The 72,089-nt window shown below is 42.0% G+C and overlaps 2 protein-coding genes across 2 annotated transcripts; both read left to right on the forward strand.

Annotated features, from left to right (window-relative positions):
- Positions 1–3,222: 3,222 nt before the first annotated feature.
- LOC148513575 (uncharacterized) lies at positions 3,223–22,443 on the forward strand. Its single transcript, XM_088481703.1, has 3 exons — positions 3,223–3,303; positions 17,786–18,488; positions 22,298–22,443. Exons 1-3 carry the CDS (start codon positions 3,223–3,225, stop codon positions 22,441–22,443), a joined length of 930 nt encoding a protein of 309 aa, XP_088337829.1.
- An 8,557-nt stretch (positions 22,444–31,000) lies between these two features.
- On the forward strand, positions 31,001–58,020 carry LOC148513576 (lamina-associated polypeptide 2-like). The gene is made up of 2 exons (XM_088481704.1): positions 31,001–32,311; positions 57,907–58,020. Exons 1-2 carry the CDS (start codon positions 31,001–31,003, stop codon positions 58,018–58,020), a joined length of 1,425 nt encoding a protein of 474 aa, XP_088337830.1.
- The last annotated feature ends 14,069 nt before the right edge of the window (positions 58,021–72,089 follow it).

Genomic DNA, 72,089 nt, shown 5'->3' on the forward strand with positions numbered 1-72,089 from the left:
AGATGATATATGATAAAAAATTATTCATCATCCCTAGAAGTCAACACTGTGTATAAAGGATGAGTAATTTCATAAACCAAGAAGCTTAACATTTGTTTGCACGATTATAAATGGGTTTTGCATCTCACAATGACCTTCAATTCATTTACTGTATACAGAAAAAAAAATACTTGACGTACCTATCAGATTCAATATTTCAACTTAATAGAATTACAGTGACCTACATGTTTTTTTTAAGGGAAATGGATCTGCTAAACTGACTTTGCTGTGTATCGCTTAAGGGATTTAATTAAATCTGGAAAATGTGGTATTAACTGTATTCAATTCTTATAGGACAGGTACTTTAAAAGATAACCAAGTTAGATATTGCAGGTAAAAGCCAATGAACACTTCTGTAAGTAATCACATTCTTTACATTGAATATATTTGTTATTTATGGGGCAGTCATGACACTAGTATGTACGTGTAGGTCATCTCTTGTTGAGTATAGTGAATACATTTTTGGTCAAAAAGTTCAGTGACTGATGTACAGCATCTGCCAGCACATGTCTTCTAAATGCTTTGTAAGAAACTTCTACCCCATCCGTCATGGCATACACACCTGTGAGGCCATCATACTGTGCCACAGAACCTCTGAATAATTATACTGATGCCTGACTTTACTGTAGAGTAAGCATTTCAATCTTTGTTCCTGTCAACACTACTGCTTGCGCCGAGCATCATTTTGCATCTTTTCTGGGTGACTGTGAAGCACCAGAAGACTGCACTGATTCATTTGATATGTGACACTTGTATATCTGTGTGCGACTGAGTCTGAATCGGAAGCACAACAGAAATTGGCATTGAAAAAATTGACAGCCAGAGCACTTCATATACAGATTCAGACTCAGTTGCCTCCTCCTTAATGAGGGCTGTGTTGAAGGCTAATAGGGCAAAATTATATACTTGAGAGTACTCACTCAGTCCCCAGTGCAAAATGTACATTTTATTAGGAGTCTGTCATGCACTGGGCTCTCAGGTCCCGTTACTTGCCCCTCCTCTGTCTCTCTTGGCTGTCCCTGAGGTGTGCTTTACTCAGCCTGTTACCATGCTGGAGTTCCCACCAGTACTGGTGCATGGACATTGCTATGTTGGCCTCTGTCACCAGTTCACTCTCAGCCAAATAGGTGTGGAATCCAGTCCAGACTCAGTTGACTGCATCCACTTGTGGGACAACAACCCTATAAAAAAGACTTCCTGGAGCACTAACCAATTGCCAGAACAATATTGACTCCTCAGATGCCAACCTGGTGTCTTGCGGTTTGCAGTCTTCTCAGTTGCTCCTGCCTAGACAGCGCAGCCTGCTATCCAGTTCCAGTCCAGTTATCCAGTTCTAGTCTGGTCAAATTATCTGGTTTCAGTTCTTTTTAAGTCTAGTTCAGCTATTTGGTTTCAGTCTCATCCAGTCCCAGTCCGGTTGATTAATCCGGCCCCAGTCCGGTTGAGTCATCAGGTCCCAGTCTGGTTCAGTCGTCCGGTCCCAGTCTGATTCAGTCATCCAGTTCCAGTCTGATCCAGTTATGTGGTTCCAGTCTGGCTGAATCATTCAGTTCCAGTCCTGTCCAATCATTTAGTTCCAGTCAGGTCCAGTTATCTGATTCCAGCCCTGTTGCTACCTGCCCAGTCTTCACTACTGGTTTTAGTACTAAAAAATATTTTAGACTAAATCAAGTATATATCAGGTGCACAAATTATATAAATAATAAATAACAATAAAAAACAACTAATCAAGCAGCTTTCAAGAGGAGTGTTTGGGAGCACTCCATAAATACAAAAACATGTAAAAGATAATTATAGAAAGCGCTAAAAAATAAAGTAAATCTCTTTGATAAATCTAAATCACAATTTTAATATCAATCATGAAACATAATTGATTCTTAAAAACAGCTAGTAAAACACTTCAAACGTGATACCGTAAATCAGCTAATTGCCGATTTGCATAATAAGCAATGAGGACCATTGGATTTATAGTCCAGATTTTATATAGAAATGCTAATTCCAGAAAGAATAATAAAGCCCACTCCTTAGTGGTAAATTAAAGTCCCGTGTATTATCATCCAAATAAGGGATAGCAATGTTCCGGGATAGAGGTTAAACTCATATATATATAAGTTTCTCCGTTTCTCTATGATTCTAATGGTTTCCTCAGAAGAAACCATTAGAATCTTAGATAAATGGAAAAATGCGTTAAGAACTCTAAGGTTTGTGGATTATTCACACTGGCTATATTTTGCCTTGCAAACCATCTGAGGGTGATACCAGCCATCTGATACATTCGTGAGACATAGAGGTTTGGGGAACATAGAGACCGCATCACAAGTGAAAGCCCTGATGGGGAATACCTGCTTCTTAGTGCACACATAAGGCATAGAAGTCGGGACACTGTGGAGACTCCGTTACAGGTGGAGGCTGTGAGTACATACGGAGCCGGCACACTTTGGCTGTATAGCTCCGCTTACTACAACTTGGCCAATGCTATTAACCAGCCAGCTGTTTTGATTGGTGCTAAATGGAACTCAGATTAATTCCCCAACAGTCTCTCTGGAACTGTATCACATCGAATTTTATTATATTAACATTTGAGCCGGTAAAGTGAACTATTTTTGAACCAAAATATATATGAGTTAAACCTATATCCCGGAACATTACTATCTCTTATTTGGATGATAATACTTGGGACTTTATTTTACCACTAGGAGTGGGTTTTAGTACTAGTCAGCACTACTGGTCCCAGTCTGGTAAGCATTACCGATTCTAGACCAGTCTGCATTACCAGTCCCAGTCTGGTCAGCATTACTGGTCCCTGTCTGATGAGCATTACAAGTTCCAGCATGGTCCATATTTTCAGTTCCAGCCTGTTCAGCATTACCGGCCCCAGTTTGGTCAGCATTTCCAGATCCAGCCTGGTCAGCATAACCGGACCCAACCCAGTCCACATTGCCAGTTCCAGCCTGGTTAGCATTACTGGTCCCAGCCCAGTCTGTAGTACCCAGTTCAAGCACATCCCACAATACCATACCTAGTCTGGTCTGCAACACTGGTCCCAGCCCAGTCATCTCTGCTAAGCCTTACCACCAAAGAGCTACCCTTGAGCTTCCTCCAGTGCCATCCACACCTAGTAGCTCTTCTGTGCTAGCACTATCCAGTTTCAGTTCCTTCTACTTCATCCAAAGGAACCTAATAATGCCACCTAGCTTCATGTACATAGCCTCCAGCCCAGCTCCTGGCACCCAACCCTGCCTGGGTAAAGACAAATCCTCTAGCGTAACAATAACATTCTGCCCACCAATGTAACTTGGGCCATTTGCAGGTCACTATATTTAGCTCTGCGAGGGGACGCACTGGTTCTTGTAACATCCTCTGACTCCTATTCATAAGAATGAAATAGTGCAGTGTACACTGCTGACTCAACCCCATGGGAGCATGGTTGTGCATAGTTGTGCATGGTTGTGCATAGTGCTGGTCTGAGGCATGTATAGGTGGGTGCTATGGACCATGGAGGTATTCCAACTACAGGCAATAACTGGGAAAGAGTTGTTTCATACTGAACAGGCATCTCTTGAAGAAACACTCTTCAAGAGATAAAGAGTGAAGGCAGCAGTTGAAAGAGACTGCACAGCCTGAGTGACTCCTTTAGCCTCTGAAGTATCCCTGTTGTCGTCAGCCCTGACAGGGTTAATAATTATTTTTTTAACAGAATTTCCTCTTCTGAAGAGGAATTTTCAGCAGAGTCAGATAGCCCATGCAGGGGAGTAGCCTGAAATTTGCAGGTGCCATAGTAACATTTTGTAGAGGCCCCTCCCTAATGTTTCAAGAGAGACACCTCTCTCCACAGTGGTTGTTCATTCTATACCCCATAATATTGCCATATTTCATTTGATGCATCATACAGTAGCAGTGCCTAGTACATTTTATGCTCTGTAGTAGTGACCTAGTTAATTGTATGCCCCATAGCGGTTCCCTGGTTAACATTATACCACACAGTGCCACCAGTTCATATTATACCACATTGTATTCCCCCACTGTAGTGCTGCAGGTACAAATAGAGCCTCCAGTTCACATTATGTCACATAGGGGATGGGGACCAACCAGCTCCAACCTGAAGGATATGCTTTCTAATTCAGGACATTTGATTTTGAGGAAATCTTCTTATTTAGGCACACTGAGACAGTTCTAATCTTGGAGCTCAGGACCCAATTCAGACCTGCTTGCTAGGCTAGGTTCCCACGTAGCCTACCGATCTTTTCAATCTGCGCATGCGTATAAGATGCAGTGCTCGTGCTCAAACCAGTCCATGCAATCACAAAGCAATCACCCCTTGTACATAGACGCCTTGCTAGAATGAGTGACAGGACGAGACGTTTGTGGGTGGTGATAGGGGTTCGTCGATGGAAACGGGGGTGTCATGGTGCACATGCAGGCATGTCTGTGCATCTTAACGCCATTTCAGAGGCATACATAATTAAGACGCATCGTCAGCATACATGTCACATGGCTGAATTACACACTGAAGCACTCACAGTGCTTGCAGTAGGGTTTGGCCAGCCACAAGTGCTGCATATGGGTCCGATGTTACTCGATGTTACCGATTGTTGTATACACTTCCTGGAGATGATGTGTGTTACTAAGGGAAAGTAGCCGTCTTATGACAGGCTGGTGGACATCTAAATACTAGAGATGTGTGTCGACACCCATGTTTTGGTTTTGGTTTTGGATCTGGATCTCCTCTGGTTTTGGATCTGGATTGGTTTTGCCAAAACCTCACCTCCATGTTTTGTTTTTGTGGTTTGGTTTTGGATCTGGATTCTTTCTTTAAAATTAAAAAACAGCTAAAATCACATAAAATGGACCTTTTTTGTTCCTACAATTTTAATAACCTCAATAACATTTATTTCTACTCGTTTCCAGTCAATTTTGACCACTCACAGTTCACAATATTGATTTGTTCATCTAGTTTAGGCCCAAAATTTGCACCAAGATGGCTGGCTGACTAAGCTAAGCTGCAGCAGTGGGCGGCACAAACACATGGCAGTTCAACTTCAAACATGGCACATCAGGAAACACTTTTATTATTCAAGAGAGGCCTGAGGGAGTTGGATTATGTATGTAGTTGAAGGAAGGGTAGGGACAGGAAGGGTTGATTGGTATTAAATTTAATTTTGTTTTTTGATTCAAAAGAAAAGGGAGAAGGGGAGGGGAGGAGGCATTTACAAAAAATGTGATACAGTACTTTTACATCAGTCCTTGCCACAGAAGAATTATTGAGCTTGGCTGCTGCTGCTGAGAGTTGATTTTCTAAATCCCAGAAGGGGACCAGGAAGAGTGCTTTCCAAAAAACATAAACAATTGACTTAAATAATGCTTTCCATATCTTCTATAAAGGCATTTTCCAACCTGTACAGGGACATAAAAAAACATATTTAGTTAGTGACCTTCAAACTGCCGTTGTTCCCACTGCCCACTTAACCATCTGCGATATGTGAACAAGCAGAACAGAGCAGCAAATGCAACATTTCAGATTTAAGGTTTAAGTCTTACGTTGTGTCTTTCTTGGGAATTCTTTCTTGCGTGCCATGCCTGCTTGCTGGGAGTGGATTTTTTTCATCACAGTAGGGGACCAGGAAGTGTGCTTTCCAAAAATAAATAAACAATTGACTTAAATAATCCTTTGCAAACCTTCTGTTCTGTAATGGAACTTCCCAACCTGTACAGGGAAATTAAAAAAAAACAGAGTTAGTTAGTGGCCTTCAAATTGCCATTGTTCCCACTGTCCACTTCTTAGATATGTAAATATGCTAGAATATAGAAATCCAAAAATTTGATGGACCACACATGGCTGATTGGATTAGTGTCATAAGGAAGAGAAGTCTGCAAACTGGGTGTCATGTTATAAGTTGGCCAAATGGGGTATGTTGCTGTTAAGGGATCAGGCTGGTTATCAGTGGACACATTATTATAGTTGTTGTTATTTTTGGTTGCCATCTCCTGGCAGGTGCTTACCAACAGACAGAGGCTACCTACGTATCAGCTCAGACATAGACACTTCCTGAGGAACAGAGCTCTGTTATCTGGAGGGAAGCCAAATAGGTGGGAGCCCCTGTTCCAACATCTGAAGCTCTTATCTCTCCACATCATCTATTATAGATAAAAAAATGTAATCGGGGACATCTAGCTCCTCTTTCTGTACCCTGCTCACCCTTTTGGACAGGAAGTCCAGGATGGATGGTTTGGAAGAAGAAGGCCTAGAAACAGATGGGGATGGTCATTATCAAGACCTGGTCCCCCCAGTGGGTGTAGTCTGGGAGGTATTGGTTGGCATGCAGGCAGCAGAATAACAAAGGCCTCCATGTTGTCTGTGCTTACTATTCTGTATTTCAGTTTGCGATTCAAGTAGGAATAATTTCAGCTACAGAACACAGTAACAGAATCACTGGATGTCTTAGTGCATTCAGGCCAAATACGATCGATGAATTCACAGACAGATTCTGGACAGATGAATCCTTTGCTTGTAATAATCTTTGGTAATTCCTGGCAAAGGTGGGTGTTATAGCCAGACACTTTGAAGGCTGTAACTTTGAACTGCCTTATAGAAAACATGTGAATGAAACCTTTCAACACTGCAGAACATGATGGAGAAATTCCTTGAGGTTCAGCACCTAGAGCATCTTTTTTCATGTTCTCCGAGGCCTCTCCTGACTTTTGTTTACGTTTTTGAATAGAACAGTTTTAGAATTTAGGATGTCTACTCTATATAGGTTTGTAAATAAATATAGGCTTTAGTTTTTTAGAGCATATAACTTTATAAGCTGTTAGGATAACATTTCTGCTATGTTTAAGATAAAAAAAACAACTTTTTGTAACCCAATAGCTTAAAAAAAAAGTTTTCATTGCAATATTCATGCAGCCTCTTGACAGACAGCAGCACAGTATCCCTGTGCAGCTACGCTGATGACAGGTGTGGCTAACATGCACACAATAAAAATTGTTTATTTATTATTTTGGGCAGCAGCCCCTCGACAGACAGGAGCACAGCACCCTTGTGAACCTACGCCGATGATAATGACAGCCAGGTGTGGCTGACATGCACACAAAAAAAATTTGACTAATAAAGGACAATTTATTTAAATTTTTTTATGCTCCAGAACTTGGGCCCAGAGCACCAAATGATCACGACTGGAGTCGGGCAGCACTAGTTTACAAGTTTCATTGCTGGCTGGATACACGGACACACACAGTTAAAGTTAAAGATAAAAAAAGACAATTTATTTTTATTTTTTTTAAGCTCCAGAGCACAGGTTGATCATAACTGGAGTCGGGCAGCACTAGGTTGCATTGCCGACTTGCTAGATCTTGTGCGGCTAAGCCTAACATTCACAGACACACAGACAATTATTAGAAAAAAAGACAATTGATTTAAATTTTTTTATGCTCCAGAACCTTGGCCCAGAGCACAGATTGATCACGACTGGAGTCGGGCAGCACTGGGTTGCGTTGCCGACTTGCTAGATCTTATACGGCTAAGCCTAACACGCACAGATACACAGACAATTATTAGAAAAAAAGACAATTGATTTGAATTTTTTTGTGCTCCAGAACTTTTTATGGCCCAGAGCACGGATTGATCACGACTGGAGTCGGGCAGCACTAGGTTGCAACTTGCTTTGCTGGCTGGATCTTGTGCGGTACAGCGGTTAAGTCTAACACACACAAACACAGAAAAAAATAAATTACACTTTTATTGATTTTTTTTTTTATTAGCACGATTGGAGTCAGGCAGCACTAGGTTGCAACTTGATTGATTTTTTTTTTGACTATATATTTTGTATATATTTTTTTTGAGCCCAGAACTTGGAACCAGATGGACACAGCACCAGCCCAGATGTATCTGCAGTTCTGCACCAGCCCAGATGGATACAGCAGACAGATAAGCACCAGCCCAGAATGGATCAGCAGCACCAGCCCAGGACACAACAGACAGCATAGACAGCCCAGGTGAATCAGCAGCAGCCCAGATGGACAGCAGATAGCACAGTTACTGCACCAGCCCAGCCAGAATGGAAGAGCACCAGCCCAGGACACAGCATACAGCACCAGCACCTCTCCCAGCCCTACACTACCCACCCTCCCCGTTCAGTCTCCACAGCCAGAGTGAAATTGCATCCGTCGCGTGGTCCCTTATATACTGCATTAATCATAGAGATGAAAGCTCACAAACCACGAGATTTCAGACTCTATAGTTTTGACGCGATTTCAGATCCGGGTCAGGCAGGAAAAATCAAGCCTGCTTGGATCCCACTCTAATCTGGTAAATTCGGGTGGGCTTGGATCTCTGAAATCCGAACCTGCTCATCTCTACTAAATACACACCGTGATCGCACACCAAGACATAGTGGGTGTGCTAATGCCTTGCCGTGCGAACGCAGGATTTGCATACTTTGGCAGCATCTAGCAAGTGGGTCTAAATTGGGCCTTCAATTCCTACCCCCTTCCTCCCACCAGCTTCACAAATATGACAGTTTTGGGCTTACTAATTAACTCAGCTAATTAGTAAGCCATGTCTGTGAGCATAAAACAAGATTGCGGGAGATGAATCATACTACTGTGTGGAGCTTTACTTAGAGGGATATACAGTGATCCCTCTCCCCAATTTCTTATCAGGCAATTTCAGGTTTTTGGGAGACAACTACAGTATATGAGCTGGGTCTGGAGGTCCCTAAGCCACTGGGCCCCATAGCAATGATACCCCTTGTACAGGGGTGTATCTAGGGATCCAAGTGCCCCTGGCAAGGCAATGGACTGGTGCCCCCCTCCCCCTATAATTTCAGGAAGTGCCCCCCAGTAGTAGTCCTCCTATGCAGTGTCCCCAATAGTATTCCACCCTATGTAGTGCTCCCAGTAGTAGTCCTCCTTATGCAGTGCCCCCAGTAGCGGCCATCCCCCCCATAATGTGCCCCCAGTAGCGACCCCCACAATACAGTGCCCCCTGTAGCTACCATCCCCCACTATAACATGCCCCCAGTAGCGGACACCCACTATACAGTGCCCCCTAGTAGCCACACTCCACCACTATGCTGTGCCAGAAAAAAAAGCAACTTACCTGATCCCCGCTCCTGCCGACCACCGCCGCTGTCCACTCCTCCAGGCCTGCACTCGCTCTGCACTATGGGATGGGAGAGATGTCCTGATGTCTCTCCCATAACCCGCTGCCGGAGGGAGCCAGAAGGCGGAGCTCATGAGTGAGCTCCACCTGGCTCCCTCCATTGATGCAGCAGCCAATGAGAGTTTGTCTGACTCTCATTGGCTAGCTGCTATAACAAATAGAGAGTCACCACCGGCTGTGTGTTTGTAAACTGTGTAGGGCAGACCGCTCTCACTGCGGTCTGCCCTACACTTAGGGCCTGGAGGACTAGCAGGGTAGTCCACCCATTGGATGCTGGTGGCACTGCTGGATGGTGCCCCCCCTTTGGCCGGTGCCCCCCCTTTGGCCGGTGCCCCCCCTTTGACCGGCGCCCCTGTCTAGTGCCTTCCTGGCCAATGGGTAGATACGCCCCTGCCCTTGTACCCACTATAGCTACGCCCATGAGCCCATGTTTAGAAGGCTGTCTGTTACACTGTACCACTTATTGTGATATAGGAACATTACTAAAGTGTCTGTAACAGACTCAGGACCCCATATATGTTGAAGGCAAATACCAGCAGAATTTTTCATTTAGTATCACTGTGATACTAACAAAAAATTCACTGGTATTTACTAATACCTCTCCAGCGAGGTCCCGCTAAGTCCTCCTCATCGGCGGGGTCCTCCGCTGGGCTGCTGGTGCCGCTGTAAAGTGCATGCACGACAGTTCGTTTGCACATGTGCATGACAGGGCAACTGGGCAGTGCCTACAAGGCTTCGCTGAAGCAGAAAAGGCACTTCTGAGTCTCCACTGCTGGCAATGGGGTCCGCATCACTCTCGCCATCAAAAAGATGTCAAGAATGATGCTTGACAAATACCGGTAGTCTTAGATTACCGCTATCTGTTAAATCCAGGAACCTGGCATAATCCCTTTAGCGAGTGTTCTCCATCTTCAGTGCTGAGGAGGGGGGCTGGCCTGGCTTAGTACAAATGTTGCCGTTTGTGCATGTGACCAGCAACTATGGTGGGTATTAGATTACAAGCAAAATCAGCAATTTTCGCAGTCGTTGGTGAAGTTGGCCATCTGATCAGCTGATATTGCGGACACGACCGGACAATTTTGCGGCCAATTTCGCCAACAACGTCGAAAAACGTCCGTTTTTCGCCTAAAACTGGAGAAAACTTTTCTCCAGCCTAGGGCAGACGAAAAAATTAGCAAAATCCCTATTTTTGGGTAAAAATGTGGGGATTTCTTACAGAACACTTTGGACAGCCCCCCTAATGATACTTTAGCGGGAAAAAAATCATAAGTTGCGCACTTTGGCAAAAAACGACCGCTGAAATTTTGGTCATTTTTTTTTTCCACGAAAAATGCATTTAACCTGTTGGGGCTGGTATTTCAGAGGGCCATATGGATGCGCCAATTGTTTTAAATCACGCACGTGGCTAGTGCAGGTGTTTTTTTATAACCGCTAAAAAAATGCCTGCGCCAGCCACGTGCGATGTTTAGAACACTTGACGCATCCTTATGGCACTCCGAAATACCAGCCCCAATACGTTAAATGGATTTTTCACAAAAAAAAATAAATTTTGACTGAAATTTTAGCGGCCGTTTTTCGTCAACATACGCAACTTACGATTTTTTTTCAGCTAAAGTGTCATTAGAGGGGCTGCCCAAAGGTTTCTGAAAGAAATCCCTGCATTTTTAGCCAAAAATAGGGATTATGCATTTTTTTTCGCCTGATCTGGAATAGAGAAAACTTTTCTCCAGTTTTTTTTCTCAAATTGCGTTTTTGCCTGGTTTTTGGGGGAAAATGGCCGTTTTCATCGCTAATTGAATACGGCCCATGTCGCAAATGCATCGGTCTGCTCCCTTAGCTGTAGAAGAAGGTAAGTGAAAAAAAAATTCACTTTCGCTCTGCCTGTGAAATTGGGAGTCTTGATCACCTACCCATCAGCATTGGCTTGGTAACAAGCATCCTGACAAACAGAAGAGCTTAATAAATAAAACTGACAAGCGCTAAAACATTTTATTCAAGTACCTTACATAGAAAGTTTGTTTTAAAGATTTTATGATTTAACATTAATAAAATGTGAAATAATTGTTCTCCTATGGCAACCTAATCTTCAGCATGTGACTATATAGAGTTTATGCCAGTAGTCATGAATTAGGAAATAGGAATTATTAACATCTTTTATCAGAAAGTTTTTGCAATATAGATTTTATTTTCCCAATGCATTCATTTTTATATTTGATTCTCTCCTGTACTGTACTGTAGATTGAGCCTGGAGTATAAGACTTTTCACAAAGTTGTAAAGAAAGCAGATTAATTATCAAAGAACAGCTTACTAATTTACATATTAAGATATGATCTGTATGGAGCTGACCTCCTCTAGGCAGTGCACAAATTATGAGACATAAAACAGAATAATTCAAACTAAAGTACATACTAGTATTTGAATTTCAAAATTAGACTCTCTCTCTTAGGGTCTTATTTTTTTAAATATTTACTCTCCAGCAGAATGCCACGGTCCATACTACTACTTGGTCATTTTCACAATAGTCACACTTACTTATAAGTTATTTTATTTTAAGAACTTTTAAAACTGTATGTGTGAAGTTTACATGAGTATTGGGAATGATTGAAGAAACAGTTGTGTAAGATATCAATATTTATGTCACTTTATTATAATGGAGCATCCCAGTGGTTATCATTGCTGCCACACATGATTCTTGAGTTCGAATTCCCACCATAGCTTCATCTTTGTGTATAGTTTGTATGTTCTCCTGTGCTTGCTTGTGTCATATTTTCCTCCCATACTGCAAACACCCACGTGTGTTTGTGTGTTTGTTTTAGACTATAAGCTTTAATTGGGAAGGCTCCATATCCCCTACATTGCAGGTTCTCAAACTTGAATCTCAGGACCACAAACAGTGCATGTTTTCCAGGTCTCCTCATAGAATCACAAGTGAAATAATTAACTCCACCTGTGAATCTATTAAAATGTGTCAGTGAGTAATGAATACACCTGTGCACCTGTTCGGTGACCTGCAAAACGTGACCTGTGTGGAATCCTAAGGATCGAGTTAGAGAACCACTGCCCTACATGAACCAGTTTAAACTCTTTACCATTACCTACACAACTCTTACACTATCCTCTCCCTCTTACATCACCAACCTCCACATCTCTTCCAACCCTATCCAGTCGGCCGGTGACCTCCACCTCTCCTTCCACTGATTATAACCTCTAAGACTTCTCCCACATTGTCCTTATCTTATGGAATGCTCTCCCTCATCTTGCAGACTCTCCCCAACATCCAATGCTTCAAACACACCCTCAAAACTAACTTCTTTCTGCCAAACTATCAGTCAGTCATCTGCCTGATTTAGTACTGTACTCTCTCCTCTCTCTCTCATTCTCTCTATCTCCCCCATACCCCTATAACTCCACCTTCCTATTAGAATGTAAGCTCTTGAGCAGGGCCCTTCCACCTCTTGATTCCTTCCTCCACCTAGGCACAATTCCTCAGCCAAAAGTATACAGTGTACTGGAATCATGTTAACTTGTTACTTTGTTTACCTTTTTTTATATTTTGCTATGTACACCATTGCAGAAATTTGTGCACATTATACTGTAAATAAATCAAAATAATAATAATAATAATAATAATAATAATAATAATAATAATCAAAGATTACAATATCCATCATTATGGTATTTATTTTAGGACATATCTTTTCTATCGGAAAGTAAGAATGATTATATACTTCACAATCAATCATTCACGTAATAATACCTCAAAGATTATATGGCCCCAGCAGATCCAATAGCACCCCTAGTGCACACTGCAGTACCAGGCTCCACTCAGGTGGATGCCGGTGATCTGTTTCTCACTAGGCAGCCGGCTCCCTCCCTCAGTGGGCTGCACTCTGGTGATCTCTGCCACTTGGACACCAGATCCCCTGTACTGAGCCACGCCTCCTGCACAGGAACCACCTCTAGGTACCAGTACTGAGCCGGCCCTCTGTTCTCCTCAGTGACTGCCCTCCGGTATTCTCATCACTGAGGAAAGTGCAACAGCCTCCCCAGATGACAGGGAGCTCCACCGATCACCACACATAATGGGTCCCTGTACAGCAGGTACACCAGCGCTTGTGTAAGGGGTCTCCTCAGGTGGCAGCTGCCCTCTTTACTGCAGGCTCTGGACTCCTCTCACTGCTCACAGCAAAAGCTCCTCTTTGGGGCATACTGTAGGGCTGAAAATATATTAAACTTGCCGAGTGTAATGCAGGGGAACCCTCCCCGTGGAGCCCTGCCCACAGCCCCCTGATGACCGATCGTGATGGTCCTTATCCTAAAACCGGCCTGCCTGGAAAATGATCTACACAATGGTGAAAACTGCAACACAGTTGGTTCAGTGGTTCTAGAGATTATTGCAATCAAACAAACAAACAAACAAACAGATGTCTCATGTATAAGTCTTATACTGTAGCTGTCTTTTCTTTGTTATGGTTTTTAACTGGAAAGTGGAGAAGAAACTGATATATGCATATAGAACATTGATCCTTAAGAGCAAACAGATTCTTGCATATGTCGGAGCATCACTTGTGTCCAGGGATCAATGTTCTCTATGCAAGTATCTTTACTCTGTCCTTCTGTCAAACAGAAGAAAGGCTGAGTTAAAACTGCTGTGTGCTCACGACCTTAGGCTGACATTAGACCTAGTCGCGGAACATGATTATTCATTATGTGGCTGGTTGCAGGGAAAATTTCAGTTCTATATTAAGGTTATTGTCTTTACATATACTTGAGATGCAGAATAAGTAATGATAAGTGATCTGAGTGAGCTTGTGCTGTTAATTTAATGAAACCTTGAGATTTATGATTATAAAAACCACATTTGCCATCCATAGGCATGTTATTGAAAATGCAGTTTCTCCTTTTTAATGTAATAGACTCAGTGGCAGCCACCATTTAGTGTGCTGTGCTAATATACATTAGAATGCAGTGTAAGATTTAAGCAGCCTGTGACATCTCTGAGGCATGAGGGACCAATGTCACTGACATATCTTGCCTTACAATATCCCAAAACACTTGTAAAATAATACAGTGCATACCTACAAGGGCGCCGAGGGGGTGGGAGTGGGTACTAATTACCTGGGCTTGCTGGAGGGGCCCGGCAGGGACACGGGTCCACTGCCCCCCCTTCTTACTGCTCCCCCCTGGATTTGTGCTGGCCTGAGGGGCTCACAGTGCCCCCCTCCCCAGTGTGCAGCACCACAAAGCAGTTCTGCAAAAATTAGTTTTCTTTTCCAAAAGGGACATGGCCACGCCTCCCACTGTTTGACCATGCCCCTCTTTCCCTGGGCCTGTATCGAGTCTCTCTATGGCCCTGCATACCTATGAATGTTGGATCTTTCCACAAAATGTCTACATCTACATCCAGGGCCAGCATTAGCTCTGGGGCTGCTAGGCAGAGCTCCCTTCTTAGATGTGTAGGCTCCGCGGATCCTTACCTTAGCATGCATGAGATGGAGACCTCATCCTCTGCTCCTCAGAGTGGGAGTGTAGAGCTGAGCTGTGACACCATAGCCAAGAGCCACACTCCCAGCCCATGTCAGATATGGAGGAGCAGCTGTAAAATGTTTCTCCTATATGGCAGCAGCTGGTGTTTAATGTGAATGTGCCTTTGTGGTATAAAAAACACTGGAGGGGAGATGTTTCAAACCTTGGAAAGAGATAAAAGTGGAGAATTTGCCCAAGGTATCCAATCAGCTTCCAACTGTCATTTTATAGACCATGCTAGGTCATCTGTTCTCAAGCTGTGGGCACACTGTATCTCCTAATCACCCACTGCCTCTCCCCATCACCCATTGCCTCTCCCTAGTCACCCACAGCCTCTCCCAATTACTCACTGCCTCTACCTAGTCATCCACAGCCTTTCCCCATCACCCACTGCCTCTCCCCATCACCCATTTAGTCACACACTGCCTCTCCCTAGTCACCGTCTGCCTTCCACTGCCTCCCCCTGTCTCCAACTGCCTCCCCCTGTCTCTCTATACAGCTCCTGTTACCCTCTGCTTTGCACTTCCTCCCCAGCCACCAATGTCTTACCCAGTCGTCACCCTCTGTCTCTCTCTGCCACCTCCATAGGGGTATAAACTTAAAATTTGCATGAGTATATCATAACAAACATACAGGGACAGGACCTTTGAAAAAATCTTATCCCTGTGATGGGTAAGAAATTAAGAGATCACATTTACAGTCGCTTACTTCTGTTTTGTGCCTCCACAGCAACACCACTGTTCATGTAAGTTCTCACACTCTATGGTGTGAGAACTTACTTTAAAGTCAACTTTCTCTGCACTGATGAAACGAGCACCGCCAAAGGTGTGTTGTGCATCTTTCCAATGATGACTGGATATTTAAAAACGTATCTACTGTTTTCCCTTATTAAAATATACATTTTTGAAAAAAGAATTGGAACAACTGACGAGGAAAAGAATTAGATTCTTCATGGGACAAGCTCTCTTTTTAATGAGTGTTCCTGACCTACTGTGCTATATCCTGGTAGGGCAAAAGACACAAGTCAGCAACTGAACTGCAGTAAATTAGAAAACACCAGGTTTTTTTGTGACAGCGTGCATATGTCTGCTAATATAGCCTTCAAGGCAAGATATAGCTTAGTTAGATGAAAAATGTTGTATTTGAAAACAACTTTATTTTTCGTTGCCTGAGTCATTATATTCCTCCTCAATAAAAACTGTATGATTTCTTTCTATTTCTTCCGTAAGTGAGATCTAGAAACATCACGGTAAAAAAAGAAGAAAAAAAAATCTGAAATCCTGAAATATTAGCAACATTCAAATTCCTTTGGAACTAATGGATATTGTTAAAGTATGTTACTAACAATATGGTTTATTGAGCTGTGTTAGACTGTACCTTTTTGCAGGTAGGATTTTGAACATCTTTAACTATTTATGCATTTACTATATTTATGTGTTTATTATATTGGTATGTGTATTGCTGTTTTCTCTTTCATCCACTAGGGGACACTGGAGGTGCTTACGCTGGGGTATAGAGGCGTGGATAGCTGTAGCCGGCACTTTAAATAATTTAGAAGTGTGAAGCTGCTCCCCCTCTATGCCCCACCAGCCCTCAGTTTACAAAATGTGCCCTTGGAGCTGGTCACAACCTGCTGTGCTCCAGCAAATCAAAGAGTTTATTTCTTTTATTTAACATATATTTATTTATTTTTGTTTTATTATTTCTACATCTTTTACATTTTTTTTTTCTGAGTACCCTTCCCCACCTCTCTAAAGGTGTGGTCCGGGTTACTGGCACCCTGTTAACTCCATGGGTTACAGGAAGGAGTGTGCAGTGCTTCACTAAAAGCATCTGACAGCTCCTTACTGCCGCACACACACACACGGAAGAAGAAGATCCTGTGAGTGCTGTTCACGAGGAGCTGTCCGGAGGGGAGCGCAGTGAGTATAAATCATCTGCGCATCCCCAGTCCCCTGTCCTGCGGCCAGCGCTGGCTTGTTAGAGCGCGATAGCGCTGTTTACTATATACAACTCTCTCCCCTCTCCCCGCTGATGAGCGCGGCTAGCGGCTCCTACTTAGCGGGGCTTGCACAGAGGGGAGAGGATCCTGCAGGCGGGGGCAGCCATTTTCTAGCCCTTAGGGCATAGAGAAAGGGGGCGGAGCCTAACAGCACGGCTCACTGTCCTAATAGAGCGTCTCCCTGTCTAGAGAATGCGACAGGGGCTGTGTGCACAGTGTGGCTGCCATGTTTAACTCATAAAAGAAATGCATCTCTCCACTACAGACTGTATGCAGTGATTACAGAAGGCTGATTCTCCTGGCTACATCCCTGGCAAAGAGGTTGTGAGTAACTGGGGTGTTTGGCAGGGAATCTAATTGTGGGAAAGAGTGGGGAGTGCCTCTTCCTCTGTGTCCCATACCAGCCGTCTGTTCTATTTCTATTTCTCTTTTCATTGCTGTACTCTGTCTGGGTGACTGTTGTGTATCCATGTCAAACAGAACAAAAGCGGCTCAAAAGATGTTTGTCTGTTCTAAGTGTAACAACAAACTATCCAAGCCGCATGCTGCTGGGTCCACTTTATGTGAGGCTTGTATAGCAATAGATCCGCCTATGACTATTACGGCCGCACCTGCTCCCCCATGGGCCGCTGACATGGTAGGTGTTATGACGGATTTAACATCTGAGTTAGCTGAGGCACGTAGGTCTCAACCTCCCTGGGTGGAAGGGCTAACTAAGTCTCTAGACACCCTTGTACAGGTGATGGGTACAGTGGTGCCTGCACCCTCCACCTCCTACCAAAGACCGACACAAAAGCGTACTCTGGCGACTGTTCTCCAATCAGAAGAGTCGGACGAAGAATTCCTCGCTACGGAGGAAACAGAAGAAGGGGAATTGGAAGAAGCGTTACAGGACGCTTCTCCTCAAGAATTAGAGTCCACCTCTCCAGGGGTGGAATCTCTAATTTTGGTGGTCAGAAAAGTTCTGAATCTACCTGAGGATGTACTACCTGCATCCCAGGAGTGTGAATTATTTCATGAACGACCAAAGAGCTCTACGGTTTTTCCGTTCTCACAGCAGTTTCAACAGCAGCTCTCAGTGGCCTGGAAGCAACCGGATAAACGGTTCCAAATTCCGCGCCGGTTTATGTCTAGTTGTCCCTTTCCATCAGCCATGATGGAAAAGTGGGAAACACCCCCTCCAGTCAATGCGTCAGTCTCACGTCTCTCTAAGAAAACAGCACTTCCAGTACCGGGAGCTACAGTACTAAAAGATCCTTCGGATCGTAAGTTGGAGACAACACTAAAATCAATTTATACTGCAGCGGGGGCTCAACTTAGACCCACCCTTGTTACCGCTTGGGTTAACAAGGCAGTGGTCAGCTGGGCTGACCAGTTGATTACCGGTTTGGACTCTGGTACATCAAGAGCAGAGTTACGTCTACTAGCAGAACACATCCGTGAGTCTGCAGTTTTCCTGGGAGAAGCATCGAAAGATATTAGTCAGATTAGTTCTCGCATATCTGCTTCTGCTATTTCAGCCCACAGAGCCCTGTGGTTGCGCGCTTGGCAAGCAGATGCAGAATCCAAGCGTGCGGTGGAGGGTTTACCTTTCACAGGCGATATGCTGTTTGGCCCGGAACTGGACAAATGGATATCCCAGGCCACGGGGGGTAAGTCTTCCTTCCTTCCGTCGGTTGCTCCAGCTCCCAGGAGATCTTATAATGGACCTTCCTTTCAGTCCTTTCGTGCACCACATTCCTTTCGTGGTAGAGCCAGAGGTGCTCCCATGCAACATAGAGGTGGCAGAGGAAGAGGTCATCCACACCCTGTTGCACGTAGACCAGAGCCTAAACCAGCGGAAAAGCAGGTGGCATGACGGTTTTCCGTCCCACCTGGGACCTCCTGCAGTAGGAGCCCGCCTGAAAGATTTTCAACAGGTTTGGAACCAGACCTCTACAGAACCGTGGATCCGCAGACTAATTTCCCTGGGGTACCGAATAGACTTCGAAGTCCCCCCTCCACCTCGGTTCTTCACCACAAGTCTGCCAACACCTGCAAGCAAGGCTAAGGTTTTACAGGAGGCTATCCATTCTCTAGTAGTATCATCTGTACTAGTTCCGGTCCCGGAACATCAGAGAGGTTTGGGGTTTTACTCGAACCTGTTTGTAGTACCAAAACCAGATGGCTCGGTCAGGCCTATCTTAAACCTCAGGTCTTTGAACCTGTATCTGAAGATTTATCGCTTCAAAATGGAGTCTCTGCAGTCAGTCATAGCGAGCTTGGAACCAGGGGAGTTCCTATTATCCATGGATATCAAGGATGCCTATCTCCATGTCCCCATTTAGGAACCTCACCAGGCTTTTCTGCGTTTCGCCATATTGAAGGATCATTATCAGTTTCGGGCATTGCCGTTCGGGTTATCCTCGGCTCCCCGCATCTTTACCAAACTCATGTCAGTAATGATCGCTCTCCTTCGGTCAGCAGGAGTGAACATAATCCCTTATTTGGACGACCTGTTAATCAAGGCTCCATCGGTATCTCTTCTATCAAATCAGGCCTTACTGACATATCAGACCCTAATCCAACACGGTTGGATAATCAACTTCAAAAAATCACCTCTCACTCCGTCCCAGAAACTTCTTTTTCTGGGCATGATCTTGGATACGACCTCACAACGGGTTTTTCTTCCATTAGACAAGGCCCGGGATATCCGGTTGTTAGTTCAGCTGGTCCTCAGAACAAGGAAGGTGTCCCTGCTTCTTTGTCTGTGCCTCTTGGGGAAGATGGTAGCAGCTTTCGAGGTGCTGCTACAGTTCGGTCGATTCCACTCCAGGGAGTTTCAGCTGGAACTGCTATCACAGGGGCCAGGGTCTCATCTGCTTCTTCATCGACAGATCCGTCTAAGCCCCGGTACCAGAGTGGCCCTTCTTTGGTGGACGCAATCCACCAATCTGTTAGCGGGCAGAAGATTCGGAGTGTGGGACTGGATCATTATAACAACAGATGCCAGCCTTCGAGGTTGGGGAGCTGTAGTCCTCGATCATCACTTTCAGGGTCGATGGTCCCATCAAGAACAGAAGTGGCCGATAAATGTGTTGGAACTCAGAGTGATTTACAATGCTCTGATAGAGGCAACAGACTTGCTAAAGGCTCGTCTGGTAAGAGTTCAGTCCGACAACGCGACGGCCGTCGCTTACATCAACCGCCAAGGAGGGACTCGGAGTCGCATGGCTATGCAGGAAGTAACCCAGATCCTTCGGTGGGCCGAAAGACAGTCAGTAATCCTGTCGGCAGTATTCATACCGGATGTGGACAACTGGGAAGCGGATTACCTGAGTCGACAGGATATGCATCCCGGGGAATGGATGCTTCATCCAGAGGTGTTCAATGCGCTGATACGTCGATGGGGATGTCCTCAGGTGGACCTCATGGCGTCGTGATTGAATCGTCAGCTCCCAGTATACGTTTCAAGAACTCGGGATCCGCAGGCAGCAGAGGTAGACGCCCTGACAAGTCCGTGGATCTATGACTTCGTTTACATTTTCCCTCCGATTCCGCTTCTTCCTCGTCTTCTAAAAAGGATAAAACAAGAAACAGCCTCTGTCATTCTTGTAGCTCCGAACTGGCCTTGGAGAAGTTGGTTCTCGGACCTTCGGTCCCTATTGTCAGACGATCCGTGGCCCCTTCCTCTACGCCCGGATCTTCTACAGCAGGGCCCATTCGTACACCCCAATTTAGCGCAACTGCGTTTAACGGGGTGGCTCTTGAAACTGATATCCTAAGACGCAGGGGCATCCCGGACGTGGTTATTCCCACCATGCTACGCGCCAGGAAACCAGTTTCGGCTGCGCATTATCATCGCATCTGGCGTGCTTATATCTCATGGTGTTCTAGTCGGGGTCTTCCGTCTAGAATTTTTCGGTTGTCCCGGTTTCTACTTTTCCTTCAGACTGGTCTGGATTCTGGTCTTCGGCTAGGAACTCTAAAGGTGCAGGTTTCTGCCCTTTCCATTTTCTTTCAATGAAAATTGGCCCTCATTCCTGAGGTGCAGACGTTTCTTCAAGGAGTCTTGCGGGTGCAGCCTCCTTTTGTACCTCCGATAGCTCCCTGGGACCTAGACTTAGTGCTTCGGTTTCTTCAGTCGCCCATGTTTGAACCTTTGGAGGAGGTTGATCTTAAGTACTTGTCTTGGAAGACTGTCCTCCTCCTGGCTCTCGCTTCGGCTCGTCGAGTTTCGGAATTGGGTGCTCTGTCCTGTCGGCCACCGTACCTTGTGTTTCATGCTGATAGGGCGGAACTCCGGACGGTAGCCTCCTTTCTTCCCAAGGTTGTGTTGGCTTTTCATATCAATCAGCCTATTGTCGTACCGTCGTTGCGGGAGGACTCTGGTGGATCTTCTACCTTGGATGTGGTTAGGGCTCTCCGCATCTATGTTGCCAGGACGGCGTCTCTCCGTAAATCTGAGTCTCTTTTTGTCCTCTATGATGCTGTTCGGAGGGGTTGGCCGGCATCTAAGCAGACTTTGGCACGTTGGATCCGGCTGACTATTCATCAGGCTTATAATAGTGCTGACCGTCGTCCTCCTTCCTCCATTTCGGCTCATTCCACACGTTCTGTGGGTGAGTCATGGGCGGCCGGTAGAGGAGCCTCCATGTCACAGTTGTGCCGTGTGGCTACTTGGTCTTCAGTTCACACGTTTGTCAAGTTTTACAAGTTTGATACGTTTGCTACTTCGGCATCCCGTTTTGGCCGCCTTGTCCTGCAGGCGCCGCAGAGCGCTCCCGCCCATGGGGAAAACTTTGGGACATCCCCAGCGTAAGCACCTCCAGTGTCCCCTAGTGGATGAAAGAGAAAATGGGATTTTGGTACCTACCAGTAAATCCTTTTCTCTGATTCCACAGGGGACACTGGACGCCCACCTCAGCGCTCTTCGCCTGCCTGTTCGGTTTGTTCCGTATGTTGTATGTTTTGATTATTGTGTGTTCTTCTCTCCCTTTCACTCCGTTTGTTCTCCATCTACTCTCGGTCTTCATTTTCTAAACTGAGGGCTGGTGGGGCATAGAGGGGGAGGAGCTTCACACTTCTAAATTATTTAAAGTGCCGGCTCCAGCTATCCACGCCTCTATACCCCAGCATAAGCACCTCCAGTGTCCCCTGTGGAATCAGAGAAAAGGATTTACCGGTAGGTACCAAAATCCCATTTTTGCCTTCTAAAATATGCTTTAAGAATAAAATGTGCTAAAAATGAGCCAATAACAGAAAGGTATGGACACTTTATCAAAAGACCACACTGACTACCCTGGTGTAATAAACAGTCCAGTTATTATTATTGTGTTCAAGTATGATAAGTTTGGAGCAGAGATAGATAGGGTTACAGCAAAAAAATTCAAGGTCATTGTCTAAATTGGCAGTGTTAAGAAGGATACAGCAATACGTAGTTGTTTTAATAAGTGAAATATTATGTATATAAATAGAAAATAAACAAACAAATTACTGATGGGGTGCTTTTAATAGAACACAACTTTTTTTATATAATAACATGCAATGCACTCCCTCTTAAAATTTATGTCTTCTATTCTGTTTGAAGAGACAATTTCGCTGTTTTTCCTACTTGCTTTTCAATTCAAATCAATTAGTCCAGATAATGAGCTTGCTTCAAATCCTCCTCAAGGTTCTATAAAAAGATACCCTCGAACCAAAACACCCAGACAGTTGGCCCAAGGCCAATATTAATAAACAAATTAAAAAACAATTAAAATTCTAAAATGATAATATTATTTATTTAAATTCCAACAATATAGTAGAAGAACATTTCTTACATAGTATTGATATTAAGCAACCACCGATCTTTAAAGAAGGATAATTTTCACCTTCCAATCTGTAAAATGTTTAAAGTAGTGTCCACCTTGCTTTTAAAACCCAACAAGTTTCGTCTCTTTATGAGACTTCCTCAGGGGTGAATCTCAAAATAGGTGTACACACTTGTATTTAATGTGAAACCAAAAATTATTATACGGTTCTCTGAATCAGATGTTGTAGAACCTCATAATTGGAATGCATAAACCTATGCCCGTGGTTTATGATTGACCATCTAATAGTTGATTCATAGAAACGTAAAAACTAGATACATGCTTATGCATCTCAATCCAACTGCTACAATGATAGATAATAATAGATGTACCGCATAATAGCTAAATATATGTTGAATTTGGTTATTATTTAATATCAGAAATACAGTACACCTGGTTGTTCGAACAGTGACTAGCAGGTCCATCTTAAAGTATGGGCACAATGGGCAGCTGCCCAGGGCTCCACGATTCCAGGGGCCTTTGAAGATGTGCTGGAAGTGTCTGGTCCCTTCCCCTGTGCTGTGCGGAGGGATCCCCTTGTAGTATGCAGGAAAGTTGTATGCATGAAAGTTTGTATATGCCCAGCATCTGCAGGTCAATTTGTACTGAAATAACACCAAGAGACACCACTGGCCCCTCATTATACCCCACTCCTCACCAGCTGATGTAGAGCCAAGCCCCTCTGTAACTGCAGGGAAACAATGGACACCATATATACAAAGTAGTGGGGAATGCATACCTTCATCATCACCATCACCATCAGACTTTCTATAAGGTAATGTGCTGCTCTGATTGTGTGTAATCCACAATCAGAGGGATAAGGGAGTATCTTTCTCTGCCTGCCTCTCAGCCAGCCGCCCTGTGCATGGTGGCTCACTCTGTGCATGAGGCAGCTGGCTGAGAAGCAGGCAGAGAAAATTGTCCCTGGCTGCCCTGATTGCGAATTACACACAATCAGAGCAGCCAGGCAGCATTCTCTACCTGCCTCCCAGCCTGCAGCCAATCAGTGAATAGCTGTCACCATGCTTATTGGTAGATGACTGGAGCTATCCACCAATCAGAATGCAACATTCTCTGCTTGCCTCCCAGCCTGCAGGCAGACAGTGGAGCTATCCACCAGTCAGAGTGCTGATTGCCATTCACTGTATGGAAACATGAATGGGTGGGTAGGGGCTCCAGTGCATTGCTTTGCCCAGGGCCTACAAAGGTGTTAAGACAGTCCAGCTGACTGAAATCCAGGTGTATATTGTGTGTAACAGGTATAAGAATCTTTAGTAGTCGTATTTAAATGTTTTTATATTTATTTTGTTATGCCTGATATCATATAATGACCAGATAAAAATATGTTGCAACATACATTTTCCCTTCAGCTACAAAGGCAATGCAAAAACATTCATTGTAATCTGTTATAACGCTTGCAAAGTATGAATCTCACCTTTAGTGCTGTGCTAAGGTATTGCCACAAATTTTAAGAGCCCACTGTACATATGAAAAAGTGTATTTATACCGCACTCAGTTACATTATAAACGTACATAAATACATCTGTAAAAGAAAAATAACATATAAACAAATAAATGAAAACAGTGATATTAGTATAGTGATGGGTAGTCTGATAGCTTTTGGGGGGAGGGGGGTATCCATTCTTTGCAAATTTATCAGCCCCAAAAAATATAAATATATTTTTCTAACACACAAGTAAAAAAACAAAATTACCTTTGCACTTTAACGTGCCCTTAGGTCCCCATATCCCATTAACATGTACTAATTGCAACAAAATGACCCACATGACCCCAGATCTCAAATGTACTCCAAAACTATTTCCATGCATTCTCATATCTCACCTATTCTCCTCTAGTAATATACTAGTGATCCATTATTAATAGATAATAGCCAGTAAGTGACAGATAATTGTAACCACTATGCCAAAAAAGTGACTTACCTAGTCAGTAATTGTAAATCTCTTTATTTCCTATGGAGGAGGGAGATCATGTAGTGCACAGTACTCCTTCCTCATCCTCCTCAGCTTCACGTTCTCATCCTCTTCTTGCTGTGTGCGGCCACGTGAGGAAGTGGCGACTGCTAGGATCACGTGACAGTGATCTCCCCCATGGCCCCAGCTCTTACTTATTTCATAGCAGTCATAATATGGGAATAAAACCTAGAAGGAACTGGCTGTTGCCCATTAATATATTAGTGTAACCCTTGCTTACATGGATGCGATGGAGCAGAGTGTCCTCCATCAACTAGTGACACCCATAACTCAACCAACCAGCTGTTCCTCAGTCTCATGTATCATCTTAGATTTTCATGGATTCATTTTAAAAACAAGCTCTAAGTGTATTTTAGATTAAAAAAACAAGTGTGATACTAATGAGGCAGGTGTATTGGTGTACAATTGGAGCAAATAATGACTATGGGTGAGATGTATTAACAATCACATTTATATTGCAATATTTAATGACCATCTTCATATACTTACCTGCGGAATTCTACACTGGCATACAGCATCTTTTCTTGCCATGAGAACTACATGATACATTTATGTATTTATTTATTACCAGTTATTTATATAGCGCACACATATTCCGTAGCACTGTACATAGAATATTTAGCCATTCACATTAGTCCCTGCCCCAGTGGAGCTTACAATCTATACTCCATATCACATGCACACGAGGGTTAATTTTGTTGGGAGCCAATTAACCAACCAGTATATTTTGGGGTGTGGGAGGAAACTGTAGTTCCCAGAGGAAACCCACGCAAGCACAGGGAGAATATACAAACTCCACACAGTTAGGGCCTCAGTGCTGTGAGGCAGTAATGCTAACCATTACACCATCTGTGCTGCCCACATAACTGTCCCAGTGATGATTTGACATTTGGGTTACTAACTCAGGAGGGTTGAAATGTGAATGAGTTGCCATCGGCCTGTACAAGTGCAAGGGACCTTTAATGGAGAGGGATCTTTCAGATCCCTCTCCACTGAATTTTGTGAAAAGAAACCCATAGGCTTCTATAGTGGTCTTGTCTAGAGGGCACAAGCTCTGGGAAGTTTCTGAGGTTTTATTGAATTCTTCCTTTTGATACATCCCGCTCTATGGGGAAGATGTACTGTACTAAACCTTGGAGAGTGAAAAAGTGGAGAGAGATAAAGTACCAACCAATCAGTTCCTAACTGCCTTTTTTCAAACACCCATGTCTCTAATGTTTACATAAACCAAAGGAGCACATTTTACTTTAACTGTATGGGAAATGGTCGTCATCATGCAGTCATGATGATGGGCCTATTTTTATGTGGAGGCCCCATCCATCCCATTGTTAATATGGCCTTGGTTAGCAGCCTAGACACAATCTCAATTGTAAAATAAAATAATAACTTTCTATAACAGTCATTCACGGCTGTGATGTTCTGTTTATTTGCTTCAAAAAGAACTACAGAATGTGCCCAAAAAGCTACTACACCTGTATATAGTTTTCTATGGACTAAATAAAAAATTATTTGCTATGGTATATGCTCTACAGTACAGTCCTGACTTTGATATAAACTGGCATTAGCCATGTTCCCACATTGCCAGATTATAGAGGATTGATCATATTTCATCATAATAACCTTTATGACATTTCCTGCAAAAGAACATAGACAAATCGTTTTTTTCCCAGCATTGGTTTAAAAATGAATGATCTAAAGCATAAACTCTATTCTGAATAGACATGTAAGGTTAAAGTGGCATGTTTTGTATACACAGTGTTCTTAGTCATGTGTATATAGCAGAATACATGGAACTCTTATTTCCATCCCAAATGTATATTTATAATAGTGCAGACATTTGAGCTAGCCAATCAATTGCATTTTTTATTTTTTTTTAATTTGCCTTTTCTTTGTGTAAGTTAGTATTACTAAGTAGAGATTAAATGTATCATTATTGTAGTCATATTGGTTTTGCATAAGATCATATGTCAGAACAGGGTATTGTTTGTCTATTTTGACTAAATGGAAGTCGAATTAATGGCTTATTTACTTTAGCATTTAATGGAAAATCCACGGATAATGGCAGGATCCCTCTCAGGTGACCACTCATTTATGTTTAGCAAGTCAGGGCCTGGAATCAAAGTGATAACTACAGTACTTTTTATCTTCATAAGCACAGACTGATATGGGAGCCTGTGTCCTTGTTTGAATTTCTTGATACGTTGCACAAGTAGCAGTTCCTACCTTGCTTCTGTGGAGGGGCTGCCCAGGCTGCAGCAGCCCCTCGTCTTGGCCGCGGCCTGGCTCCAATTCATTGCGCTTGCACAAAAATAGAACATGGTAAAAGCCCATCACTCAAACCTACGTGCAGACAAAAACAGCATTTGCTAGGGGCTGAGGGCCTGATTCAGAGCCGGACGCTCTTTCAGAGCGCTCGCTCTGAATCAGTGCCCACCTATTGTATTTTTAGAGCGGCCTCCTGGCCGCTCGCATAGCTGTGGGTGACCACCCACAGTTAGTGCGAGCGACAAGGATGATGGTCGCGATGGTCAAGACCATCGCGACCATCGGACTTGCGATGAGACCCTTGTGGTAGGATCTCGTTGCAGCAAATCCCAGTGGACAGAGCAAGAAGGCCATCCGCTGACATCACTTGTGATGTCAGTGGGGCTGGCACTAGATGGTAGGGGTTCCCATGGGAATGCCTCCGTCTGGACAGGCATGCCCCTGGCCTGCCCACCAAAGGGGGCATGCTGTCACTCAACATCGACAGCACGCCCCCTTTGTAGCGAGCCCTGGAGCGACGGCCTGCCTGTCGCTATCCGGGTCTCGCGCATGCGCACGACGGAGCTGCCTCCATTGTGCGCATGCGCACTGGGCCAACATCGACCCGCTTGCGAGCGCTCAGCGCTCGCGAGAGGGTCTGAATCAGGCCCTGAATCAGGAGCTGAAAAAGGCTGCTATAATAAAAGCAGAAGAGGCTTCCCATAGGAAGCACTCTCTCTGCTAATGGCAGAGATGCCTCCCCCTGGGCTGCATGTCTGAATTGCGATTAGCAGAAATTGCTTTCAGTAGGAAGCTACTGCTGATTCATGTGTTGGTCAGGAATGGGGGCTCACAGGGGAGTGGTGGGTTTTGCTGAGGGGGGGGGTGCTGCAGTTTTGCAGCCCCTAGATAAAATCTGCCATTGGCTTGCACCAATAAATAGTTTCTTATTGCCATGATATACTTATTGGGGTAACATTGGGGGACATGATAAATTAGCCCTTACTGTCATAAGTAGAGATTCCGATGTGTACCATTACTATATGCCATCGTGTCTGGCTTCTCACACCGTACGGCGTAAAGTCAACCAATAGAATGTTACTAGTGCTGCATGTTCTTCTCAGTATCACAAATGAAATGATTAGCATCACCTGTGGAACTTTTAAAATGTGTCAGCTAGTAATAAATATACACCTGTGCACCAACTAGGAGATGTGGAAAACATGCACGGTTAGGGGTGCACCATCAATAGAGTTAATTATTAATACTGTATAATAATACACTATCCAGTAGATAAGGAGACCAATATGTACATATATATGTCTAGGGCAGTGCTAGGTTCTTCTGCTGCTCCCTCAGACTCCTGGACTTGCTCCAATGCTCTGGAATGATGCCCACATCTGAAGAAAAACATATGCTAGAATTATGAGACACACAATACACTATGTATGACACATATAGTGGGTTACTGTGATCGCTGGTCCTGTATATGCCGGAATTATGACACACAATACACTTTGTATGACGCATATTAAAGCTGGTTAAATGCTAATTCTACCCTCTTCATGGACTGGCCACACTCACTTTAAAATCAAGCATTTGGAAACCCCTCTCTAGAAATCCTGCATTTGCCGATGCCACCCCCAAACGCTGACTACTTGTCACTCACTCTGCAATGGCTTACCGTGCTCTGCGTAACCGCAGTGCGATCGCAGTGTAGCCTTCGCACACGCGCACTATGATGCAAGCGCTGTACACAACAATCGTGCAACTACGTGCGCTGTTGCAGTTGCGATTTGTAATGAATTAGGCAGTAATTTATGTATTATTTATTTCCATAGGCAAACTTTGTGCTTTGTTTAATGAACTCATTTGACATTCACGATCTGATGACTTAAGAAACTTGCTGAAACATTTCCCTCTTATTTTTCTAAAAAGTCCAAATAAATCCAGGAAGTTAACTATGCACCTAATGTTTGGTACACACTGGCCAACATGTAGACCATTCAATTGAACGGGCGATGCATGTATATCGTGTGTGCATCAGCAGGGCCGTAGCTAGGGTAGTGCGGCCGGTGCCATCGCACAGGGCACCACAGGTCAGGGGGCGCTGTTTGGGCCTGTAAAATTTCTGGTTATTATCATTCTTGCTTGTAGCTTCCTCTTATTTCTTCCGCAGCATCTCCTGGCCTCTCCTATCTCTTCCCTGGCCCTTCCCCATGAAGCCATGGCCCTTTTTTGGGTACATTATGTCCATTTGAAAAATGAGGGGGCGCCAATGCTTTTTCTGGCACAGGGCACCAAAAAATCTAGTTACGGCTCTGTGCGTCAGCCAGTGTATACCAGCGATATGTCTGTGAATGTCGTCGTTCTTTCATAGACATATTGCGGCGGCTGTGCTGCATTGTGCTGTGTGCGCTTGCTGTCAGCAAACCATCCGTACACTTGCTGCAGAGGCCGGCGGTGATTAGCAGCTCAACTGGGCGGGCATATGTAAATGCCTGCCCAGTTGTGATCCCAGCTATGATGAATCAGGCAGTCTTTGTTCTGCACATTCTGCAGATATATCTGCAGGTCATTCGATCTGCAGATATATCGCTCAGGTGTGTACCTACCTTACCATTGGTCCACAGCTGAGATTAGTTTTATCAGTGATTGTACAGTATTTCATATCTCCCACAACCTAGTGTTGGTGAGAATCTGATATGTGGTATGGGACTGTTTGTTGTTAAGGCCAGCTAGTCAGGTCTCAAATTTAAATATTGTGGCTTGAATTTTTGTAGCCTGACCTGCTTGCTGCCTGCTAGATAGGCTGCCCAAGGCCCTTTCAACAGGGGTCATTACATACTCCAGTGTGTCCTGTCCCCACCTCTGCAAGTTTCTATTCTTGTTTTCCACCCCGACTGGCTTCATTGAATAGAACAATTACTAAGTGCATGGATCCTCTAACTACACTATAAGAGCCGTATTCAGTTTGAGCAGACCCGCAATACTTTTCCGCCTCCTGGACTTTTCGCCTACATTGCGTGTTTTGCAGGTGGAAAAGTATCGTGCGCACTGCCTGCATATCCCGTATTCAATTGGAAAGTAGGCGAAAACGGGACCCGGCAAAACTTAAACAAGTAGAAAGTCATGTCAGATTTGGGGAAATCAGCCTGACACCCCCCAAAAGATGCTCTGACATGGGGGTTAACTATGGTTACCCCCGATTTGGCTTGCTGAAGGTATTTGGTGTTTCTCTTTCATCCACTAGGGGACACTGGAGGTGCTTACACTGGGTATAGAGGCGTGGATAGCTGGAGCTGGCACTTTCAAATTTAGAAGTGTGAAGCACCTCCCCCTCTATGCCCCATCAGCCCTCAGTTTAGAAAATGTGCCGTCGGAGCTGGTCACAATCTGCTGTGCTCCAGCAGGTCACATAATTTATTTCTTTTATTTTACACTATTATTTGTTTTTTGTTTATTAATTTAAAACATCTTTTACATTATTTTTTAAGTACCCTTCGCCACCTCTATAAAGGTAGGGTCCGGGTTACTGGCACCCTGTTAACCTCCTGGGTTACAGGAAGGAGTGTGCAGTGCTTCACCAAAAGCATCTGACAGCTCCTTACTGCCGCACGCACAGCACAGACTGCCTCCAGGAAGCAGGGAGGAGAAGTGATGATCAGAGGAGCCGTCCAGAGGGGAGCGCAGTGAGTACAATCACTTGCACTTTCCCCGACTCTTGCCACCAGCGCTGACTTCTGAGAGCGCTATAAGCGCTGCTCAATGATTATGCTTCTCCCCTCTCCCCGCTGATGAGCGCGACTAGCGGCTCTGTCTCAGTGGGGCTAGTGCAGGGGGGAGGTTAGGACTGCAGCGTGGTGGCCATTTTCCAGTCCTTCGGACTTGAGGAGAAAGGGGGCGGAGCCTAATAGCACGGGCTCCCTGTCTATTTAACGCGGCAGTGGCTGTTAGAGCAGCGTGGGGGCTGCGTTTAACCTGTTGTTTGCCTGCATCTCTCCACTACAGGTAGTTTGCAGGCACATGCAGAAGGCTGATTCTCCCGTCTACATCCCTGGCAAGAGGCTCTGAGTAACACTGGGGTGTCAGTGCAGGGAATCTAATCTGTGGGAGGGGGTACCTCTTCCTCTGTGTCCCAACCAGCCTTCTGTTTTATTTCAAATCACTGCTGTGTCTATTGTGTCTGGGTGACTGTGTTTATCCATGTCGAACAAAACAAAAGCGGCTCAAAAGATGTTTGTCTGTTCTAAATGTAACCACAGACTATCTAAGCCACATGCCACTGGGTCCACGTTATGTGATGCTTGTATAACAATTGATCCACCGAAGGCTATTCCTGACTCAGTTGCTCCGCCATGGGCTGCTAACATGGTAGGCATTATGTCAGACTTAACATCAGCGTTAGCTGAGGCACGTAAGTCTCAACCTCCCTGGGTGGCGGGGCTAACTAAGTCTCTAGATACCTTGTTACAGGTTATGGGCACTGTGGCATCCGCACCCTCCACTTCCTACCAGAGACCGAAGCGTACTCTAACGACTGTTCTCCAGTCAGAGGAGTCGGAGGAAGAATTCCTTACTATGGAGGATACCGAAGAAGGGGAATTGGAGGTTGCATTACAGGACGATCCTCAGGAGTTAGAGTCCACCTCTCCCGGGGTGGAATCTTTAATTTTGGCGGTCAGAAAGACTCTCAATTTACCTGAGGATATAATTCCTCTATCACATGAGTTTGAATTATTTAACGAACAACTGAAGAGCTCTGCAGTTTTTCCGTTCTCGCAGCAACTTCAGCAACAGCTGTCAGTAGCTTGGAAACAGCCGGATAAGAGGTTTCAGATTCCGCGCCGGTTTTCATCTAGTTACCCTTTTCCTTCATCCATGATGGAAAAGTGGGAAACCCCTCCTCCAGTAGATGCGTCTGTCTCCCGTCTCTCAAAGAAAACAGCACTCCCAATGCCGGGAGGTACAATTCTAGAAGATCCTTCAGATCGTAAGTTGGAGACAACGCTAAGATCTATTTATACAGCAGTGGGTGCTCAACTCAGGCCCACTCTTGTTACCGCTTGGGTTAACAAGGCGGTGGTTTCCTGGGCCAATCAATTGATTACAGGATTGGACTCAGGTAATTCCAGAGCAGAGTTACATCTACTAGCAGAACACATCTGTGAATCTGCAGTTTACATGGGAGAAGCTTCAAAGGATATCAGTCAGATTAGTGCTCGCATATCTGCTTCGGCGATTTCGGCCTGCAGAGCCCTCTGGCTACGCGCTTGGCAAGCGGACGTAAAATCCAAGCGTGCGGTGGAAAGTCTACCATTCACTGGTGACATGCTGTTTGGGCCGGAATTAGACAAATGGATATCCCAAGCCACAGGGGGTAAGTTTTCCTTCCTCCCGTCAGCTGCACCCGCTCCCAGAAGAATTTACATGGGACCTTTGTTAATTCCTTTCGGGCGCCACATTCCTTTCATGGTAGGACCAGAGGTGCGCCCACGCAACCAAGAGGTGGCAGAGGTAGAGGTCGTCCACACATGGTTGCTCGTAGACCAGAGCCTAAACCAGCTGAGAAACAAGTGGCATTACGGTCTTCCGTCCCACCTGGGACCATCTGCAGTGGGAGGCCGCCTGCAAAGATTTCAACAAGTTTTGGACCAGACTTCTACAGAACCATGGATCCGAAGACTAATTACCCTGGGGTACCGAATAGATTTCGAGACCTCCCCTCCACCTCGGTTCTTCACTACAAGTCTGCCAATACAAGCAGAAAGAGCCAAGGTTCTACAGGAGGCTATCCAGTCTCTAGCAGTATCTCCTGTGATAGTTCCAGTTCCGGAACTTCAACGAGGTATGGGGTTTTACTCAAACCTGTTTGTAGTACCCAAGCCGGATGGCTCGGTCAGGCCCATCTTAAACCTAAAGTCTTTGAACCGGTATCTTAATATGTATTGTTTCAAGATGGAGTCTCTAAAGTCAGTAATAGCGACCTTGGAACCAGGGGAGTTCCTATTATCCCTGGATATCAAGGACGCATATCTCCATGTTCCCATTTGGGAACCACACCAGGCTTTTCTGCGTTTCGCCATTTTGAAGGATCATTATCAATTTTGGGCATTGCCATTCGGGTTATCTTCGGCTCCCCGCATCTTCACCAAACTCATGTCAGTCATGATCGCTCTCCTTCGGTCATCAGGAGTGAACATAATACCTTATTTGGATGATCTGTTACTCAAGGCTCCATCGGTGCCTCTTCTATCAGATCATGTCTTACTGACATATCACATTCTAATCCAATATGGTTGGATAATCAACTTCAAGAAGTCAAATCTCAATCCATCCCAGAAACTTTTATTTCTGGGCATGATATTGGATACGAAATCTCAGAGGATTTCTCTTCCAACAGACAAGGCCAAGGATATCCGAATGTTAGTTCAGCTGGTCCTCAAAACAAAGACTGTGTCAATGCTTCTTTGTCTGTGTCTCTTGGGGAAAATGGTAGCTGCTTTCAAGGCACTACAGTTCGGCCGGTTCCACTCCAGGGTGTTCCAGCTGGACCTGTTAGCACAGGGGTCAGGGTCTAATCTGTTCCTACATCGACAGATCTGTCTGAGCCCAATTACCAGAGAAGCCCTTCTTTGGTGGACACAATCCAGCAATCTGTTATTGGGAAAACGGTTCGGAATGTGGGACTGGATCATCATAACCACGGATGCCAGCCTTCGAGGATGGGGTGCAGTAGTCCTCGATTGTCACTTTCAGGGTCGATGGTCCCCTCTAGAACAGAAGTGGCCCATAAATGTGTTGGAACTCAGAGCGATTTACAATGCTCTGATAGAGGCAACAGAGTTGCTAAAGGCTCGTCCGGTAAGAGTTCAGTCCGACAACGCGACGACTGTCGCTTACATCAACCGTCACAGAGGGACTCGGAATTGCATGGCTATGCGACAGGTAACTCAGATCCTCCGGTGGGCCGAGAATCAGTCAATAATCCTGTCAGCGGTATTCATTCCGGGTGTGGACAACTGGGAAGCAGATTACCTAACTCGACAGGATGTCCATCCCGGGGATTGGAAGCTTCATCCAGACATGTTCAATGCGCTGATATGTCGATGGGGATGTCCTCAGGTGGATCTCATGGTGTCACGATTGAATCGTCAGCTTCCAGTATATGTGTCAAGAACTCGAGATCCACAGGAGGAAGCAGTAGACGCTCTGACAAGTCTGTGGACCTACGACTTCGTTTACCTTTTCCCTCCGATTCCGCTTCTTCTTCATCTTCTAAAAAGAATAAAACAGGAGTCAGCCTCGGTAATTCTCGTGGTCCCGAACTGGCCTCTGAGAAGTTGGTTCTCGGACCTTTGGTCCCTATTATCAGATGATCCGTGGGCCCTTCCTCTGCACCTGGATCTTCTAAAGCAGGGCCCTATCATACACCCCAACTTAGCTCAGCTACGTTTAACAGGGTGGCTCTTGAAACTGATATCCTAAGACGTAGAAATATCCCAGACGTTTTTATTCCCACCATGCTACGCGCCAGGAAGCCAGTTTCGGCTGCGCATTATCATCGCATCTGGCGTGCTTATATATCGTGATGTTCCAGTCGGGATCTTCCGTCTAGGACCTTTCGCTTATCCCGGTTTCTGCTTTTCCTTCAGACGGGTCTGAATTCTGGCCTTCGTCTGGGAACCTTAAAGGTGCAGGTTTCTGCCCTTTCCATTTTCTCTCAAAGGAAATTGGCCCTCATTCCTGAGGTGCAGACGTTTCTTCAAGGAGTCTTGCACGTACAACCTCCTTGTGTACATCCAATTGATCCATGGGATCTTAATCTAGTTCTTCTGCTCCTTCAGTCGCCCATGTTTGAAACTTTGGAGGAGGTTGATCTTAAGTACCTATCTTGGAAGACGGTAATCCTCCTGGCTCTCGCTTCAGCTCGTAGGGTTTCGGAATTGGGGGCTCTTTCCTATAAACCTTCTTACCTAGTGTTTCATGCGGATAGAGCGGAACTCAAGATGATAGCTGCCTTCCTTAATAAGGTTGTGTCGGCTTTCCATATCAATCAGCCTATTGTGGTATCATCGTTGGTGGAGGACTCTGGTTCTTCTACCTTGGATGTGGTTAGGGCTCTCTGCATCTATGTTGACAGGACTTCTTCCCTTCATAAGTCGGAGTCGCTTTTTGTCCTCTATGATGCGGTTCAGAGGGGTTGGCCAGTGTCAAAGCAGACTTCAGCACGTTTGATCCGGCTGGCTATTCATCAAGCTTATGTTAGTGCTAACCGTCGGCCTCCTTCGTCAATTTCGGCTCATTCCACATGTTCTGTGGGTGTGTCATGGGCGGCCGGTAGAGGAGCATCTATGTCACAATTGTGTCGTGCGGCCACTTGGTCCTCAGTTCACACGTTTGTCAAGAGCACTCCCGCCCGTGGAGATAACTTTGGGATGTCCCCAGCGTAAGCACCTCCAGTGTCCCCTAGTGGATGAAAGAGAAAATGGGATTTTGGTACCTACTGGTAAATCCTTTTCTCTGATTCTACAGGGGACACTGGACGCCCACCTCTGCGCTCTATGCCTGCCTGTTTGGTTTTGTTCTGTAAGTTGTATGATTCAGTTATTGTGTGTTCTTCTCTCCTTTTCACTCCGTTTGTTCTCCACCTCCTCACGGTCTTCATTTTCTAAACTGAGGGTTGGTGGGGCATAGAGGGGGAGGAGCTTCACACTTCTAAATTTTAAAGTGCCAGCTCCAGCTATCCACGCCTCTATACCCAGCGTAAGCACCTCCAGTGTCCCCTGTGGAATCAGAGAAAAGGATTTACCGGTAGGTACCAAAATCCCATTTTTTAAATGGGCTCAATAACTACTAAATAGCGTTTTTGTATAAGTGGTGCAGAATAGTTTTCAGGAGGTTTTTGTGCAGAAAATAACTTATCCCAGCAAATTTGGGGTACTTGAAAATGGGGGTCTGAATATTATAAAGTTGCTAAAGTTAAGTTGAAAACATCATTAAAAATCAACCTGCCCCAAGCCCATGCAATGAAACAAACACATGGAGCATACTGGGGGATCCCCACAGAGTCTAGTTTGCTAGTTTTTAGCTTTGTCCCTCAACATTTTTTTTTTTTGCCCACAAATTTAAAGTGAATTTTTTTGGGGTGTCCTTAAGTGTTTTTTTTTTTTTTTTTAATGCAGTTTACCCTTGGGGGACTGTCTGATGGCTGCACGGGGGTTCGCGCAATGTTGCAACCCAAAACCCAAATTCTGCACTTTTTTCCGCCGTCGCCTATTCATAGGCAAAACTTTTCCGCCTATTACATTGCATTGACTTTCCGCCTAGGCGAAAAGTCTTTCAAATTGAATGCAGCGATACTTTTCTGCCTTGCGAAATTACGTCATCGGCAAAACTTTTCCGCAGATTCCAGCTTTTCGCCTCAAATTGAATATGGACCTATGTCTGGTCTATTTAAAAAGTAGAGTACTTGTACCACCACAATAATTATTCTATTATCGTTATCGCGGACATTGGCCTTGCTTACCACTGTTGTGGAAAGGGCTAATCATTGTTTTGGTTTAGCCTACAAGCTTCCACTTCCAGAATTTTTTTGCTGGGCCTCTGTAAGTTCCCAATCTGTGCATATGCTCCACCTGGAACTCAATAATGTCACTAAGCGCTAAAGTCATCTTCTAGTGGTACCCTCTAGGAACCTTCTACTTGAATACTGTACCATACAAATACCTAAAATAGATAAAGAACCTGGGCACTTGCTAGCTACAGCGAATAGCATAAAAGCCAATATTATTCACATAACTGTTTAAGGCCCGGGATGTACTAAGGTTACGGTGACCATTCCGCCAGTCACCGCAACCTTACTAATCACATATGTACTAACATATGCGATTAGTATCGCAAAGGACAGCTCTTGCTGGTCACCTGTGCAGGAAGCCTCGGTCTCCTCCTCCTCCTCCTCCCTGCACCAGGAAGAAGATTAGAAGGAGGAGGAGGCGGGGACCTAGGAGGAGTGCAGGCCAGCGACCAAGGAGAGCAGGTGAGTGGGGGCCAGCGCTGGGCCACGGCGGGGCGCGGAGATGGCAGCAAAGCCTTGGGAGCTGGGTGCGGTAAGAAGCCCATAGGCTTCTATAGGGTAATGCCAGGTTTTTCTGGCGTTACCCTCTGCACCGATAAAAGTGGGACCGAGGCTTAGTACATATGGAAATGCGGTAAAAAACACGAAAACTGGGTTTTTACCGCATTTTTCCTTTAGTGCATTCCGGCCTAAGACAAAGCTGGTGAATAGTTTTCACCCTTGTCCTAAGCTGTTATGTGAATAAAAATGACCAAATGTAGCCTTTGCTAAAGCTAGCATGTGCCCTGGTTATCTTTCTATTATGCCTATATATACTGTAGTTATATAATACATTTGTATTATAAGCACAAATAGCACCTGTACTAAATAATGATGGTTTTTACAAACCACATCAGAGCACTGTGACCTGTATACAAGCAGTCAGTCTACAATTTTGGGCATTTAAATGGTCCCTTAACTCTGTTGTGACTTCTAATATCCAGATAATTTGCAGTAGGGAGGGCATTGTCCCACATTTCATGTGTCTTATGAAATATAATATTAGCTCCATAACTTTGTTACCAAGAGTTTTCCTCTGGTATTATAATGACCCTGTTTATAGAAAGTAATTAGTTATTTTATATCTTAGATAGAAGTAATATCCAAAGGATATGAGTATTCGATAGAGATTAATGAATACTGTCAATAGCCTGGAGTCATTGTGTTTAAATGATCTGCGGACTTGTGAATCCCCCACAAAAATTGGCTGAAAGGTAAAACACAGAATGCAGAAAAAAACATTGTACCCAGGGCAGGACTATCAAAGGGTCTAAAGGGACTGCAACCCCCGATCCTTCATCTATAAATATGGTCATCAGCCTTCAGCTGCAGCCCTCAGCTCTGTTGTCCCTCTCTGACATATTCTCTACTGTCTAATAAAGAAGAGAACAGTCCAAATAGGAGCCGCTGTTCTTTGCATCATTTGACCTCCCCAGCACACTGCAGTAAGGTCACATGACTGACACAGCACATCAGTGGATGGAGTACTCCACTTCCTTACTTTGTGGGGCCTACTTGTAGTAGGTGGGAGGGGCATTTGGAGAGGCCATTGAGTGGGAGGCATATGTGCAGTGCAAGTGAGTGGAGGGGGACATGTGTGGAATGCAATTGAGTGGGGGCATGTATGGAGATGTGAATGGGGGAAGCTGTGAAGATATGAGTACAATAGTGTGTGGGGAGGTGTTGGGTTCAAGCATTAAGGTTGATGTGTAGCATGTGAGGATGTTGGCAAGGATGAGGTGTGTGTTGCATGTCATATGGCCTGAGTGGCATTCCAGGAGGTCTGAGGGGCATATGGAGAGATGTAGACATATGTTTGGAATATGTGGAAGGTCTACGTGGCATTAGTGAGGTCTCAGGGAATGTGGGGAGGTCTGTGTGGCATTCCAGGAGGTCTGAGTGGTATACCCAATAATATTTGGGGCACTTTGTGAGGTCTGTGGCATGTAGGGAGGGAGCTTTTGAGGAGGTCTGAGTGGCACGTGGGGAGATGATAGGGCATATGGGGAGATCAGAGTGGCGTATGGGTGGGGTAGTCTTTAAGTAAATTTGGCTTATGATGGCTTGTGATTTCATTTTATGGCAAGTGGATGTCTAAATACTTCAAAAGACCTTTATTGTATTCAGCCTATATGTGAATGCACCTTCCCACTTTTCACTTTCCTTACATTCTGCATAAATAATAGGGAACATGAGCAGAGGATGTAGGTGGTTAGAGGGAGGTGCTATTTATGCCCTTTATGGTACTGGCCACACCCACACACCACTAACATTCCCACACACCACTAACACCACAACCATTGCTTCTTGCAGTAGGTTCTTGATAATTTTCAATCCCAAGCCATTGTGGCCCTTAAACTGTCCCTGATTGTACATGACATTGTTTAGAGTGTATAATTATTGTACTCAGCCTGACAGCAGTGGCATAACCAGGCATCTATAGTCAGCCAAGCTAAATAACATCTACAAGATGATAAAGAACATACAGTAGGGCAGGAGTCCACAACACCAGACACGAGCCAGGCATGGCATGTGGAACAGTTTTAAGTGGCATGCAGAAGGCTCAGAAAAGTTACCATCTAGGATCATTATGCTGACTTAAACTTAGGGGGTATATTTACTGAAGTGTGGGCTTTTAGAAGTGGAGATGTTGACTATGGCAACCAATCAGATTCTACTTAACATTTAATTGGCACCTTCTATAAGAAAATAGCTAGAATCTGATTGGTTGCTAAGGGAAACATCTCCACTTCTAAAAGCCTGCACGGTAGTAAATATACCCCTAGGTGTCCATATTTTAGAATTAAAGGACCAATTGCTTATATAGTCAGAGACAGATAGCAAACAATACCAATGAGCCTAAATTGGCCAATTTGCCTATAAGCTCATTTTAGTCTATTGGTCTTGCCATCTGCTACCAATTGTTAGTAAGTTAACCACTGACACTACTCACTCCACTTTATAGTTTAGTGGTTTGAAGTGTAATACATACAGTATTTCTATAATTAAGAATATGCACACTGGTAGCAAAGTTTGTGAATCCCTGCTGAGAGTGATTCAGGGAATATCTACTATCTAGTTTTGCTAACGCTGCGTGATACAATTGGAAAAAGGGAAACAGAGATCGGGTCTGGAGAGTCCATGTTTAAAGTCAAGAAACTAAAATCATTGTTGCCATCATTTTCCATTTTTCTTTTCCACCTTCTTTATCATTCTCCCACTTCTCCTCTATTATCAATTACATGTTTGTAGCGGAACTGTAAAAAAAAGAAAAAAAAAAGAAAAGAAACCACGTAGCATTCTTCCTAAGTGGATAGAAAGAAAAGGTCATGTTGTTATATTTTCAGAACTATGTGAAATGTTGTTGAAACTCCAAACTAATTGGATGTGTATCTCAATTGCTAAACTCTTATGAAGCACAGGGAGGAAACCCTTAGCCCAAGCCTACTCACATTTTTGTGAAATTGATCATTGTACAAAGAGCAGCTAGCATTTATAATTTAACATTTATTTGTTACGCCACAAGGGTTCCGCAGCTCATTAGAAAGTACATAAGCAGATGAGTACATACGAAAACAGTTATTAACAGTTCCAAACAATGCAGGACAAGGGCATGGTTTATCACCTTTGCATATTTTAATTATTTTTTTTTTCATTTGACAGCTAAAAATGTATAAAAAAAAAGAGTAAAAATTATTTTTACAATATAAAGAAACACTATATACATTTTTCTCAACATAGTGAAACTGATGTAGTCACCTATATTTATGTTATTTTGTTTTGCAGTTCGGCATAGGAAATATGTTTAAATATGCATACATTTTTTTAAAATGTTATGCGTAAGATTTTACTGTAATGCTACTTTCTAGAACTTAGATGGATAGTCTATTTCCCATGTTAGAAATTGTACTTTCAGAGCTGGTAGGACACATATTTAACACCCATGGGTTTAGAATTATTTAGCACAAGATATAGCACCACAGTGCCAAGTAGCATGAAAAGCTAGGTTTGATTTAAATATTACAGCTATTAAGCCCAGAAGGTTACGAAAACAGTGGCAATGCACAGTGATTTCATATAGAACGCTGTGTTGATCAGGAACTTTAATGTAATTGAAGCAATTTCAGTCAAAGTCCTTTCAAACATATCTTAAATTAAATCAACAGACAAAAGTCTGAGTAAATGTGTTTTATCATTTGTGACAGGATGTTTAAATGTGTTACCATTATGACAACAATGTTTTTAGTTATAGAGAATATTTTAGCAGCTGCTGTACAATATAATTATTAGTAATGGCTAGAAATGATAAAATATCCTTTTTTTATAGTGCATTAAATTAAAAGTATTTTTTGTCATTGGTACCTGTCATTACGCTTTATAAAAGCATTTTAAGCAGTCTAAAAGTTTTTTGCATAATTCAACTTGTTTTGATTTTGGAATATATTTGAACAGTTCTTTATAAAATTAGTTTGTAAAACTACAAAGGACATTGAAATAAGATGAGTCCTACAATAACTTCACCATTTTTGTTTCAGGCTTACTGTATGTCTACATTGAATGTTATGTGTCATTATAGCACATCTCTATAAAAACAATTTAATAACAGAATGGTGACTGTCTCTTTGTATAGTAAAGTATCAAATAGTAGGGGTTATTTATGAATGTGCACAAATGTCCCTATTTATTTGGGTAATGCACAGGGGCATCTTAAGAGAGGAAGGGGCCCGATGTGGGCATTCCCCGTGAGGGGACCCTTACTCTCTCCCCGGCAGCCGACTGACGCGGCTGGCCGGCCACCACAGAAGCAGTAGACTCTGGGCACTATGGCAGGGGCAGAACTATGGGAGACAATGGAGGTGCCTGCCGCCGGGCTCCAGCACTGAAGGGTCACCTCCTCCATTGTCCACAATATATTCACCCCACTTAAGGCTGTAACTATGTACCCGGAGTGTACCGTCACGGCCGCCCAATACATGGCACCTCTTCCCGGCACCTGAGAAGCTACAATACACTAGTGGAGAGCTCCATGTCAGACCATCAGCTGCCATCTTCTTCTATCTATAGCCTGTCCGCATGCAAATTGCTACAATACAGTGTCAGCGGCTGTGACGGGGGGCACCAAATTATAACTTGCCTCCGGGCTTCTGGGATGAACTTATGCCACTGCACTAGAGTGTGCCCAGAGTCTACTGCGCATGCTCAGAATGACAGAAACATGGCTGCGGTGGCCATTTTCCGGTGTTCTGTGCTGCGCTGACACCCGACATGGGACCATGGACAGGTGACTTTTAAATGATATGGGTGCAGGGTGTGCGGTGCAGGGCCCCCCTGGACCTGCACCCATTATAGATATGCCCCTGGTCACGCACATATAGTTGCATGGCTCCTGCTCTCTTCACCGGCTCATGCTTTTGCTGTGCATGCTATGTGACTTCCTTCTCAGGAAACAAGGGAATATCAGATTCTCTTCCACCCTGAGCAAATTTGAATTTTGGAACCCCATATTATGCCACTCAATTCATATTATGGAAAACAGAAGTGCCCCCAAGACCATGTTTTTTTTATAGTATAGGTTCAATTCACTGTACTTCTCCATTCTCAGCTTGTCAGTGGGTGGGGATAATTAGGGTGTAAAGTAAAGGTGAGGGGGTCACTGCTCATCCATGCCCTGTACAGTATGTCACGAGTGACTCACTCGCTGATACTGCTAGCTCATCAGAATGCCCTTGGCACTGTTCATTTTGTTGACAAGCACAAGGATGGTTTCCAACATGTTTATATGTCTATGCACAGCTGACACTCAGTGTACACACACCTATGCCCAGGGCTGTCAAGATATTAGTCAGGCTCAGGTTTTGAGATGGTATGGCCTCCGAAAGACTATGTTACATCATGGAGTTTTTTCCTTTGAGGTGCGAGTTTGTACTTTGTAAATGCCCACAACCTCTCCCCCTTGCCACTCTTGGCTATGCTCTACAAATGAGGTACCATTTTGTAAGTAGGCCACAAGCAGAGCTTTGGATCATCCCAATCCTGCTGCTCTCCATTGCAATACTTTAGGTCAATGACATTCAATATCAAAGAGCCAATAATTATTGATCTAGGACCAAAGTGATACTTGGCAATTATTAGTCTAGGACAGAAGTGATACTTGATACTTGATTGGTCTAGGACCAAAGTGATACTTGTGTTTTGATTTTGACAAAACTATCCTTAAGTGTTTGGGCTTTGGATCTCAAATTCCTATAGTATAAAAACATCAATAAGCTTAATTTCCTGTAATTTCCAGTTAAATTTGACCACCTCACAGCACCTGAGATCATGACAGAGGGACTTCAATGCAATCCAAAACACACGTGATCCAGTTATTAGACCCAACTTATAAACTTTGAGAGAAGACTTGCCTCTACGCAGAATCCTAAAGTGATCCTAGCCAGAACTCCAAAGTTCACAGTTCGGGTGTGTTGAGTTTTCAGCTAAACCAAACCGCTCATCTCTAATACTTGCCTACTTTATTTATACCTCTTTCGTAGTTCCTGGAAGGGAGATGCAGATGACCAGTAGCGTGTGCAGGACAATGCAAATCATGTCATTGTGACCTTGCCCTCCATGGATCAATGCCATGAATTTCTCAAAGTGAGGTTATGATGATACACAACATTATGAGTCACATCATTATTCCCTATGTACCACCCATTTCATTAGGAAGTAGATGGGATATCTGAAAGTGACCTGCTCTTCCAGGAGTCCATAGGGACTCTCCGAATTTCAGAAGTCTCCTGGACAATAGACATGAATGACAATATCAGCAGTGCTTTTTTCTGATGGTACTCAACTGTACTGGCTCTTTTTTCTGTCATTGCTGGTGTATTTTAACATTCAACATACCGACAGGAGCAATATACTGTAGATCTCTTATGTCAGCATAGTACCAAATGAGGCATCCTACTGTGGGACCCAAGAATAATGGACCCAAGAAGTGTAAAGGAAGGTGCCCCCAGAGAAGGGTAAGGAGTGGTTACTTTTTTACAATAATTAAGTTAAGGTGAAAATGTCATTAGGTTCAAATCAGTAATTGTCTTGAATTGTTCTGTAACAAGGCTCATTCTTTTCTAGTTTCCAATTTTATATAAAAGTGGAAGAAACTGAACTGTTATCAAAAATATATTGCTGGAACAATTAAACAATTTTACACCATTAGCTATTAAATATAATTAAGAGTGTGTATTAAATAAATAAAAATGTCTGACTTTTGTCTAACTAAGTAAATATGCTGAAAAATTATCTGTGAGATTTACTGAAAAATATACATAAGAAAAAAATACACAAGGTTTTTTGTTAAAAGGTGATGTTTTCTACTGTACACATAGCAAGAGGCAGAAGTGGCAGCATTAATGGGCCAATAAATGTATAAAATATAGGGCCTGCACGCTAACTGCAAGCAATGCCAATATTCTCGCAGTTGGCCGATGTTGGAAATACTGTGCATACGTCTGTGTAATTACCACCATGGGATGGAGAACGAACTTGGATGCAAGAGCTTTGAATTTCAGTGGGCGGTAACTGAGAGGTGATAAGACAGACGTGTGTGTCTCTGACAGTGGGATGCGTCTAAAGACGCTTATGCGCAGACACAGGACGCCATGTTCAGATGGAGAAATTGCATCTGCCATAGGGTTGGTGCAAGCTTCGATCGTGCAACCGATGGTGCAGCGATGGTGCTTCTAAAGACACAAAGACAGATTAGTGCCACAGCCAGTGGGCCAGTGGCGTCCCTCCCCACGGTGTCACTCGGTGTGGGGAGGGCCCCCCCGAAAAGAGGGTGTGGACATGGGGGAAGGGGCATGACCACACGTGAAGGAGCATGGCCATGCAGCCCAAACCCCTGTGCCCATTACTTGGGGGTAGGTGGGGTGCATGAGGTCCCTGTGTGCAGTACCGGCCAGCTCCCTCATTGTCAGGAGCCGAGTACTGCACTTAATGCTACAATGCAGCACCCGGCTCCTGTCAGTGTCACCTTGGTGTCACCCCTCTGCGGGTGATACCCGGGTGCAGACCACCCCCCGCACCCCCCTTGTGAAGCCACTGCAGTGGGCGTCTCAGTAAGAACATCATCGGTCACGGCCATCTGCACCCACTTCTGAATCATGCCCATAGTGTACACAATATACAATTTCTAAAGACAAGTTGTGGAACAAGCTCCATTTCTGTTTTATACAGTATATATAGAACATAATGGAATAATGAGGGTGGAATAGGCATGCCTTGTAACAGCTGCATGGTTGTGCCACTTAGAACAGCTGCAAATGTTACTGTACCATTTAATTTCTTATATTATATTTTTTCTTGCTTTGATATAATATATTGTTGATATTTTTTTCATTCTCCCCAGCAGAATATAGGTGGGCTTGAGGCAACGTTGAATGCAAATTGGTCATATATGCTCCAGCATGGTGTACACAGAAATAATTATATAACTCCGTGTCTATGCACAGTTATATGCACCTATGTGGTTGGCCAGTCCCTATCTGCACACTTGGTTTGCTACTCGGCATCGTTACTACAACGCACTTGCATTAGCTTATACAGTATCTGGTACAAATGATACACCTGGAATGAGACATATTTACGATTCCATCCAACACTGCATAGCCCGTAGTTCCGTCAACAGAGACTCACTTAGCTTTGCCTACATGATAACGCAGCATTACAGCTCAGTTATGTCACAAATGGAGATGTGCTTGAAATGTATATAAATCTGTACTATCCGTACTTGGGTGCACTCAAGATGCGCAGTTGAACATCTTGCAAGATATATTCTGCAAACAGATATACATTCAAAGCAGCATCAGACTCAGGGCCTCATTCAGACCCGCTCGCAAGCGCTGAGCACTAGCAAGCGGGTCAGTGTTGAGGCCCTGCACATGTGCAGCGGCCGCACTGCGCGTGCGCAAGCCCTGTAGTGAGAGAAAAATTATCTAGCTCCGGGGCTCACTACAAAAGGGGCGGCTGTTGATGGTGATCGACAGCTTGCACCATTTTGTAGGTGGGGTGGGGGGTGGCTGGCCAAACGGAGGCATTCATGAAGGAACGCCTGCCGTTTGGGTGCGACCCCACTGACATCACTCGTGATGTCATTGGTGAGCTTCCGGCTCTATTAGAGCCAAAAGCTCACTGGGGCTTGCGGCAGATGAGACCCTACCACAAGGGTCTCGTCACAAGCCCCGATGGTCGCAATGGTCTTGACCATCGCGACCATCAACCTGGCCACTCGCTAAAGCTGTGGGTGGTCACCCACAGCTTAGCGAGACGGCCAGGAGGCCGGCTCTTTACAGAGAAGCGGCCGCCCTCATTCAGAGCGAGCGCTCGCATTTTGCGAGCGGCTCTGAATGAGGTCCTTGGTTTGCTACTCGGCATCGTTACCATGACGCACTTGCATTAGCTGGTACAAATGATACACCTGGAATGAGACAAATGTATGATTCCATCCAACACTGCATAGCCCGTAGTTCTGTCAACAGACACTCACTTAGCTTTGCCTACATGATAACGCAGCATTACAGCTCAGTTATGTCACAAATGGACATGTGCTTGAAATGTATATAAATCTGTATTATCCGTACTTGGGTGCACTCAAGATGCGCTGTTGAACATCTTAAAAGATATATTCTGCAAACAGATATACATTCAAAGCAGCATCAGACTGTTTGATTTATGTATTACTGTTGTTTCAATGGTGTGTCATAGTCAATGATACAATAAGTCAGTGGTTCTCAAACCACATAGGTCTCTTTTTTCAGGTGACCCAGCAGGTGCACAGGTGCAGTCATTAATCCACAGATGGAGCTAAATTATTTCACTTGTGATTCAGTGAGGGGACCTGGAAAATATGCACTGTTTGGGGTCCTGAGGACCAAGTTTGAGAACCTGTGCAATAAGTGATATTGGTATGGTGCAGTAAGTGATATTGGTATGGTACAGTAAGTGATACTGGCAATAGTTATGTTTTAAACTGATTTAAACCAGCAATTTTCTGAATACAGCATAATTTACTGAATTTCTAATATTAAAGACTATTACACTGTTAGTACTCCTAACTATTGAGCCAGTACCTCACAGCTTATTGATTATTTGAAACATAATAATAATAATATTATACTATATATACTGTATATAATAACCATAAGAATAACCACGTGCATCATACCTGCTGTACTTTGAAGCTTTTGCATAACAATACTCTACCAATCCTAACAAGAATGCATATGCCGGGAACACTGTAACTCTTCAATCGGTGGTGGATGCAGTATTTCATTATATATATTGTAGCAAAGTAAATGACTTACCTCATGCCTGTAGTGAATTCAGTTCTAGCTGCTGTTGGCAGGCTGGTGAGTAGATCTGCAGTAAGAGAAGCCAAACAGAGCACCTGGGCTAATCAGCTTTATACTGGACACCAGGGAACTGTTATCTTCAGGCAAAGGAAAATCATGAGATTAATGCCATCCAATTAGGATGGAGTTCCGCCTTTACATGGGTTACTGTTTCTATGGGCAGGGCCATCCATGCCAGACCAGCCAGCCAATATGATTGACAGGTGGACTGTGTTAGCTAATTGCTAGGAATTTGGAGTAAATAGGTGCTGCTATAGATCAGCCCATCCATGGTTTACAAATAAACCATGAACCATGAAGGTAAATAATACATTTATCATAGATTGACATATTTTTTTAATATACTGTAACTGGACATGTAATGCAGTTAGTGCCTGTTTGTCATTTACATTTGTTTAATTTACTTCAAAAGGAAAAAGGGAGATCATCCTGGCCTAACAGAGCAACATGTTGATTGTACTAAGTGGTGTAGTGAATGGTGACTCAAAATATATATATATATATATATATATATATATACATGTACATGGAATGAATAATACAAAGTTGACACTTCCTCTATGTGTTTGGACTCCTACAGTAGGTTCCTCCTTGTTGCCTTTCTTTGCTACATATTACTGTTTAAGAGTATAGTATACAGTCAGAGGCGTCACCGACTCTAGTGACACCCGGTGTGTACTCTGGATACCCTCCAGGCGACAGTGGCGAGCCTGGACACAAAGTGGGTGTGGCCTAAATAAAGAGGCATGGCCTTGCAGGGGATCCTGGTAACATCACTCCTGGGGCAGCCTAGCATCACTGTAGATGCTGGATTGCCCCCGGAGCCTGGGCATTGTCGGCTCCTCTTCCATGACAGGAGCCGGGCACCGAAGGAGACTGTCACAATGCAGCACTTGGCTACTGTAACTGCAGCGAAGCTGGAATTTTAGTGTCACCCCCTCTGAGGATGACACCAGGATGCGGCCCTCACCCCCTGCACCCCCTCATGATGCCACTGTACACAATCCACAGAACAAAGAAGTTCTGTCTCTTTGCTTCCTATGACATCTGAGGGGGAGACAATGTACAATACCTGTCAATCAGGCAGAGACATAGGGGGGCCTGTGTGCGATCTGGCAGGACCCGTTCTGCACATGCACAGATTCCTGATAATTGTGAATTTGCGTGCATACTAAATTCTGTGTCTTCTGCTGAGTCAGCCCCTTAAGCTGGGTACACACAGACAGATACATTGGCCGATCAATTGATCAGCCGAAGTATCTGCTGCCATTCGGCAGTGAATACCTGCGAAGTGTCGGTGAACGTCGGCGTTCACCGACATATCGCATTGGCTGTGCTGCACAGCCGATGGACAGATATGTCTGCAGACCGTCCATACTCACACAGCGGCAACCATGAGGAGGGGGATGGGACACACCCCCCCGCCTGCCCGGGACTCTACCCTGACACACCCCCTGGTCGCCGGGACCCGCAGCAAGACACAGATGATGACCGTTCAGTGTGTATGAACGACCATCATCTGCAGATATATCTGTGAGGTGTGTGCCCAGCTTTACATAAATTAAATCCAAGGCGCTTCCCAAGGAGCAATCTAAGCACCTGTCAGGTCTAAGAGACCCTGCAGCAGATCCTAGAAACCTCCTGTGAAGGTTTAAAGGTACAAATAACAATAAATGATAATGATCTGCGCTGGGTATCTATGTAGAAATTGTATGATATCTAACATATATTATAGAGCCATATTATGAGGTCACACATATTTAATATCCAAAATTACTAATCAGTAAATTACAGTGTTATCCGTAATCTAAAATTTATACAATAAACATAGTATGAAAGGAAGGAAGGGTAGAAAACAAACATAAATTATACATATATATGAACAGTAAAATAAAAAGACTTAGAAGGCTTTTTAAGTTAAAAAATTGTAACAAATTGAAAGCTAAAAAAGAAAAAGAAATCAATCCAAGATGTTGCAATAAGTAGCAGTCAATTCTAATTAAAAAAACCTTTCTGTTTAAGAGTATCAATGTGATCCCCACAATGAAGGATTCACTTAAGAAATTTAGCAGTCAGCACATAAAGTCATAGAGTGTAGCCCGAGTAATCCTGAAAACATGCAGTGTATGCCAAAAAATGGATTTTGCAAGCAGGACTTAACTGAATCATTGTTTAATAGGGAAATTCCTAACAGTCAGTACCAAGGACTTTGATAACCAATATGAGTATGCCAGCATGCATATATATAGTCCCTCTTACGGCATAAACCGCTTGGTAAATGTGCTTGCTTCTAATGAAAATAAGGCAAGCGTGCACCAACTTGCGTTAGCCGTGTGACAACTCATGTTACTGTGGTTTTGAAATGTCTGGACCCTCTGTCTGAGCGTCCTCGGAATCTGCAATAGAGGTCCTCCTGATGGATGGTTGCTAGTCCCCGGCTGGGTGAAAGCACAATGGGAGAGTTAATGCTGCTTGGTTCTTGCCGTCATAAGATGAAATGATGTGGGATCCTTAACGCGTTTTGTCACAACCCACGTGACTTTTTCAAAAGGTGCCATTTTTTGACATACACTGCATGTTTTCAGGATTACTCAGGCTACACTCTATGACTTTATGTGCTGACTGCTATATTTCTACAGTGAATCCTTCACTGTGGGGATCACATTGATACTTTTAAACAGAAAGGTTTTTTAATTAGAATTGACTGCTACGTATTGCAACATCTTGGATTGATGTCTTTTTCTTTTTTAGCTTTCAATTTGCTACAATTTTTTTACATTAGAAAGCCTTCTAAGTCTTTTTATTTTACTGTTCATATATATGTATCATTTATGTTTTTTTCTTACCCTTCCTCCCTTTCATGCTATGTTTATTCTATAAGTTTTAGATTACGGATAACACTGTGTATTTTACTGTTTAGTAACTTTGGATATTAAATATGTGTGACCTCCTAATATGGCTCTATAATATTTGTTAGGTATCATACAATTTCTACATAGATACCCAGCACGGATCATTATCATTTATTATTATGTGTACCCAGCTTTAGACTGATACATTAATTTATTGTTCATTTTATCTGTAGCTATATTTAAACTTTCTATGAAAAAGAAATCGATAGAAATATCCATGTTTTACAGTCCATGCAATGAACATTAATGGTAGTAAATTCTGTTTATGCAATAAATAGATATGTTCCTTCTAGACATAAAGCTTTTAATATGTCACTGCATAGAGTTCATCCTCATTGTCTTCAATTCATTTTACAGAAATAATGAAAGTATTTAAAATATGTATAAGTAAAGGAAATAATATTTTCTTAATTCGATTTGCCCTTGGTAACGTTTGCAGGCGTCATTATTGAGATGTAGAAAATGTTAAGGAAAAAACTGTCACCACTTAGAATAAATGACTCAGGATATTAAACAGTTTATTACATTTCTGAACCTATGGTAGCATAAATGAATACTGAAAACATACACTTTATGACATATATAATTCACTGGACGTAAATAAGGCAGCTGAAATAATGTGTTTATATTAAGTTATGACACTAAGTAGAATGGAATAAAAATGAGTTGAACAGTTCGCTTTAAATGTGATAGCAATGCAGGCCATGATTTTGTCCTTGCTGCGTGTTGTGTGTCCAGGGTCTCTGATGTACTGTATGTTTGGAAAACTAAATGGTGACTGATAAGATGAACAACCTAACAAATAAAATAAACATCAAGCTCAATGGGGAGTGATAAGATGCAGGGCTCAACAAGCAAACAAAGAATAGAATACACAGGAAACCAGCTGCTTACAGTATGAATCAAAAGACTTTAAAAAAAAGTAGAAAAAGTAAATAAAGACAAAAACACTGAAGAGAGAAGATAATGAAAAAACAAAAACAAAACACCATAGTATAAATAATATATCAGCAATATACAGACTGTTTTAAATGGGATAAGTATTAAAAATGTATAAATCATACCAGCCAATAATGTTGCACTCAGATCCTCTCCACATGCCTACTGCCCCCGTCATGCACTCACCCCTTCAAAATGGGATGTAGTCATTAGATCGACATTTACAGTGTTAATATTCATAATGTTGACACACAATGTCGACAGTTATGATTTCAACATTGTTAAAATTTCAGCAGGCAACATGTTGACATTCACATAACTTCAACATGTGAAATGTCCACCTTGTCAGACTGTTGACAGTAGGGTTAGGCTGTGGGGTACAAGTGTTAGGCTGTGGGGCTAGGTTTGTACTTAGGACTGTGTGACTAGCGTGGCCACACAGGGTGCAAGAGTCTGCGGGCGGCACTATTGCCGCTCCATGGGAGAGACGACATGACGTCTCTCCCATAATGCAAAGTGCCCGTTAGGACGGACGGAGGAGCTGATAACAGCGACGGGACCAGGAGCGGGGTTTCAGGTAAGTGTTTTTTTTTTTTTATTAAGTGTCTCTCTACTGGGGGGGCTACTACAGGGGGCACAACAAAGCGGGCTACCACTGGGGGAACTACAAGGGGGGATTACTACTGGGGGCAAAACAAGGGGGGGTACTACTACTGGGGGCACTACAAGGGGGGGACTACTACTGGGGGCACAACAAGGGGGGCTACTACTGGGGAACTGCAAGGGGGATTACTACTGGGGGCACTACAAGGTGGGACTACTACTGGGGGCACTACAAGGGGGGCTACTACTGGGGGCACTACAAGCTACAAGGTGGGGACTACTACTGGGGGCACTGCAAACGGGGTACCACTACTGGGGGCACTATATAAGGGGCTTACTACTGGGGGCACAAGCGGCACTGCATAGGGGGGACCACTACTGGGGGCACTGTATAAGGGGCACTGCATAGGAGGATCACTATTAGTGGCACTACTGGTGGCATGCATAAGGGGGTCCTCTCCTGGGGCACAGGGGGCACTGCATATGGGCACCACTACAGGGGTCTGCCCCATATCTTTATTTTTACTTTACATTAATTCCATATGAAGCCGCCTCCTCCCTGGACACTTGAGGGGGGGCGCCTAAGCACGCACATGCTCCGGGCACCCTGGCTACATGCTACTCCTCTGCCAGGGCCACCTGCATGCATTTGCCCCCCCCCCAGGCTAAAAGTTGCCAGCCAGCCCCTGGTAGCAGTGGGGATTAGGGTTTGGAAATTTACACTGGAATGCTGAAAAATCAGAAATCTGACTCTTAAGTGATAGTTCCATGACTGCTAGGACCTGGAAGCTGCATTGGAATCACTGCAGCAGTATGTAAGTCACTGTTGGGCCACCCGGTATGATACTGTATGTTGACATTCTAACATGTTTATATTTTAGAGTATATAAGAAGTGCTGGTAATGGTGGATGGTTGAAAGAAATTTGGCCTGTGGGGAAAAACACAAGTAAGTGGACCCAACTCTCTTTTACAGTGTAGAAAAATGATTGTTGCTAAAATCTTGTGAATGTCTTTTGTCTAATGTGGGTGGCCTATAATCAAGTTTATTGTTTCATCTGATCATGATTAAATGCTGAGAATGTTCTATTAAATTTACAATAGAATAATAATCTGATATATTATATACTGTACAATAGATAGTACATGATACTATACCCACAAGATTCTAGTGACTGCTATTCAGTATAGTGACTTTTCTAGTGTAGAATTTATAATGCAGAGAGAGCATTCTAGTGTCCACTCTACAAAGCAGAGAACATTCTAATGGCTACTATACAATGCAGAGAGTATTCTAATGACAAATATAATATGAAGAGCATCCAATGACCACTTTAAAATGCAGAAATCATTCTAGTGACCACTTCACAGTGCAGAAAGCATTATTATAACTAATATAATATTGAGAGCATCTTAGTGACCACTATGCAATACAGATTGCATCTAGTGGCTACTATGTAATACAGAACACATTCTAGTGAGTAATACAATATGGAGAGCATCCTAGTGACCACTGTACAATACAGATAACATTCTAGTGTCTATTATACAATACAGAAAACATTCTAGTGACTGATACAATATGGAAAGCATCCTAACGACCATCATGACCAATATATAATGCAGAAAATATTTTAGTGGCTACTATACAATGCCGAAAGCATTATAGTGGCATTTTAAATATAGAGAGCATCATAATATCCACTATGCAATACAGATAATATTTCAGTGACCCATACAGAAAATGCAGGGCATTTAAGATAACAGATAAACAACATACTTGCCGACTTTTAATTAACCTTTTCTGGGAGCATCCTGGTAATCTCGGCTTTGGGGGGCTGGGCCAGGCTACAGCTGTCATTAGGCCTGTCCCCTTTGCTGGAAAGCCCGTGATTCATGGGTCCGCGAGAGGAGGCAGGGCTAAATTACGCGATTTGCGTCTTTTAGCTCTGCACCCTGCATACGGACCCGCAAATTTGTCCTAAAATCTCCCCATCCTGCCCACTTCTCTAGGAAGTGGGCAGGATGTGGGAGATATGCCTACTTTTTCGGGGGTGTGGGGGGTTACCAGAAAAATCGTGAGCCTCCCATGACTCCCGGGAGAGTAGGCATGTACGGTACACAATAACCTGCAATTACTATTATATAATTCTGTAGATCTGTAATTACTGTAGTTCAAAGCTGGATACAGCACATTTTTAGCTGGTCAGAGGCACTTTACCTTTAACAGCTCAAGGTACCCATGAAGAAACAGTTGGCATTGTTTAGTTTCTGCCCTTTTAGGGTTGTTAGTGATAAGATGCCACCAGCCTGGCATATATACAAAGTGAACCCATTGTTTTGCCTGTGAAAGTGCACCTTACATGCCAGTTATTCAGGTTACACCAGGACTCCTCTGTGTGGTGTGATCCCCAATAGAAGTGTAATGGAGGCCATGAGTAAATATCCCTAAAACTAATACTATTAGATCCATGTTAACATGGATCTAACGGCAGCTTACGTTTATTAGATCCAAATGAAACTGCATCTATTAGAACAGTGGTGTCAAACTCGGGCCAATCAGTTGCAATGGACATCCCAGCATGCACTGCCACAATTTTGCTCTTAGGGCATGCTAAAACTGTGGCAGGACATGCTAGGATGTGTAGTTCCACTGCAGCTGGATGCCCCGAGTTTGACACCACTGTATTAGAAGAATCCTGGATCATACATTTATCTTCAGCTTGCCATTCCTGGGTACTTGGAGGAGCTGTGACATAAAGACCCATCTATAAATATCCTTCTATCCCACACTTACTAATGTATGCTTTGTATGCCTCTCAGAAGTAAGCATAGAAAAAGTGGGGACAACGCAAAGATAGCATTACTTAAAATTGAATAATTTTTCTCTAATTTTTATTTTATTTTAAGTAAAAACAACCTTAAAAATCCTATGTAGGTTAGAGAAACTGTCAGTTACAGCTTACAAATAAGTAAAGCAACATTCCAGAGCTATATAAACTTTATGCATATGGATTGAGGGGAAATGTCATGCAAGATTTATGTTCTAAAACTTTCTTCTGTAAGCAGAAGCGATAACAGCTCAAGAGCTTAAAATGCAAGAAAGGAGGATTATATGCAGATATATGGCCAAACAGAGCATTTAATTCATTCAGTGTGATTACAGGCAAATATGTCATTCACTGGAAATAAACCTTATGATAATTGTGCACACATTATAATAGCATTATCTACAGTGTACACATTGGTTTAAATGAAGCCTTCAAATTGCTTGCATTAAACAAAACTTAAGATGTAAAGAACTTTACAGTATCCATTAATTTGTTCTTGCATTAAATATTTACAAATTAGTCAAGCGAACCCATGATACTTATCTATTTGGCAACTGTTTCACAGTTGGGATCTGATCAAGGTATTAATGTTTGGAAGTGGCATTCCTAGTTGATCTGATGTGCATTGTACAATTACAGTTTCTGCAGAAGTGCTACCAGGCATTAATACATTTCTTCCATTCTTACAACGTGCACACAAGATATTCTGATATAAAAAATAAATATCTTAAGGATTTATAATCACATACAGCAAAATCAAAGGCAAAGAGCTTGTTAACGTACACTTTATAATATCTTAAATACAGTGGCTATGAAAGATATTCAGCCCCTGGGTTTTTTTAACTTTTTGATGTGTTGCAACATGGAACCACGATGGACTTACTGTAATTGAAATAATTTCCTCTAATCAACACAAAGTAATGTGCTAAGAAATGTAACTCATCTATTTTTCTAAATTATTTAGGAATAAAAACTGAAAACAAGTGATTTTGCTATTATTATCCCTTATTATTATTATTATTCCTTTTACTATTTCTATGTTATATTTCCACTTAAATAATTTATTAGAGTCTGTCTTAGCTTTTGTCTCCTTAAATTCAATCTTGCAAGTGTGAGCTCTCAAGGATAAGGACCTTCTCTATTATCTGCAGGCCGTCAAAGCATGTACTCATTTCCAAGGATTGAAAATATACTTTTAAGGTTTGTGGTCTGTGACTAATATGAACTTCTATCCATAAACATGCTGGTGGAATTTCTGTACTTTCTATAAACGACTTAGCTCTATGTACTAAACCTTGGAGAGAGATAAAGTGTATGGAGATTAAGTACCAACCAATCAGCTCCTAACATTCACTTTACAGGATGTGAGGGTGATTCAACAGTAGATGCCCCATGTCCAGTATGGGTCTGCGATGTTTTACGAGTCTGGCAGCAGACCAGTGGCGTGACTCAGCCTGGTGACACCCGATGATGACCCATGAGAGGATATAGCAAAGCCGGTAAAAAAGAGGACGTGGCCCCACGGGTAGGGGGCATGGGCGCATGGGTAGGGGTGTTGCCTAGCTAGTAGGGGATGTGGCCTTGCAGCCCGAACCCCCAATTTTAGTCATGTCAGGGGTCCGGAGATGTGGCCCCCAGGGCCAGCCTGTGTGAAGTGCCAAGTCCCTCACGGTGTCAGGATCCGAATGCTACACGTAATGCTACAGTGCAGCACCCGGCTCCTGTCACTGAGGAGGAGCCAGTGCTTTGGTGTCACCCCCAGGTGGGTGACACCCGGGTGCGGCCCGCACCCACCTTGTGATGCCACTGCAGCAGACTGTCAGTGATTGAGAGTCTGCTGCCATTCCTGGGTGGGATCGCAGATGATCTGATGCTGCATCCAAGGATGCAGTTCAGATCAGTAATGCATGCATGATGCCTCCTGCAGAGATGTGCGGTTAGGTGAAGCAGTTTTGCAGAGACTTTCCTGTCATATTTAGGTATACTCTAATTTTTCCTTAGAATTTTCGTAGAAAACATTATAAATATCTTCTTTGTATTATTGTAATCATTTTTATAGTCAAAGCTTTGGAGTAAAATGTCTATGGCAGGTGAGGCACTGCCTCCCCTGTCAATATTTTCCATACATCCCTGATCAAAACTCACCAAATTTCCAGCACTATATACTGCTGCACCTTTGTAAAATGCCCACATGAACCCTCAGGTTCATATACCGTATGTATGTGTAACTCTGGCTCTGATACTAGCTAGCCTCCCCAGTCATTTACCTCACCGCACGTCACTGGTCCTGCTGCATTACCATATTAGTGCTATTGCAGCTGCTACCATGCAGCAGATGCAGTAGCAGATCCATCTAATTAATCAGACTCTGTGTTTTAAAAATGACAGTTAGGAGCTGATTGGTTGGTACCTTTGATACTTTGGGCTTGATTCAGAGTTGGGAAAAGAGTGAGATATATCTCTCAACTGTGAACCTGAACATGCAGCTCAATCTGGGGATATCATTAACGATGCATGCTGCCGAATGCAACATGGCCTGCCCCCCTCCCTGCCGTCGTTCGTCGTGGCCGACATTGGTAAGTGTGTACACAGTGTTTATGTCCTGCCGCAGATGATATCGCTGCATACGCACATAATCTAGTGTATGCGGCATTAAAAGCTGATTGATACTTTATCTCTCTCCACTTTATCTCTCTCTAAGGGGTCTATTTACTAAGCAGTGTTAGGAGACAGAGTGAAAAGTGATAAAGTACCAGCCAATCAGCTCCTATCTGCCATCTCACAGTCTGTGTTTGAAAAATGACAGTTGGGAGCTGATTGGCTGGCACCTTATCACTTTTCACTCTGTCTCCTAAAGCTGCTTAGTAAATAGACCCCTAAGGTTTGATACATCTCCCTCTAAAAACTTAATGCTAATTCTGTACATAAATACTTTTAAGGATCTTGATGCAAATGCGATTGGTCAGTTTATATAATAAGGCTGCCCCTATTCCATAAGGTGTAATGTTAGATACCAACCTATCCAATGTAATTACAGTAGTTTATTTTATCTTGAAAAGACTTTTCACAATTTTCAGACCATTTATATGCTGCTTTCATCTGGAAGAAGGTGACAGGTGACAAAAATTGCTGAATCTTCTAGTTTCTTTAGCTCTGCCTCAACCCTTGATCAAATTGCAAATAGTACAGGTTGAGCTTTGTGAAATTTTGGAGTAGCCTTTTCATCTAGTACAATGCTTTCATTCTGATAGACCCGATCCACACTGACAGTGTTTAGACAACTGGTTTACCTTCACTACCTGAACACAAATACTTTCACCTTTAAATTGACTACTTTAAGCTTTCTGCAATTACTAGCATTTTCTGGTTCAAATGGTTCATTACATGGCAATAATTTCCTGAAACGTTTTGCTGTCGGGCTTTACTGGTTTTAATTAACTGTGCGACAAACTGTATATCTTCTTCCCTAGTACACTCAGCAGGACTGACACTTTATCAAGTTTCACTCTTTTACATATGTGGCCACATTTTCTATATAGCCATCAAAAGCTGACACCTGGTAAATGTATCCTAACTTTGTTATGAACTTTTAATAATTAGGGAGCCCTGCTACATACACTGAACCATTTAGTATTTTATTCAAGACCCTGGTTGTATTTTGTGCCTGTTTGACACACTGTGGAGCCCCGACTCTTACACTGGGACCCAATCTCAACAGTAGACTCCTGGCAATTCCTTTGGGGTTGGGTACAGGATGCCGGTGCTCGGTATCTAATTGTCTAATATAGGTCATGATTTACTGTTTCTATTGGGGTTCAGGAACCTTTTACACTGGCCCCCTCAGCGGTGGTAGACATTATGGGACCAGTGAGTACTGTGGAAGGCTCAAGGATTGAACTAGAGAAAACAGCAGTTGGTGGCTATGCTGGGTGAAGTAACTGTGGAAAAAAAGATGCATGGTGAGTGTGTTCGCTGCAGTTCTTCCTGGTGACTGATTGCCGTGAGCGGCTGGATAGACAGAGAAACAGTGACACTGCTACCCCATTCTGGAAATAAGCAGCAGCTGACAGGGGTGAGGTCTGTAAAACACCTGCAAACACAACCTCACATGCTATTCCCACCACTCAGTCATGACAGGACATTGTGACAGGTGCCAGTCACCATAAATTCTGCCCAGTCAGGCCGCATATCTCCTTCCTTCCCCCTTTCAAGGTGGCTGCAGAACTGCATATAACGTTTCCTGCAGAACTTCAGGAAATGTTCAGACAGGATACAAGCAGACAAAAATGTTGCATCAGATTGTATTAATAACAATTGCCATAAAGGAATACTTATCTTTCCCGGGCAACGGAAAGTGCACCAACTCTACAGAGAGCGCTGAATTTTATTACTAACAGTACTTTACATGCATGACAAGAAAGTTGAATTCAGAATATAAGTAATGGGTAAACCTTTGTTTTATTCTTGTTTATATTGAGGTTTGATGGGTAACACCATATTTAATGTAAACAGTTGCACATCAATCTGCTCCAATCTGCATGTTTGTTGAAATAACCTACAGTATTAGTATCTGCAGTCTCTCCAGTTTGTTGTTTCATCTAGATCAGTGGTTCTCATACTCGAGCCTCAGGACCTCACACAGGTCATGTTTTCCAGGTCACCTAGAAGGTGCACAGGTGTATTCCTTACTCACTGACACATTTTAAAAGATCAGATAAGCAGAAAGGGGAGTATCCCCTAGAGTTCCCCCAGCACACTAAATTGTACCTGCAACAGTACATGAAAACTGTATGGTAATAGAAATTCAGAGATATTTGTTGCATGCATTTATAAGTACATGGTAAGCTGCCAGGCCACTTCATGGCTTCTCTGATACTGGCAGTCCCTACTCTGCATGATAATATTGCCCACTCTGGGCCATGTAATTATCTGTTGTAAGGCCTTATGATAAAGGCACATACAGAAATACATCCAAATTGAGAGCCAGCTTACCTGGGAGTCACCCCTGGGAACTCCAACTAGCACTACAAGAGCCTGCATGCCCTCCAAATACTGGTTACCATATAGTTTTCATGTATTGTTGCAGGTACAATTTAGTCTGCTGGGGAACTCTAGGGGATACTCCCCTTTCTGTTTTTCTGTTTAGTATGACCCATCCCTTTCATGCACCTGACTAGTATTGCCAAATTGATTTGAGCAGCTTCCATTTTATGTTTGACATTTTAAAAGATCCACAGGTGGAGCTACTATAATTATTTCACTTGTGATTCTGTGAGGACACCTGAAAAACATGCACTGTTTAGGGTCCTGAAGACCGAGTTTGAGAACCTGTGGTCTAGCTACAAGGAGTACTCTGTCATTCCAGGGTTCCAGTACAATAAAATATCTATTTTGTTGGAAGTATAATTTACTTGTTAATGCATAACTGCAACTACCTTAGATTGTTGTGACATCATCAAATATGCACTATTTCTTTTGTAATAAATTGAAACACTCATTTGAACCAAAGTGGTGACTTCTATGCCTGTACACCCCCTCCTAACCTCTCTGATTTTACCAAGCGTAAGCAAGAAATCTATCTTAACCTGGTAAGATTGGAATGCATTAAGCCACACCTGTAGGGGTTTCACACTTCTGAGATTGCCTGTAGACAACATTGGTAATTTTTCCTCCTGATGTCAACACAAAATGATTTTGTTTTTATGTGACATGCAAAAGGCCATGTAAAGTTGTCCATGAGCAAAAAAGTATCCACTTTGGTCAACTCGAGCCATGTTAAGTGTCTTTCACTGTGCTTTATTTATTGTCACGCTAAAGCAGACTCTTACCTGGAATTGGACTTCTTTGAAATTAAATAATTGTTTTTCACATAAATGAAATGAAATAAGAAGAGTAAAAAAGGGAAAACTGAAATTTTGCATCAGTAAACAGGGCTTACATCAATTTCTCTAGAGAAACTAGATAATATGTATCAATATCTACATGGTATAAACTAAAGTCCATTGTTGTGATATATTTTCAACAATTTCAGCAGCATAAGCCAAGAAAGCGCTTGGACTGCAGTTTTTTCATTGACTTGCTTCATTAAAATTTCCACTACTCTGCTCCCTTTTGTCATACATAAATGTATCATACAGATAGTGAAAACTGCATCAAAATCTGTCATGTGATTCTCGAGATTAGCCCGAACAGACAGAAACACAGACGCCTACCAGGAACCGTTCTTTCATTGACTTGCTTCACTAAAATCATTTGTACAGACAAAGAGAAAGAGATTCCGCACAGAACAAGAGACTGTGACCCAAAGCGCAAATGATAATTATTAATTATTAATTGATAAGTAAACCAATCGTAATACATATTCTGAAATATTCTCTTTAATTTGCATTATTGGTGGTGCTCCCAAAGCCTAGTATATACATATATAGACACAAAAACAGAGAAGAAAGGCTCTTTGTTGGGGCACTCTTATGAAATAACATGTTTCAAATTCCACATAAAAATTAACTTTTATTATGCTTGCAGAATACTGTGCACAGTAGACACTCTTCTACTCCAAGAATAAGGTATGCATATGCATTACTTTATTCAACATATGTGTGTACTACTAATTGGACTCTCCATTGAGTGATAGTCCTACATTTTTTCATATCAAACTGTGGAAATCATGTGTAAGGGGACCCTTACCCTTACCGAATGATATATACCTACAGCCATACTTATCTGAATCTGTCCAATCTCGTCTGATCTTGGAAGCGATACAGTAATAGGCCTGGCCAGTACTTGGATGGGAGACCTCCTAGGATCACCAGGTGCCGTAGGTTAATTCCCATTCGGAAGAATAGGACAAACACTTGGCACAGATATTGTATGAACTTTTTGTACAAAATTCATAGATTGAAGAAGAGATTATATGCATCTCATTGTGTGGAATGCAGATTGGATTTATTCCATTATTTTCGCCCATTAACTTGGATGATAGCTGCTATATCCGAGTTTTTGTTTCATGTATATGTGTATTTATATTTATGTACGTGTACCTCTCTTGTTTTATGCAAGCATAATAAAATTTAAATTTAAGTGGAATTTGAAACATGTTATTTCATAAGAGTGCCCCAACAAAGAGCCTTCTCTGTTTTTGTGTCTATATATTCACTAAAATCATCACTGCTCGGCTCCCTTTTGTAATACATAAATGTATCATACACCTATACCTTCCTCTACAAATGCTCTATAGAATAGTGAAAACTGCATCAAAATCTGTCATGTGGTTCTCAAGACTAGCCCGAACAGACAGAAACACAGACGCCTACCAGGAACCGCTTTTTCATTGACTTGCTTCACTAAAATCATCGCTGCTCGGCTCCCTTTTGTCATACGTTAATGTTTCATACACCTAAACCTTCCTTGGTGATTCTATATAGAACAGTAAAAAACGACATAAAAAATCCAAAAAACAGACAGATGCCTACCAGGGGCTTTATTTTATATTATGTATAGATTGATGTGTATAAATTGGGTTGGGTATGAAAATCCAGTGGCTGAATAGCTGCCGTTTCATATCCCGACGCTGGAAGCCCGAACAATGAAGATGCTGATTGGGGTTGTAAGTAGCCTAACCCTACAAATCTCCACCTAACCCTCCTTTAGTGGTGCTTAACCTTATCCTCTCCCCTGGGTTTCCTAACCCTAACTGCCCTTACGCACAACCTAAACCTAACCCTCCCCAGGGGAGTGCCTAACCCTAAAACCCCATCTCCATAGCCTAACCCTAACCCTCCTTTGGGAGTGCCTAACCCTAATCTCCATCTGGGGTACCTAAAACTAAACCCCCCCACAGCCAACACCTTACAGAGCGCCGCTTATCTTCGTTTGGGATGAAAGCTGATGGTATTTTGTCATCGGGTTAAAGATAGACATCAAGATTTCGACACCTATCTTTAGTCCCGGGTCGAGCTTCTGACATCAGGATTGTGACTGCCAGCATAAAGATGAACAAAGTAACATAGATACAAAGTAGTTTTATTACTGTATAACCCTATTCCCTCATTTATTTATTAATTTATTAACAGTTTCTTATATAGCGCAGCATATTCTGTTGTGCTTTACAATTGGTAACATTAATAGAACAAAACTGGGTAATAACAGAAAGACAAATAGGTAGGAAGGCCCTGCTTGCAAACTTACAATCTACAGGGAGATAGGCTTTGATACACAAGGAAATGTGCTATATATTGCATTCCACAGAGTGGGTGCAGCCCAAAAAAAGTCTTGTATCTGTGATAAGAGCAAGTAATGCATGGGGATGAGAGACACAGATCTTGTGCTGAGCAGATAGGATAGGTTGGGAGATATTTTGAGATAAGTGAAGAGATGTATGTTGGTGTGGTTTGGTTAATAGCCTTATGTGTAAGTAAAAGTATTTTGTATTGAATACGGTAGAAAACTGGAAACCAATGGAGGGACTGACAGCGGAGCAGCAGATGATTAACATTTAACAAGGAAAATCGCCTTGCAGCTGTATTCATAATAGATTGTAATGGCGAGAGCCTGTTATTGGGAAGACCAGTAAGGAGACTATTGCAATAGTCAATGCGAGAAATAATGAGTGCATAGATTATAGTTTTTGCAGTGTGTTTTGTGAGATATGGTCGAATTTTGGATATGTTTTTTAAATGTATGTAACATGATTTTGAGACAGATTGAATGTTGGGAGCAAAGGACAGTTCAGAGTCCAGGATGACACCTAGGCAGCGAGCTTGTGGGGCAGGGTGGATTGTCAAGTCATTAACAGTGATGGAGAGATCAGGTTGGTCACTGTTGTTGGCCGGTGGAAATATAATTAATTTAACTTTAGAAATATTAAGTTTGAGGTGGCGAGATGACATCCAATATGAAACAGCAGAAAGACATTCAGTGACATGGATAATACAGATGGTGACAAATCTGGGGAGGATAGGTAGATTTGAGTATCATCCACATACAGATGTTACTGATGTCCAAAAGAGCTGATTAGTTTGCTAAGAGAGGTGGTATAGATTGAGAAAAGCAGAGTACCTAAGACTGAGCCTTGTGGCACTACAACTGATAGAGGTAGCGAAGAGGAGGCAGAATCTGAAAAATTAACAGTGAAAGAGCGATTAGATAGGTAGGACGATAACCAAAAGAGAGAGGTGTCCTTAAGACCTAGGGATTGTAGTGTTTCTAAGAGAAGAGGGTGGTCAACAGTGTCAAAAGTAGCAGAGAGAGCTAGAAGAATTAGAAGTGAGTAATGGCCTTTAGCCTTTGCAGTGACCAGATCATTCACTACCTTAGTCAGTGCTGTCTCTGTGCAGTGTTGGGAATGAAAGCCTGACTGAAGTGGGTCCAATAAGTTGTGTGAGTTAAGAAAGTGTGTGAGGCAGATGTAGAGAAGTCTCTCAAGTAGCTTGGAGGGGCATTGGAGCTGAGAGTTGGGATGGTAATTAGGGAGTGTGCTAGGGTCAGAATTTTGTTTCTTCAGAATGGGAGTAAGCACTGCATGCTTGAACAGAGATGGAAAGATGCCAGTAGAGAGAGAGATTAAAGAATTTAGTTAGGGTTTGGATGAGCACAGGAGATAGAGCTTTACTGATTTGTGAGGTTATAGGATCAAGAGGAGAGGTACTGTAGTAGAGTAGGAGGATGAGAATAGTGTAGATACTTCATCTTCATTTGTGGAGTCAAATGCAGAGTAACTGGCTGAAGAAGAGCATACTCATGGAGCCTAGGATATGTAATACAACACTGTGCTTTGACAATATATTCCTTGCTGCTCTATGCAGCTTTGTACAGGTTGAGTCTCCTATATCCAAAATACTTGGGACCAGGGGTATTTTGGATAACAAAATATTCCATATTTTTATAATATTTACATATAATGAAATATCTTGGGAATGGGACCCAAATATACACACAGAATGCATTTATGTGTTATATACACCTTGTACACACAGCCTGCAAGTAATTTTATACAATATTTTCAATAATTTTGTCGCTCAAGAAAAGTTTGTGTACTGAAATTAAATTCATTTATGTTTCATATACACCGTATACACACAGCTTGAAGGTAATTTTATAAAAAAAAAATAATAAGTTTTGCCTTAGACAAAGTTTGTGTACATTGAACCATCAAAAATCACAGGTTACATTATCGCAGTCATGCCAAAATAATTCCGTATTTCAGAATATTCCGTATTTCATAATATTTGGATATGGAAGACTCAACCTGTACTGACAATTTGGGCCATAAAAAGGACTGTGTGACTGGTGCCCCTGTCCAGGGTGCAAGGCCTTGAGGGCAGCAAGGTCACATTCATGACATATCTCTTTTCCACGGGATGTGGTCTATTGACCGACAGCCGGTACTGATCAGCTGGAGATGCTTGGAATCCCACCTTGCCGCCACCCTGCAATACAGAAAAGTGCAAGGTACACCCTTAGAACAGGCCTGACACCCATCTTCCTGCTCCAGTGCTACTCAGCACTTTTTCTGTGGTGCTATGATGTCACATGTGCCTGAAGCAGGAGATGGGGCATACTAGACGAGTATACCTCTGTGCTCTGCTACAGCACTGACAGGAATCATACAGACACAAAAAGTGGCCTTTACAGGATCTCTACAGAAGACCTTACATACAGCGAAAAGAATGAAGTCCAATACATTTCCAAAAGCTGCTATAAAAATCTATCAGTTCAAATTATTCACAAGGTTATATTAAAGCATAGGAGCATTTCCATATACATTTGTTTCTATAATTTAATATGTATTTCCAATTAAACCAGCTTATATTTTGATACAGTTTATCATAAAAAAAACAGGTTAAATAAATGGCAAAATATAATATACTGTACTATGTAAACATCATAAGTTAAATGAAGTAATACTTCTTACAGGCAGCTAAGGTCATTCATTGACCCACTGTGCCAGAGATATGGACTGTAAAAGTAATTTATTCTCCCTCGCATCCCCATGCCTTCCAGCTCTATACATTAGGATATAATTAAGTGACCTCACCTCTCCATATATTTCTTGAGAAGCAAATGCATGTCTTCCAGATAGGAACAGATTTAGTGTGCAGCACATTGTCTAACTTGACAATTTCTACGAGCAAATCATTTAATATAAGAAGAAGTAACAAGAACATATTTTCCAACAAACTCAATGGAAAAATGTAATTACAAATAAGTGCTCAACATTTATAAGTAGACAGTGCTTTTAATCTGATGGTAGCCTGCACCACCTTTTTTGTATAATTTTTAATTCTCATAACTACTGTAGTTCCAGAAACATAAATCAGTTAAATCATTTCAGATATTAATAAGTGCCTGAAGACTTGTCCAGAGTATGGAAGCTACTATAAACCTTATATCAACTTTAGCTGAGAATCGGTACTTTTTCCATATAAAATTAGCACTTGGTAGGGACATACAGGAGTCAAATCAATGAAGAGTAATACCCATGATTTACTTCACTCCTATTCCACAAATATGATGTAGACTGGAACAATGAGTAGTGGTCAAATCCTGGAGGCATGGCCACACCATCTCCAAAAAAAAATCTATGGAAATTTCTGCAAATGGGTACATTTGTACTCCTCAACAGCTGGCTTGAGCCCCTCCAACAGGCCTGCCACCAGGTATTTAGTAACCGACCCCCTTACGGTGCTCCTGAAAGTAGCCTCTAAATTTTGCATTTTAATAAGCACCCCTTGGTGGCTGCACACTTAAAATGTGCAATTTGGGGGGGAATTTGGGCAAAATCAACACAATTTAGGGTGCTGCTGTTGACGTTCCACCAATTTGCCGCTAATTGCATCACGCGCAATTTATTCCTTATTGAACTGACCCCATATTATCTTTTATTAGGAGAACATATTTTATGTTTTAAAAAATCAGTAGTAGACTGGGATAAGATGGACATAATTTCTAAATGTAATTACCAGTAAATTACTTTTCGGCATGGTGCTCCAAATTATGGAACATTCCCTTTTATGGAAAACCTGGACCATTCGGAATAATATATTCTGTACCTGTACACGTTGTAATGTGCATAAATATATGGTACTGTAGCTCATAGTAACCAATCAGAATTAATTTTCTAGCACATGAAATGTAAACCTCTAATTAGTTGATAGGGACTACAGGACGTAGGTATATTTAATTATTCTATTAATGATATTATTATTATTATTATTATTATTATTATTAATGATGATGATAATAATAATACAAATAATAATACTATTATGTCACCATATTATAAGGGTAATTTAATTTAGACCTGTATTCATTTGACCCAAGTTAATTAATTATTGTTTTCTATTTATACCTTTCCAAATTTGTTGAGATATAAATTATATTATGTTAGTTGTTTCAATTGTTTTCTGATGCAGTTTTGTATTTCACTCTATTGCACAGTAAGAAAGAACATAGATGAAAGAGGTATTTTATGACCAAATAGTGCTTAGACATGGGGCATGTACACCTGACTGATTTACCTAATCAAGAGACTTGTTATTTTAGTTCTACAATCAAAATTGTTTGCAATAGCAATTGCATGCATGGAAGAACTTCAATTACACCGTACAGGTCTTGACTCCAAAAGGCTGACATTACCTTTCTCTGCTGACAGTATTGTAATGTAATAAATACATATTTAGGAGTACTAGGGTTTTTCTATATTATTTTTTTTTTACTTTTTGTATAAAGTTATTTTTTTGTGCATTATAACAAAGTTAAAAATGAAAAGGAAGTGATCATAGGGCATTTAGGAGAGAGTGCAAGTTGCTTATAATGCTAGAGAGAGAACATTAATTGCAAATTATTGGTTTTCTGTACCTAGATTGAGGTTATATAAGATGACAACAATTAGTTGGACCTATATACTTTTATTTACTGACATTATTTGCAAGAAAAGTGTCATATGGAAATTATATTATGTAAAATAAAGCTCTGACCAAGGAAGAGTGATATAAAAATGTATTATTGTCATTGGGGTAGCCTACTGTCTACTTCCATCTTCTTGTCTACTCTGATAAAAACTCAGATATTATTATTTTATAATTTATTTATGAAATTCTGAAGACCTAACTTTTTAGAGCTTGTAATCTTTAACTATTGCCATTTTAGGATGGTTAGCAGCAGAGATCTGTGATGTGCTAGAACTGAGAGAACCTGAGAGAGTGATCATTTTTAGATCCCTCCCCATCATACTACTACTCCTCTCCTGAAATTTTTTCTGACACAGTGAAGGTACCTCTTTATTGATTTTGCTTCAGGTCATGCCCTCCTTGCATTCTCTATATTTTGCCCCATGTTTGGATAAATCATACTAGCCTTCATACAGTATCTTGCCCCTCTATCTTCCCCATTCTTCCGCCTATCATTCTACACCTCTTCTGTCCCCCCATTTCCCATCCTGACCAACAACCCTACCCACTTGCCACTGTTACTGCACAGTCTCATCTTCCATGGTTTTCCTTAACAACCACTAATTCTATTGTCCCACCACCCACTGTATCTTGCCCCTCATTCTACATTTTAAGTGTTTACCTACAAGGTCTTCGATAATATGCCATATACAGCATGGATGGCCAAGTTATAAGCACAAACTATTATATTGATGATGTGGGAGGAGAAGGGGGAGGGGTTGTGTCAATTCCTTTACTTTGCCAGGGGTGCATAGACCCCTAGGTATGGTCCTAATGACTTGGCGTACAGTAGCTTGTTCACAAAAATGCAAAACCCTTGTTTTTCCTATCAAGAAAGTTTTATAGCCAAGTCACAAAATTTTGAAAAATCCAGTACTTTTTATTGTTGTTATATTAAACTAGATACGCAAAATAGTTACTCCAATGATCTCTATATTAAAAGAACACAACAGATGATTTCAGCTAGCACTCTGTAACTTTACTGGCACACAATATTCCTTTATAAGAGGCAGCCAAGCATATAAATCTTTTCTTTATTTTTCTGTACAATCCAGATAGATGAACTACAAGAAACTAATTTCTTAAGGAGGAAAAAAAATCCCCCACTCTCCAACTGTGAAATAACTTAAAATAATGGGAAAAAAGGATGTTTGGAGGAGAACTGAATAATCTTTTCAGTTTATAATAGGCTTTGCTACTTCTGAGGACTTGCTTATGTAAAGAAATTGCATTGGCAAGCTTCACTACTGATACAGGAAACACTTGAAACAAATATATATATATATATATATATATATATTCGGTGAAAGGATGAAAGCTTAGAGTTTCTACAAGGTTTTGAAAAAATAGAAAAGTCTATTTCTTATTCAAATAATTTATTGTACGTATATAACAAGCCCTAGTACAGAACATGCAATATCTTGTTTTTATATTTCTTTCTTTGTTTCTCTTTCTTTCCTTTTTCTCTTTCTTTCATTCATTTTTTCTTTTTCTTTTTTCTCTCTTTCTTTCTTTTTTCTCTTTTTGTCTTTCTTTTTTCTCTTTCTTTCATTCTCACTTTCTTTCTTTCTTTATTTTTCTCTTTCTTTCTATCTTTCTTTCTGTCTTTCATTCTTTCTTTCTTCCTTTTTTTTCTCTCTTTCTTTCTTTCTTTCTTTCTTTCTTTTTGTCTTTCTTTTTTTCTCTCTTTCTTTCTTTCTCAATTTTTCTTTCTTTCTTTCTTTCTTTATTTTTCTCTTTCTTTCTTTCTCTTTCATTATTTCTTTCTTTCTTTCTTTCTTTTTTCTCTCTTTCTTTCTCACTATCTTTTTCCTCTTTCTTTTTTTCTCTATTTCTCTCTTTCTTTCATTTTCACTTTCCTTTCTACCTTCTTTTTCTTTCTTTCTTTCTTTCTTTCTTTCTTTCTTTCTCTTTCTTTCCTTTTTCTCTTTCTTTCATTCTTTTTTCTCTTTTTCTTTTTTCTCTCTTTCTTTCTTTTTTCATTCTTTCTTTTTCTTTCTTTCTATCTTTCTTTCTATCTTTCATTCTTTCTTTCTTCCTTTTTTTTCTCTCTTTCTTTCTTTCTTTCTTTTTGTCTTTCTTTTTTTCTCTCTTTCTTTCTTTCTCAATTTTTCTTTCTTTCTTTCTTTCTTTCTTTCTTTCTTTATTTATTTTTCTCTTTCTTTCTTTCTCTTTCATTATTTCTTTCTTTCTTTCTTTCTTTCTTTTTTCTCTTTCTTTCTCACTATCTTTTTCCTCTTTCTTTTTTTCTCTATTTCTCTCTTTCTTTCATTTTCACTTTCCTTTCTACCTTCTTTTTCTTTCTTTCTTTCTTTCTTTCTTTCTTTCTTTCTTTCTTTCTTTCTTTCTCTTTCTTTCCTTTTTCTCTTTCTTTCATTCTTTTTTCTCTTTTTCTTTTTTCTCTCTTTCTTTTTTCTCTTTTTGTCTTTTCTCTCTTTCTTTCCTTTTTCTCTTTTTCTTTTTTCTCTCTTTCTTTCATTCTCACTTTCTTTCTTTCTTTCTTTTTCTCTTTCTTTCTATCTTTCTTTCTATCTTTCATTCTTTCTTTCTTCCTTTTTCTCTCTTTCTTTATTTTTTCTCTTTTTGTCTTTTTTTTTTCTCTCTTTCTTTCTTTCTTTCTTTCTCACTTTCTTTCTTTCTTTTTCTCTCTCTTTCATTATTTATTTCTTCTTTCTTTCTTTCTTTCTTTCTTTTTTCTCTCTTTCTTTCTTTCTTTCTTTCTTTCTCACTTTCTTTCTTTCTTTCTTTTTCTCTCTCTTTCATTATTTATTTCTTCTTTCTTTCTTTTTTCTTTTTTCTCTCTTTCTTTCTCACTATCTTTTTCCTCTTTCTTTTTTTCTCTATTTCTCTTTCTTTCTTTTTCACTTTCCTTTCAACCTTCTTTTTCTTTCTTTATTTCTTTCTTTCTTTCTTTCTCTTTCTTTCCCTTTTCTCTTTCTTTCATTCTTTTTTCTCTTTTTCTTTTTTCTCTCTTTCTTTTTTCTCTTTTTGTCTTTCTTTTTTCTCTCTTTCATTCTCACTTTCTTTCTTTCTTTCATTCTTTCTTTCTTTCTTTCTATCTTTCTTTCTATCTTTCATTCTTTCTTTTTTCCCTTTTTCTCTCTTTCTTTTTCTCTTTTTGTCTTTCTTTTTTTCTCTCTTTCTTTCATTCTCGCTTTCTTTCTTTCTTTCTTTCTTATTTTTTTTCTGAAATGCTGTCGTGTTTGAGACTAGAATAAAATTGGTGCTGGAGAGTTGATATATAGATTTAGCAAGTAAACAACTGTCGAGAGTAAAAGGTTCGAACAACAATGAGCTGGATTTGGAAAAATTCAGCACTTGTAGTCTTACAGTTCAAACTCTAAAAAACAAATGTGCCAGGTTTATTATTTTTAAATCTTTTAATGATTTTGAATTCCTCTATCATACACCTAGATGACCCCAATGTCATTACGTGGGTAATACCCAAAGCCAAGCATTATGGTTTGAGAATACACTTTCAGTTCACAGCAGTACACCCTTCATCTGAAACACTCTTCCAATTTCTTGTTATGATATCTCATGTTTACAGCAGGCATACAAAGTAATGCTGTCAGCCCATAGTATCAGCTTAGAATGTAAAATCTGACAAGCCATTTGCAAAAGGGTCCATTTACACAATACAAGATTTCTATATTGCACTATATGTGTGGACTAGATAGAAAAAAAGGGGGAAAAAATCAAACATGGCATAAATGTTATACTTATCAATGGTAAACTAAAAGCATAGGACTTGATCCTGAGTGGGATGCATCTGCAGCAACTGCAGCAGCCTGCTTGCTCTGTTATGGCAATGTGAGAATCTGTCCATCTTTGCTGAATTATCCATCAATTTTCAAGCTACAGCCACTATGGTGAATGCCAAATTTGTAGAACTTGGTAAAATTATTTTGCGTCTTGACTTATAATCAGTGCATTTTCATATGTATATCTTGCACCAGGTATTACAGTAGTGCAAGTGTGTGCTGGTATGGATAGGAGGGCATGGATAGAAGGGTATGGATAGGAGGGTATGGATATGGTGAGTGCAGCTGCAAAGATATATGCAGGTCTGCATATCTGCATTGAGTTCTGCACACAAAGTGTGAGCATAATTGCAGCCATCTTGCATGCAGCTCTTTATTGGCCCCTTGGTAATTATGTGATTAATTGATTTTCTGTCCAGATACATTTTCAGCAGTACAGGATAAGCTGTCACTGGTGTCCACTCTGTCCTCACTTCAAAATTTGCATGGTCAGTCCCCATTTATACTGCACAATAAACAGTCACATGTCTTCATCGGAGTTTCTGAGATATTGAAACCACACCTTTTTGCACCAACAGTCATTCCACAATGAGTCCCCATTCTGGTGTTTAGCCTGAGCAACAACTGAACTTATTGACCATTTATGTATGAATTGTAGTGCAGCCACATCACTTGCTGATTAAATAGATGCATTCACATACAGGTGTACCTAATAATGTTTTCAATTATTGTATATTGCTTCTTTATTGCAATTCTCATAGCTCAAATACTAAGGCAGGTCTGTATATCATCCAATGTTGCATATTACTTACTTACCTAATTTTCATATATAACTTCTCGAAATGTGGAGGGAAGGTATGATAAAATGTTTTCGAGTGGTTTGGGTGAGGTGTATGATGACAGTAATTTTGTCATTACACCTTTGCCCACTTGCTGATGTGGATAGAGTGTGAAACACATTCTGCTTCATCATAACACAATAGAAGGTCGCACCAAAGAAAGAATATCACTTGTCAGTTTATGCAATATAACCCTTATTAGTGCATATGTAGCTCAACTGAGTCTATGTAATACTTAGGGGTGCTACTCCAGGAACTGTAGTATTAATATTACAGGAAGCAAGAAAAAGTGGTCCCTATATAGGAGTGCATCTATTATTGCATAGAAATATTTAAAACTTAACCTTTATTAAAGTTTTCTAATAAACATACAATTCTAAACAAATTCAGCAAAATAAAATGGGTATAGATAAGTAAAGAGAGAAATATTAAAATAAATGCTATGATTG

The sequence above is a fragment of the Taudactylus pleione genome, unplaced genomic scaffold (genome assembly GCF_031769625.1).
Source record: "Taudactylus pleione unplaced genomic scaffold, aTauple2 ptg000276l, whole genome shotgun sequence".
Taxonomy (NCBI): domain Eukaryota; kingdom Metazoa; phylum Chordata; class Amphibia; order Anura; family Myobatrachidae; genus Taudactylus; species Taudactylus pleione.

Bases quoted from the DNA above. Each gene is read 5' to 3' on its own strand.
- LOC148513575 (XM_088481703.1), top strand. From the start codon at position 3,223: ATGCCACCTAGCTTCATGTACATAGCCTCCAGCCCAGCTCCTGGCACC. The intron at 3,304-17,785 runs GTAACAATAACA...CCGTTCTCACAG, and splicing joins GTAAAGACAAATCCTCTAGC to CAGTTTCAACAGCAGCTCTC. The intron at 18,489-22,297 runs GTGCTCCCATGC...TTCTGTTTGAAG, and splicing joins CTTTCGTGGTAGAGCCAGAG to AGACAATTTCGCTGTTTTTC.
- LOC148513576 (XM_088481704.1), top strand. From the start codon at position 31,001: ATGTCGAACAAAACAAAAGCGGCTCAAAAGATGTTTGTCTGTTCTAAA. The intron at 32,312-57,906 runs GTAGAGGTCGTC...ATTGGGGTTCAG, and splicing joins GCAACCAAGAGGTGGCAGAG to GAACCTTTTACACTGGCCCC.